The sequence below is a fragment of the Equus asinus genome, chromosome 22 (genome assembly GCF_041296235.1).
Source record: "Equus asinus isolate D_3611 breed Donkey chromosome 22, EquAss-T2T_v2, whole genome shotgun sequence".
NCBI lineage: Eukaryota > Metazoa > Chordata > Mammalia > Perissodactyla > Equidae > Equus > Equus asinus.
Window position 1 is genome coordinate 42,933,512 of NC_091811.1, and position 58,884 is coordinate 42,992,395.

The window sequence follows — 58,884 nt, forward strand, 5'->3', positions numbered from 1 at the left end:
TTGTAATTCCTTTGATTAATCAAGGTTTTTCATGATGATTAAGGAATTTACAAGGAATGTTGAGCTCAAGTAACTCCACATTGAACGGAGACTATATTATAATGTATTCACACATAGCCACATTCCAGTTTAGCTACATAGTGATTTTTACCATTAAGGACATTTTTCTCATTTGCTTTCACTATCACAAACCCTGCTCATAAGTGTAGATAACTGGTTTTGAAAATTTCACAATAAAAACTGTAAAGTAGTTCTGTACTTTGTAATCCGGAAAGGCACCCACAATGAAGAAGAGATTTGCTTTTAATAAAAACATTTTATACATCCCCCTGCAAGTTCTCATGTGGCAAACACTACAAGTATATACCTAACTGTACATCAGCAGGACTGTAAACACCCTGGGCTAGGTGACAGTACTTTACACTTCTAAATGAGAATAATTTTTGCCCATAACATAATTATATTAAAGGCATCTCTTTTAATCAATGGCTAAATAATCACTACCATTTTCTGCACATCCCAGAAGTGTGGAACATCCTCTGGATTTGAGTTCCAATGTGTAACAAATTTTTCTAGGCTTACGGAATCAAAAACCTATTCCAAACAGATTTTAAGAGGCTAAGCCTTGCCAAATATGAAGTTATTCTTGGAACCAAAGTCTCAAATAAAAAACTAACATGCCCTTTATACCTTTACTGGCAGAGCAAAATTTGACACAAAAATCAAACTACTGTCAAGTGAAAACCACTCCCATGTAAACTTGGTTGAATATCTAGATATATCATTCTCCTTGAAATTACTGGAGAGGGATTTTTACACATTATCTTGTTTATAAGAACACACAATATTTTAGACTCATGCTTGGCATAACACGACATGCTGCAGAAACAAAATGCAACGTTTTCATAGAATGCAACTTATTTTCCAAGTTTAAAAGTTAATTAAAAAATGCACATTTAAAAATCGAGCTCCATAAATTTATAGCTTTCTGTGACCGAAAAGAAAACAAACCCAAAAACCAAAAAAATAGGAGTCGAAAGTTTGGGCAAATAGATAACACAGTAAAAGTAGTTTGAAAATTGAAATATCCTTTCTCTGTCCTTTCCTTGTCCATTCTTTTCTATTTTCAAAGACGGCTATTTGGTTTCTCAATCCGGTTCACATTTTTCATAAAATATAACTATGAGAATAGTAAAATATGGTATAATCATTGGACCATTTTGGAAACAATTAAATGATACACAAATGCAAATTCAAATCACAATTCTTTTTGCCCTCCAAGTTAGAGGATATTGGTCCTGAAGTAAGTTCAGAAAACAAATAGGCACAAAAAAGCTCATGGAAAACATGTTCCTCAGAACTTTAACATTTAAATTGCAGTGTGTACAGTTTTTACTACATAATTTTAAGCATCCTCGAATCCTGTACATTATAAATAATGAGTCTTATTTACTTTAGCTCATTCTTAGAATATATTAAATAAGGGCTAATTACAAATCTAATATTTGTTTTGGCATTGCTTTAAAGTTTCAAAATACAATATATTGGGTCCTAATGCTTTATTTTTCAACTTATGAGAATTATGCATATGTTTCAAATGAGGACTTTTCATTTTCTTCTTGTGTCTTTAAAAGTTAACTTAGGACACTTATCTCAGAATTTTCCCCAGAGCAGTATAAACTGGATAACTGCTAATATAGAAGTTAAGATTATCGGATAATTTTTATCAAGTTTAAGTTTTGGTTCCATGCATTTTTTTTAACCTTTGATACCTGCCTCACTTTTCTAACAGGAAGTAGTAGTAACTGACAAATGAATAAAGGAGTAGCTAATGATACTAACAGAAAAACTTAGTCATATGTACTGATTATGATTTTATATTGCATTCTTTCATATAAGATGGTTACATTTATTGATAATTAACAACGTCCTAGTTAGCATGGTGGAACCGAAAAAGTGAAAATGTCATGATGTTCTACTACAGTCGTCATGAATGCATTCCAGGTACTCCACCACCTGAAAAAGTCTGAGAATCACAGACTCAGCATCCATTATGGCTGTGTCTAGTAACGCAAATAAAATCCTAAACCATTAACAGATCATCTCCATTTTTCCTGGCCCGTCAACATGGTGGTATAGGGGGTAGGAGATTAAAACGCTAGTCCCGGCTTTTGCATTTCCAACTCCAGGGCACATAAAGAGATAAGATTTATTCCCTATGACTATTCCATACAGATTCTTTCTCGTTATGTTCCATAAATATTAAACTTACCTATAACAATTAATTCCCCTTTTGATTGCTGGCTGTAGAGGTACATTTATATTGAGTTTGAATGCACAGTTGCTGAAAGATTTGCTAACTTTCTTGGCCCATTTTAAACCTCAGAACCAATGGCCTTTCCACCTTGTACTTACTTTCTATATCGTGTAAACAATAACCAAATAACAATAACACTAACATTACTAAATTTATTTTCTTTTCAACATCTCATTTAACTTTTATTGATATTATAGCCCAGTTGGATTTCAAGGATAATAGTGGAAATAGCACTGAACCAGGGAATCAGGAGAACTTCATTTGATCCCTGGATCTGTCCCTAAATAAACGGCATAATTAGGGCAATTCTGAGTGTAGATTTTCTCAAAAGCAAACTAGAAAAATAATATGTACCTCAAAATACTGCCCCAAGGATTAAAATGAAATGATGTAAATGAGGATTGGGAATTATAAAGTCTTATTCCAATGTATGTTCTTACCACTGTGATTTTGAGAACCCCTGTATTCTGTTACAGCACTGCTATTTTAAAAAGGTGGTGGACTCCTCCTTTGAGCACAAAAACAAGCCGAGTATTTCTGGACAGAAGTTGCAATAGATAATGCTTCAAAGTAAAGTAACAGGCTGAGACAACGTTGTTTGGATATTCGTTTTCTGTATTGGCAATCCTCTTTTTAAAATGAAAGAGCTTATTAACAGATATGTAAGATTCTCATAAAACCGATTAATGGGCCCACATTAAGGTGTTCAAAATCTAAAATAAAAAAAAATGGCATTTCATACATGTATAGCCATGCTTCTTTCTCTCAACCATTGCCATTAAAAGAATTTTTTTCATATTGAAATTATTTATCAAACTGTCTGCTATTTTAACAGAGGTTTAGTTGACCACTGACAATGATGGACATGAATTCTAGCTATTAAACCTAATAACCATAGATGGGCTGAAATATTACTCAGACTTCTAATTCTCTGCACTTGGTTTCAACGCAAATGCTGCTCTTCAGTTGTTCCCTTCTCAAGATATCGCCCATGTTTGTTAAGAACTTCAGACACATCACATACACACAGCAAATCTGGTATTCATCATGAATTCACCTACAAAATCCTGTTTTACAGGTGAACTAGGCTTTTACTAGGAATTAGTAGAAGCCATATGACTAATCTTACATAATGCATTTTATTTTCCTCTGTCAGAACATATATTTCCTTGATGCTAAAATCTCATAGAACATTTCTTGCTGCCTTTTTTCCTCTGAGCTTAGCTTAACACAACGCATGCACTATAACAGAGTGTCTCTGAGCCTTTACCTGAAAATTAACTTTTAAAATATGTCAAAACAAATTAAGATGTCTCATCTTCATTTTTGATTGTTTTTAGCACTGAGTCTTCTCCCAAAATTTTACATAGTTCATTGAGTCTTTGCTGCATTTTGGGAATCCCAGCTAGCTGAGATTCCAGCTTTTGTTTTTCTTCACTCAGTGTTAAACGGATAGCAGTATCCAATTGTTCAAAGCGCCAACCTCCTTCACCATCAAACTGTAATAAATGAGTGTGGTATTTCCTGCATAATCAAAATGAAATAATATTATTAGCAATAATTGTGAAAAGCCATTTTAGTTATAGTTTTATCATTCTAATTGATATCCAAAGGCAATTTTTAAGTAAGGTGCCTATTTTATATTCAATTTTCAAAAATCCCCAAGAGGGTCACTATTGTGATTTTTTTACTCCCAAAGTCATTAATCTCTAGGAAATTCTACTGCTTATATTAAATTTATTTCATATGCTGAATATATATGATTTGCAAAGGAAGACATGCTGTTGCATCCATTTAATTTATCTTCATAACCCAGTATGGCTTTGAGTAAATATCAAAGCATACTTAGAATGAGAATAACGGAAGAAAGTTGAGAGAAGAAACTAAAAATTTAAAAGGTTATACAGAAAAACTAAGAAAAATAAAGGAAATACAACACCAATTCATTAATATACCATCCTTTGAGAATGAATTATTCTACATAAGTACAAATTTATTGATAATTAAAGTTTTAAAATGTTTTTTAAAAATGAACTCTTTGACAGAAATCTTTTAGAGATACTTCCTGCATTCATATAATTTAATCTCCTTTCTCATGGCTCAGGTTCATAATTAGCAACTTCAGCGAGGTAGAGAGATGATTTTATTGATGAGATGGGAGACTATCCATCTTCTTCTACAGGAAGGCTCAGGTTATCAGTCTCTGGGATTCATGGGGGATGTGTGGAGAGAGTAGAGCTCTCAGAGCTGACCTCGCATGGCTGAGCCACTGCGTTTGGTCACCATGCTGAAGTGGCCCATGTTCTTACGTGTCCCCAGTTTTTCTGTCTTTCCCTTATAGTGTTTCTCACTTCTTGTTTTCTTTTAAGCTCTCACCTGTCATTATTTACTATGATCAGGGGGCTTATTTCAAGTAGCTGTTACTGCCTATTTTTTTTAAAGTGAGATATGATTCACATACCATAAATTCATCCTTTTAAAGTGTAAAATTCAGTCATTTTTAGTATATTCACAAGCTAATGCAACCACCACCACTATCCAATTCCAGAATATTTTCTTCACCCCCAAAAGAAACCCTATCCCCATTATCAGTCCCTCCCTGTTTCCCTTCTGCTCAGCTCCTGCCAAGCACCAATCTCCTTTATATCTCTAAGGATTTGTCTATTCTGGATGTTTCATATACTTGGAATCACACAATACGTGGGTTTTGTGACTGAATTCTTTCACTTAAAATGATTTCAAAGTTCATCTAGTTGCAGCATGTATTATCACCTCTTTTGTTTTTATGGCTGAATAATACTCCATTGTATGGTATTGTATACTTTATTTATTCATCAATTGAGGACGTTTGGGTTTCATCTCATTTTGATTGAATGGTTTTAGCATGCTGTAAAATGGGAACACTAAGCTAGGTTAAAGTATGTCTAAACGAGTAAAATCAATCACAAGCTGAAGGTTGAAGTCGATGTGCTTGATAACATATGACACAGATTAATCATCTTCTCCGTAGACTTTTGAGTATCTACTATGTTTAGGTTCTGCAGTTTTCCAAAAATGTGATCTCCCAACAGGTGGGACCTTGTGAAAATTAAATTGAAAACAATGCATTCCTGTGTCAAGGGAAAAAATAAAAATGTGAAAATACTGCTATTAAAATCGGAGAGTTAAAACAAAGGTAATGGAAAAACAAAAGAAAGGTAGTTATATGAGAAAGAGAAATAATGGTTAAAAAAAATCATTTTGTTTACTTCATTCTCAACTTTTCTTGGGCTTCCCTAGTCTTGGATATACAACCAGGAGCTATTCTAGAATGCGGTAGTTCAGATCTTGGGCAACTTCCATCTTCAATGTACAATGAAGGTTTGGCTCATCACTCCGGTCCTACAACATTATTTGATTTCCACATGGGAGGAAGACACTGTATAGGTGTTTCACGACCTGAGATTCAAAGGTGTGTTCCATATTATGGGCTAAAACAATATTTCAGGGTCTACTTTAGTCAGAGGAATTCAAAAGAAACTACCATATTAACTGAGGTTCACTGGAAATAATCTGTAGACTTCCTGTGCAAATAAGATAAAGCATTGGAAAGAGGTAATTATAGAGCTGTAATTCTATCCAGGAATCAAATAATGTAATAAGCTTCTATAATTTTTGACCTATTCAGATACTGCTATTGATTTTAATCTTTACAACCAACAGTTACCCATTTGTCGTTATGGGGAAAAATATAATACATCTTTTCCCTCCTCTGAAATCTTTTCAGGGAAATTAAGAATTTCATCTTGGGAAAAAGAATAATCAGAAATGATAGGTTTCCACAGTGTAAAAATTTTAAACTAATTCATAAATCAGAACTAACAATTTTTAGTTTTATGGGGAAATGTACTGTGGGTAGCTGCAATTAAAAACATATTTTTCTTGTTAAAAGGTACAAAATTACAGATTTTGCTATTTCCTCAAAAAATCACTTGTCCATGACACACATATTAGAATAGCCAAAATCCAGAACACTGACAACACCACATGCTGGTAAGGCTGTGGAGCAACTGGGACTTTAGTTCCTTGCTAGTGGGAATGCAAAATGGCACAGCCACTTTGACAGACAGTTTTGCAGTTTATTATGAAACAAAATATACTCTTACCATACAATCCAGCAATTGCACTCCTTGATATTTACCTAAAGGAGTTGAGAAATCTCATATCCTCACAAAAACCTGCACATCAATGTTTATAGCAGCTTTATTCATAATTGCTAAAACTTGGAAGCAACCAAGATGTCCTCCACTAGGTGAATGGATAAATAAACTGTGTACACCCAACAATGGAATATTATTCAGTGTAAAAAGGAATGAGCTATCACGCCATAAAAAGACACAGAGGAAACTTAAATGAAAATTACTAAGTGAAAAAAGCCAATTGGAAAAAAGCTACATACTGTATGATTTCAGCTATATGACATTCTGGAAAAGGCTGCACTATAGAGACATTAAAGATGAGTGGTTTCTAGGGTTTGGGGGAAGGGAGGGATGAATAGGCAGAGCACAGAGGACTTTTAGAGCAGTGAAAATACTCTGTATAGTACTAGAATGGTAGAAACATGTAATTATAAATTTGCCCAAACCTGTAGAATGTACAACACTAGGTGAACCCTAACGTAAACTATGGACTTTGGGTGATTATGATGTGTCAATATAGGTTCATCAATTGTAACAAGTGTACCATTCTGGTGGAGGATATTGATAATGGGGGAGGCTATGCATGTGTGGGGACAGAGATATGGGATATTTCCGTACCTTCCTATCAATTTTGCTATGAACCTAAAACTGCTCTAAAAAAATAAAGTCTGGAAAACAACAACGATAACAAAAAACTATTCGTTCCTTCAATTGAGAAAAAAATGACTGAATATGCTTCCAATGCCTCTTTAGGCTACTTGAATAAGGAACTGAATGACAGGGTAGCATAATAAATCCACTGGTAGAGGTGAGAAAAACAGTAGGACTAAGAGAGAACTCCATGTTATCCGAACATGTGATCTATTAGGAAACATGTCTAGAAATGACAAGTCCATACCAGAAAGGGCTCAAGAGATCTTCTGGCCTGCTTTTATGTCATCCCTGATTCAGAGGATTTACGGGGAAATGTCTTAATTGTCTACAGATCCAGGTCCTGTTGTTTCTCTCTAGGGAAGAGTCAGAGGAATCACTCATCGACTTGGACTCTAACTCATCCTGGACTAGATCCAGATTGCCTCTGGAGAGATTAGCAAAACAGGGTCCTATAACTCCAGATGCCAATTAATTCCTAACAATGGAGAGACAAATGACAAAGTTCCAGAGAAAGGGTCACTTCATGAAATGCTTTATTTTCAGGTCAACTCTCTGAAGAAAACAAAAATTATGAAAAATCTGAATGCTTAAATAAAGCATGAAAATAGATTATTATCTTCTCAATAGAAGTAGGATTCAGAGTCAAAGAAATTTGCATAAAAGCCTGAGCTGAACTGAATACTCAGTTTATTCACAATTTTAAAGTAAACATTCTTTATAAGGTGAAAGGTCTAGAAGGGCTTCAAGGATTAACTCTAACAAAGCTTGCTACTTAGCCTAGGTTTGAAGTTATGTACATGATGACAGCCTTGGCATAGAACGTGATCAGTCAGATGCTACAGAATGCTTCAGCCAGAGAGAAGAGGAGTCTTGCCTGTCTTTTGGGACATAGGAGGTCAAAGCATGTAGAGTTCACTGTAGTTACTAATATGTCAAAAGAAAAGATTTTGATTGATGAAACAGAAATGCAAAAGTAGACAGTGGAATGTAGTGTGAACGAAAAAGTGTTTTCACAGTTTATGCATGAGATACATTTTGAGTTCCTTGTAAAAATAGAGCTGTTTACTATAGTATAGAGGGTGTGATCCTGGTGAGTTACCTTTCTTATTTTTCTAGTTCAAGGTTTCTTCATCTGTAAGATGAGGATAATTGGACTACCTATACTCTACAGGATTGTTATGAGGCTTAAATAAAATAAGCCTGGAAGAGAATAGGTGCTGAATCTGCACTAGCAACTGTTATTATGATGACGAATCAAGGAAAAAGAGGAATGGTAAAAATTGGTGCCATCATTTTTTTAAAAAGGGGGAAATCCCATAAAATTTTATGAGATATTATTTACAAAACATTTTTGTTCATTTTTTCTTAACAAAACCCAAAAAAGTATTTCTTTCTGTGTTTTCTCCAACTTAATCATTAAGGGGAATATCAAGTTGTGGTATTTTTTTTTCCTGGATTTTGAAGAGAGGACTAAAAAGATGATGTAAAATTATATAAATACATTCTTTCCTAGTACATACTATGGAAATATGAATATTTTCAGCTAAAAAAAAATCACTGGATTTTACTGCTTCTTTTCAGAATTATTGGAATGTGCTGATGGTTTTCAAATAGCACATTAATGTTATGATGTTATCTTTGGAGTTTCTAAATCACTAGTGTGCAATTTAACAAAAATACAACTAGAGAATAAGTGAAATGGCTTATGCTCCATAGTGAAAGTTTAGCAAAGTTATTCTTTAAGAAATACAAAGAAAAACCATCTATCACAAATTAGCATTGGAAACACTTACCAAAGAGAAGGCCTGTGTGTTATAGACAGTAAGGAAATTCCGGCCCCTTTTGCAGCCTGAAATATCTTTCCTTCAACATCAATGCTGACAGCACTGGTACATTCATCCAGCAAGGCATACTTTGGTCTTGAAAAAAATAAACACAAATAAATGAATGATTTTCCTATTCAAATTATAAATCCTTATTTGGATGATATGAGTTGCAATGTTAACATCTTTAAAGGAGCAAAAGAATATATGACATTATTAAAGGTGACAAATGATAAAGCAAAAGAGCAGTCATCCCCCCTCTTTGGACCAGAATATCATACACCTTTTAAATTTTAAATAGATTTTCTGGTACCTGCTCACAATACAGTAGGCTTTATTGTTATGCAGATGAGTGAATCATGAAGATGAGGCACAGGAAAGATGAGGCAGGTCACTGAGTATATTTCCCTGCAGAAGGCAGGTTCATTCTTGGTGACAAGGTTGTGATTAATTACATGAAAAATACATCACAGTAGCTAATTATCAAACAGGCCACAGCCCTGTTAGCAAATATTTACTGTGAAGATAATTTCGTCAACAACGTGAGTACCTAATCACTACTAATGGAATTTCATTGCCACAAGACTCTACTAAAGTAAGCATGCCTAATCTGACAAATTTAGAGTAGGTATTTAACCTGCTAACATTGAGACCATGCTTCACAAACACATTCTTTTTTTTAAGATTTTATTTTTTCCTTTTTCTCCCCAAAGCCCCCCCGGTACATAGTTGTGTATTCTTCGTTGTGGGTTCTTCTAGTTGTGGCATGTGGGACGCTGCCTCAGCGTGGTCTGATGAGCAGTGCCATGTCCGCGCCCAGGATTCGAACCAACGAAACACTGGGCTGCCTGCAGCGGAGCGCGCAAACTTAACCACTCGGCCACGGGGCCAGCCCCCACAAACACATTCTTATCGAAAAAAATCAGTAAATATTTTTCTGATTGCACTCAATCATTTTTTTTTCTAGCTCAATTTTTACTTTGGAAATGACTGTCTAGTACTCTCAGGATACCTATCACTTGCCACCATTTCCTTCTGTTTATTCTCTTCCTTTCATCTCACCTGACTGCCTTTCTTTTTTCTTTCCCTGTCTTCCTTCAATCTGTCTGGACTTCAGGTATCTATTTGGTACTCAGCAACATGACTTAGCTTTGTTATTGGGACCAAAGGTTTGCTCATGCACTGTCATTTATTACTTATTTCAGCGTTGAGAATCAGTATCAAGTGTTTACCAAGACAATTTCCTTCATGAAGATATTCTGAGTTCTTTTTAAATAAATGACAATGAAAAGATAAAAATTGAAACCAGTGGGGCTGGCCCCGTGGCCAAGTGGTTAAGTTCACGCGCTCCGCTGCAGGCAGCCCAGTGTTTCGTTGGTTCGAATCCTGGGCGCGGACATGGCACTGCTCATCAAACCACGCTGAGGCAGCATCCCACATGCCACAACTAGAAGGACCCACAACGAAGAATATACAACTATGTACCGGGGGACTTTGGGGAGAAAAAGGAAAAAAAATAAAATCTTTAAAAAAAAAAATTGAAACCAGTAGTAATTTCTCGTTCAGCACAAATAATTATTTAGCACTGTAAATTGTCTTTCCATAATTGATTTGCTTATTTTTAATGTATTATTATTTTTTTATTATTTTGCTTTTTCTCCCCAAATCTGACCAGTACATAATTGTATATTTTAGTTGTAGGTCCTTCTAGTTCTGGCATGTGGGACACCGCCTCAGCATGGCCTGATGCACGCTGCCATGTGTATGCCTAGGATCGAAACTTCGAAACCCTGGGCTGCCAAAGCAGAGCACCCCAACTTAACCACTTGGCCTGGGGGCTGGTCCCTGATTTGCTTATTAATAGGATCCTGTTACTTATTCTAGAGGAGAAGTCAAAGCTAATAGATACAGGAGTCAAAGGAATCTTTAACACCCATTTGACTTTAACAGCTGCTCTCCATGCAAAGAACTGAAAGATCACTGCAGGTTCCTCATGACATCAACAGAAGTGGTTTTGCTGGCTGGTTTAAGTATTAAGCATTACTTCTTTGTCTCAGAGTTGATTACTGTTTTGTGGATGATTTTCTTTTCAGTGGAAAAAAGGGAAAAGAAAAGGAAGTATAAAAGAGAGAGGTTTGGGGTAAATTTTCTTTTTTGTGAAATCTTTTCCCAGTAATTACATTACTTAATGTGTCTTATTTTTCAGAATGCCTTGAGCTAAATAAAGAGATGCCATTTTAGAATTAGAAGTAAAGTATATATCTTACACTCTGTTGTCATAGCAACCCTTAGTCTAGCAGATGTAAGATAGATCACACACTTTTGTTTCTTTGGCAGGACTGGTGCCTGTATGTGTGTGTATACGTGTCTATGTGTATTCAAATATATTAAGCAATAGCTGGAATCTGGAACTGATATAACTAAGCAAAACATTAGATAATATTGTTTCTCAGATTTCCCTTTTTCTCTTGGTGTATTATTAGAAGCATGAGCCTTATGAAGGATCTAATCTATCCCCCTTAAGATAGGACTTTCCTGATCATTCTCAAAACATTAAAATTAAGATCCTCTCAAAAAGAGTATACTATTGTGATATTTAATACTCCCTGCAGAAGTCCTCTGTTTTGGCCAGCTCAAGTCTTTCTCATTATAGTTCAAATCTTGGTTTGTTTGGTTTTTTTTCTGCTTTTTCTCCCCAAAGCCCCCGGGGCACATAGTTTTATATTCTAGTTGTGGGTCCCTCTAGTTGTGGCATGTGGGACGCCACCTCAGCATGGGTTGATGAGCAGTGCCATGTCCGCGCCCAGGATCCAAACCAGCGAAACCCTGGGCCCTGAAGTGGAGTGCAGGAACTTAACCACTTGGCCGCGGGGCCGGCCCCTCAAATCTTGAGGCAGGCATGAGGATGAGGGGAGGCAGATTCTCATTGTTATAATTTTCCTACACTGAGTTTAATATTTCTATTTCATTTTATTTTTTCTCAGTAGATTCTGCTTTTCAACAACGTGCTCATCTTCACTGATCTTCCTATGATTCATTAAATTTTCTTTCCACGGATATACTTGTAACTTGATCTTTATTCAGTCTCACACTATATCCAAACGTGTATACTTTAGATACATAAGTATCAACTATTTATTTCAAGTTACAGGTACTTGAAATCTCTTAGGATTGGCATCTTTTACTAATGTCTCTTGTTCTTTATTACAGAGTTTATTTTATTAACACACTGAGAACAGTGAGAATTTACAGTCACATTTTACATTCCGCTGTATTACATTTCACCAACTATGCTGGTGATCATCTTACTGAATGTTTACGGACGAGGCTCAAACAGATTCAGGGTGATAGTGGGTAACAGCTGGCCATAAATGTCAAACTGTAAAGTTTGCTCTTGAATCTCACCACGTCATCTGAGGAAGAGGCATTCCAAAACACAATTCACTACAAATTCTGAGTTAGCAAGTTTTGGTTCATATGTTTTTAGCTTGCCATATTCTTGTACTAACTACGTACATTATTACAAATATCATGTTATTAACACAATAATTTTTCTCATTAAAAAATTCCAGCTAGACACAAAAATACATATTGTATGATTTAATTTATGTGAAGTTGTAGAACAGGCAGAAATAATCTATGATGATAAAAATCAGGACAGATATTGTCCAAGGGGAGTTTGACTGGAAAGGGGCATGAGGGACTTTCTAGGGTGACAGAAACACTCTCTGTCTTAACAGAGGTGTTGGTTATATAATGTATATACATTTATCAAAAGTCATTGAATTATACACTTAAGGTCTGTGCATTTGGCACATAAATTTTACAATAATAATATTGTTAATAAACCTTGGCTAGTTATTACATAATAATATACATAATAGCATACAAAGTTAAAAGAGGGATATAAATTACAATATACTTTATGAAATAATTACATTAAAAAAATCAAGATAGTCAACTTTTGTGTACCAAGACTGAGAAGAAACTATCCCAAAATTTTAAGCATTATAAGTAATAAGAGATTTTTTTCGTTTGTACGTATCTAAATTTTCTACTTCTATGAAATGAACATATTTTAATAAGTTGTTTAAATGATACCTTCTTTTTTCAATGATAAATATTATATGTTAAACTCTTATCAAAAAGGCCGAACCTAAATATAATCAAGATTTTATCTCTAATTTCCAGTTTACAGGAAAAATAGGAGATTGAGGACAGTAGTAAAGGACCCCATGAGGAAGCAATCAGATAAATCTAGAATGGGCAACATTGTCATAGAGCCAGTTTCTTTAACAAGTCAGTGGCATAAACGATGCGGGGAGAAGAGCAAGAGGAAAGAGTAGATTCTTTAGACTGAAAAATAATTAAGAGATATAACACCAAAATTCAATGAGCAAAACTTGTTTAGATCTTGGTTTGAACAAATCAAGTATAAAAATATATTTTTGAGACAATCAGGGAAACTTTGAATATGAACCAGGTATTAGATGACTTCACATAATTATTATTAATTTTATTAGGTATGATTACGGTATGTTATTATGTAAGAAAATATCCTACTATTTCAGAGATTGGTGCCAAAGTTTTTAAGGAAAAAACTCCATGATGTTTGGGATTTGCTTTAAAGTGCTTCAAAAATGAAAAAAAAAAAAAAGAACAGAGAAATCAAGCATAGTCAAATGTTAGATTTGTTGAATCAGTGTGATGGGAATATGGGATTCACCTTACAATTTTCTCTTCGATGAAGTTTTGATGTTTTTTTCCATAAAAAGTTTTAGAAAAAACTTGATAGGGGCCATCCTGGTGGCACAGAGGTTAAGTTCTCATGTTCCGCTTCTCGGCGGCCTGGGGTTCACCAGTTCAGATCCTGGGTGTGAACCTGCACACCGCTTGGCAAGCCATGCTGTGGCAGGTGTCCCATATATAAAGTAGAGCAAGATGGGCACGGATGTTAGCTCAGGGCCAGTCTTCCTCAGCAAAAAGAGGAGGATTGGCAGCAGATGTTAGCTCAGGGCTAATCTTCCTCAAAACAAAAATAAATAAAATAAAATAAATTAATTAATTAAAAATTGATAGCCAGGGGCCTGCCCCATAGTCAAGTGGTTAAGTTTGCATGCTCCACTTCAGTGGCCCAGGGTTTCACCAGTTTGGATCCTGGACACAGACATGGCACCGCTCATCAGGCCATGGTGAGGCAGCGTCCCACATAGCACAACCAGAAGGACCCACAATTAGAATACACAACTCTTACTGGGGGGGTTGGGGAGAAGAAGAGTATGAAAAAAAGAAGATAAGCAACAAATGTTAGCTCAGGGGCCAATCTGTAAAAAAAAAAAATTAATAGCCAACTCCTTGCTAAGTGTGGGCCAACTAGTTGCTAAGTGTCCAATGAGGCTTATTTGATATATACTTTTTGCTCTTTTTATCAACTTTTCAATATTCTCTGTGAAAGTATTGCTGCTTCCACTGAAACTCCTTCAAGAGTATTGTACCTGCCCCAGCTTATGGCCCATTCAGGCATTCATGCATGTGACTCTTGGTCCTTTTTGCCCAAGATGTAAGTATTAAAAGTAACATATTTCCTGATAACCTCCTGCCCTGCTTACAACTCAGATTCTCATCACCAGAGGTCCAAGACAAAGAAAAGAGATTTCTTTTTCAGAGAAGAATAGGACAAATAAAAGGAACGAATCAGAATAGCTTTAATATTTGTTTACAGTGTCTTATGCTTGGTATTCTTGAACTCAAAAGGTTATGAAGCTGATTGCAAAGAGAAAAGTTTTATCAAGAGAAATTATTTCTTACATCTCTATTTTTCTGAGTCCATTAAGACCTATGCTGGCTTTTTCCATTGGATAGGCTTCTGATTTTCAAGGAGGAGAGCACTACTAAGCTTAATAGGTACTGAGTAGTTGAAAAGTGAATTTAGTTTGAATTTAATAATTTAATTCAGAAGTATTACTGAATGCCTACCTACTGTATTCATAACAGAATAATAGTGGTTATGTATTCACATTTTAAAATTAGTAGTAATCCGACTTTCAAACTTAGGATACACAAAATTTAATTTTGTCATCTAACATTACTCAACATAAAAGAAATGAAAAAAATACTTGGAGATATCTGTCATGTGAAAAAAACAACTTAAGAAATTTAACAACTGTAAATTCTAAGCGTTAGTTTTTCAGTAAGATATCTTTAAACTAATGATGAAGTTTTTGGTTACAACGATGGAATAGCAGTTACCTGAGTATAGCATACTTTTATTGTTAGTGCCGTTGAGTGCATTCCAGTTCTTAGTGACCCTGTGTACAGTAGAGGGGGATCCTGCCTAGTCTTTTTCCTTTATCTTCTCTCCTTTCAGTGTTATATCAGACAATGCTCCACTGCTATTTGTAGGGTTTTCATGGCTAGTGTTAACAGAAGTGGGTAGCCAGGTCCTTCTTCCTAGTCTGTCTAGTCTGGAAGCTCTGCTAAAACCTGTCCACCATGGGTGAGTGACCCTGCTGGTATTTGAAATACCGGTGGCATAGCTTTCAGCATCAGAGCGACACACCACTGCCACAGTATGGCAACCAACAGATGGGTGGTGTGGTTCCTTGACAGAGAACCCGGGTTGCAGCAGTGAGAGCACCAAATCTTAATCACTAGACCACGAGGGCTGGCTATACCATACTTACCTGTGGTAAAACATGCGAGCCATGCCCATTCTTTGTTTTTCCCCTCCTGACAGGACATCTTTCCAGTCCATAACAGCATCCCATCCTTAAAAAAACACACATACATATTTTATAATGCGTTTGTTTAATTGTTTTTGTTTTTGCCCCAGACAAGTGATTCCTGGCAAGTTTAATTTATTAACACAAAGAACCTGATATTTTACAAAATATATGCTTGGATAAACTACAAAGTCACATGTATAAGCATTTTATTTTAGCTTTGATATTTTTTAATGGTAATAATTCCTTATATTGACAAAACATCTTCTAAGAATTCTAAATACTGACACTTTTAAAATTTGTTTGTTTCTGAATATCTCCAAAGAGTTGGTATACTTATACTCACTTTGGAGGGTGGCAAGAGAAAAGATCAACAAGTGGGTCTGTCTCCACACTGCTACAGTTATCCATGCCATCTCTTACAACATCTTAACCACTGAATTTCTGTTGGATATTTATTCAAAAAGCAAGGCTTCTATTTTTTTTTCTGCTTTTTCTTCCCCAAATCCCCCCAGTACATAGTTGTATAATTTTTTTAGTTGTGGGTTGCTCTAGTTGTGGCATGCGGGACACCATCTCAATGTGGCCTGATGAGCGGTGCCATGTCCGCGCCCAGGATCAAACTAGTGAAACCCTGGGCCTCTGAAGTGGAGCGCGCGAACCTAACTGCTCAGCCATGGGACCGGCCCCTAGGGCTTCTATTGATATAGAAATGTACCCAGATTTTTATTTTATTTTATTTTTTGCTGAGGAAGATTTGCCCTGAGCTAACATCTGTGCCAAACCTCTTCTATTTTTTTGCATGTGGGATGCCTCCACCACGTGATTGGTGAGTGGAGTAGGGCCCTGCCTGGGATCTGAACCTGTGAATCCGGGCTGGTGAAGTGGAGCAAACAGAACTTTAATAACCCAGCCATGGCACCAGGCCCCCAGAATATTTTTTATATGAAAAACCAAGTTCCAGAATCTTGTATGTGCATATATATTGTGTGCAGCATATATATTAGATATATACACACATATATGCATATATAAACTATGATTGCATTTCTGTAAACACACACACACACATGCACCCCTCTGGGAATGAAATTATGAGACTTAAAAGTTAGAAGTTCCCCCTTTTTGCAACATTTGAAAAATTTTTGATTTATTATTTTTATGGCTTATCTTAATTTTGTAATAAGAAAAAAATGTCACTTAAAAACAAAACCATGGGGCCTATTAGAAAGATGGCCATATCAAATATTTTTCTGAAGTGGGAATATCATAAAACAGAGCAGACTAGGCAAAGCCTGATTTTCAGAGGAAAATTACTGCCAAAACTTGACACACGAACTTAGGATAACATTTCCAAATCCCAAGTATTAAAGGCTTAATTTTCCCATTTGGAAAAAAATCCAGGCTCTTTGCACTCTTTTTTCTTTCTCAGCTGAATTTTCACCTTTATTAAAATTTCTAAATAAACTTCGTCAAAGGGAAAGAAAATACAAAGCAGAACTTCATTGTTTTTTGTGCACTGGGTCAAAAAAGGAGATTTTCCCTATTTCCCAATGATACTCTCCAGTGGGGACCACTGTTCATTTTCTTGGGTAAACTTCCAGGAATTCTCCCTCTATTTAAAAACACATCCTTATAATTTTATATTAGGAAAGAATCTCAAAATGCCATCTGATTTAAAGTTCTTGCTTCTAGTGAAAACTGTTGAAATAAAATTTTCTCTCTGACTGAATTTTATGGCATTTATGAAACATAAGCGAGGATTTTAAAAATAGGTTCAGGTTGCTACACTGTGGAGAAATATTCTGGGCTTAAAAATTTTTGCCCCCTGCCAACTGAGAAGACACAAAGACAAGTATTTGGGTCAAAGGAAACTTTAGCTTTACATATTTAAATAAGTCATGCCCTTTGTTCCACTAAACCCAAAAGTTTTAGTAGGCAATATTGCTTGATCATAGGACATGTAAGTCAGAACTCTGAGCCATCGTGTCACCTTTGATGCTGATTTAGTGAGACAAAGCCACCTAAGAACAGAATGGATGTCCTGCTTCTTACAGACATACAAACCGCTTTAGTTCATGCCTATTTGTTAACACTTCCATTCCTTTCTATTTTATAATTTCTTTGATGGAATGAAACATAGTTTTTAATTGCATCTTCTACTAAAGCAAAGCATTTCTCTAAGCAAAGTATTAGCTAGTCCAAACAGAATTTCAGTAGCTTCTTCCAAAGTAAGTGATGTCTTTACAAATTTAAATGCTTTCCTAACTCACTTAAAAACACATTTTATGTTTCTTTTTTTTAAGATTTTATTTTTCCTTTTTCTCCCCAAAGCCCCCCCGGTACATAGTTGTGTATTTTTAGTTGTGGGTCCTAGTTGTGGCATGTGGGACGCCACCTTAGCATGGCCTGATGAGCGGTGCCATTTCTACGCCCAGGATTCCAATCCTCGAAACCCTGGGCTGCCGAAGCGGAGTATGCAAACTTAACCACTCGGCCACGGGGCTGGCCCCACATTTCACGTTTTAAGGATTAAGCAGGTAAAGTGGGTTTCCTTGGAATTTTTTAATGTGTAAGGATATAACAATTCTTGTCAGTGTCTAAGAAGCTAGGAGATAGCATAGCACCATGGCAAAGCCTAGTATAGAACACTGATTTTCAAGGCAGATCTGTGTTTGAATCTCTGTCCCACCACTTGCTGTGGACCCCTAGGGAAGTTACTAAACTTCTGAATTTCATCTGTAAAAGGGAGTTAGTAAAACCCACATAATTGGGCAATTGAAACATTAAGTAAGATGACAATGTAAATTGCTTGTTATATTCTGCATAGTAAGCACTCAATAAACCAGAACAATTACTGCTACATTATTAAGGTTGGAATATTCTTAAAAACAGTTCTAGAACTTCTTGATGACTTCTAAAAGAATAGAATATCCCATATTTATTATAAATTTCTATTAGCATTATTGGATTTCAAACTTACCCAAAATAACTTACCCAAGATTAACATGTAGCATTTATTCTGCCACAGTGTTTTAAAACTGGGAAGCAGTTGACGATATGAAACAAAAAGATAACCTGCTTTCCATATTTTTAGCATTTATGAATTATGATATTACAAATACCATAAAAATAAATATAATAATACCTCTCTTGCCTGCCTCATTTGCTTATTGTAAGGATCAAATGGAATAATATATGTGAAATTGCTACATAAAATATCAAGTACCATCACATAAAGTATATCACAGTATCAACATTACAACTAGTAATTTTACCATTAGCTACTAATTCTTGTGCACTTACAATGTGCCACTGTTCCAAATGCTTTACATAGAGTCTTATTTAATCTTCACAGAATACTCATAAGGTAGATAGTATCCTCATTTTATAGTTGCAGATACAGAGAACAGTGCTAATTAAGGTTTGATTCCAGAACTCTGACTTCAAAGCTCACATTCTTAATCACTGTACTTCTCTGCTTCTTCTGATAATATACACGGGCTAGGAGATAGAACCTAAAACCCACGCAAAATTAAACCTAGAATTCTAGCTTGTTATTTTAGTAGTTTTTCTAGGCTATCAAATTATATGTTATCAAGTTATTTGAAAGTACGACTATCAGAAAGTAATTCTTTTTTTTTTTTTTTGAGGAAGATTAGCCCTGAGCTAACTGCTGCCAATCCTCCTCTTCTTTTGCTGAGGAAGACTGGCCCTGAGCTAACATCCGTGCCTATCGTCCTCTACTTTATATGTGGGACGCCTACCATAGCATGGCTTGCCAAGCAGTGCCATGTCCGCATCCGGGATCCGAACTGGCGAACCCCAGGCCGCTGAAGCAGATGTGCGCACTTAACCGCTGCACTACCGGGCTGGCCCGAAAGTAATTCGTTTTTAAAGCTCATATGGATAACCATTATTCGTGCTCTTTCAGAAATGCCTTATGCTTAAAAACTACAGTACAGAAGTTTCTATATTTTATCTAATTCTCTATGTGCTGCTTGAGAGAGAAAAAAAATGTATTGGTAAGACTATGGGTCTGAAAACAAAAAAGAAGTTCTGTGACGTGATACCTACTTCTCAAATTAAGTTTCATATAAGCTGAGAGTTTGACAGCAGAATATTTCCGTCACGAACTTTACATACATCTAAAATGACAACGGCCTTAGGGACACTTGTACATTCAAATATGGAAAGAAAAAAACCTGTTTTCAAATGCTAGCAGCAGACTTAATAAAAAGCCTAGTGTGCCGCATGAAATAGAGCACGAGCAGAAAGAGAATGTCAATAACGGACAAGCTGTAAACGCCATCTTTACTTGTGTGGTAATGTTCCAACAATAGCATATATTCAAATTAAACCACTGTCTATTTACCCAAGTTTATTTTTTAAAAGCAAAGTGAAATGCATTAAAAAAATAGACTTTACCTCCTTCTCTTTGAACTATGTGATAGAGGTGGACATTGTGTAGAATACACTCCAGATCGTGGTCTGTATAGCCTTTGTCATGCATGTCATCCACTGAATCAGGATAAATGACTTGATCTCGAAGACTTCCAAGAGACATGTATGGCCTGCAAAACACCAAGCACATGAGGATGCTGGGACAAAGCCATTTCAGTTTACTCAGTGTGACATCATGATGCTCTGAAAACTCCAGAGCTGACCTTAAATACCATATTTCTAGGATTATATTTATTATCTGGTGATGAGTATTTCTCTCTCCAGCATGACAGGAAAATACACTATGTTCATTTAAAAATTTATTGAGACACAGCCACACAAAAAGTTTCTACAAGAAATAGTTGGGTATTTTCAGCACAGAAATACATACTTGTTTTATTGTATTTTATAAACATTGCTTCTCTATTTTGTCTAAAATTATTTGGGTTAAATATTACAAAATTTCAGGTTTTGACCCAGCAATGCGAACAAACAAAACTTAAAAAAAAAAGCCATTCATAATAAGAGAAATGCAAATTAAAACTATACTGAGTTTCTTAACAGATTGACAAAAGTTCAAAAGCTTGACAACTCATTCATCTGGCAAGCCTTTGGAGAAACAGGTGACTCTCATACAACAGTGAAAATGCAAAATGGTACAACCCTTTGGAGGGGATTGGGCAAACACCTATCATTTGGTCTCTGACCCACTTCTAGGAACTTTTACTCTGAAGATATACTCCCAAAAATAACACCACCAACAAAAAAGTGTGTAACGTTATCCCTTTCAGCATTATTTGTAATGGCAAAATATTGAAAACAATCTAAATACCTATACAAAGGAGACTAATTGAATAAACTACAGTACCTGCACTATGCAGATATAATAGAGCACGTGGAAGATCTCTATGAATTGATATAGAGTGATTTCCATAATATAATGTTAAGTTGAAAAGCAGAGTACAAAAGTAGATGTATGGCAGGATTTCTCAACAGCTGCATTATGGATACATTGAATCAGATAATTATTTGTTATTGAGGGCTATCCTTTGTATTCTAGGATGTTCTACAGCCAACCTGGTCTCTATCCACTAGATGCAAGTAGCATCCACTACAGTAGTGACCCCCCCCTGCCAAAAAAGTCTCCAGATATTGTCCCCAGGGGGACAAAACCATCTCCACTTGAGAACTACTGATATATAATATACTATCTTTATGTAAAATGAAAGCAAAATAAGAAAATATAGTTTTATTCACTTATATTTATAAAAGGAAACACAGGGAGGGTAAATCAGAAACTAATGGAATTGGTTACCTACAGGAGATGGGAGAAACAAGACAGAATGAAGAGGGGAGGGAGTGACCTCTCTAAGTATCCTTTCTAAATAGTTTTTCATTTCAGAATCATGTCGAAGTGTAATTATTAAAAAAAATATAAAATTAGACCAATAAGGATGAAGGGAAAAAACTCTAACACAGAATACAAACAGAAACAAACGAACTGAATAGTATATCAAATGAATAACATAACCACACAGAAGAGGGAGGAGGAACTGATCCAAGTAGCTTTGGAATTTGGCCACATAATTTCAGTTGAAGACAAAAAGAACCACATAGAAACGTTGAACCTTATTTGGCAAGTTTCTTGTTGGTAATGATATATAGGTGTAGCAATTCTGAAACTATTTTATGTATGTTGTAGGATTGACCAAATAAGCGGACATTTTGATAATGTTAGGAGCTAGGGTTCTCACTGTGGAAGGAAGATACAAATATGGGATGTGGGAAGGGAAGGAAAAAAACCTATAATGTTTAATTTGAATTAGAATATCAGTTTGAATTTATGATCTTTTTTTTAAATAAAAAAATTTATTTCTAGCTCTGTCTAGAAATAGAAAAAGCTATTCTAGCTCTATCTACATTTGGTGCATCCTCACATTATCATGTGAGAAGGAAATACCACTTAGGTAGTATAGCGCGTTGAATTGTGGACCCAAAAAGACAAGCCCAAGTCCTAATCCCTGGGACCTGTGAATGTGACCCTATTTGGAATAAGGGTCTTTGCAGATGTAATTAAGTTAAGGACCTCAAGATGAGATCATCTTGGACTACCAGATGGGCCCTAAATCCAGTAAGTGCCATTATAAGAAGAGGAGAGACACGGGGAAGAAAGTCATGTGAAGATGGAGGGAGAGATTGGAGCTATGTTCTCACAGGCCACAGAACTCCTAGCCTCACCAGAAGCTGGAAGAGGCAAGAAAAGATTCTCCCCTAGAGCTTTCAGAAGAAGCGTGGCCCTGCTGACACCTTGATTTTGGACTCTTGGCCTCCAGAACTGTGAAAAAACAAATTTCTGTTGTTTTAAACCACCAAAGTTTTGGTTACAGCAGCTCTTGGAAACTAATATAGGTAAGGTTCTTGCAAAAAATGGTAAAAAATCATATCAGGAGGAAATCATATCTTGCAAAAAATGGGTAACAAATCATATCAGGAGGAAACTATCAGACAAACAAATTGAGGAACTTTCTTTAAAAATACAACAATAACTGTACTCTTTACAAATATCAATGTCATAAAAAACAAAGAAAGGCTGAGAAACACTTTCAGGTTAAAAAACTAGAGTGACATGGCAACTAAAATGCAATGTATGATGCTGGCTAGGGAAAAACAAGTTACTGTAAAGAGCAGTATTTTGACAACTGGCAAAATTTCAATATGGAAAGTGTTTAGGTAATAATATTATATCAATGTTAATTTTCATGAATTTGATCATGTACTGTGGTTATGTTAGAGAATATCCTTGCTCTTTGAAAATATATCCTAAAGTAGTTAGGAGTGAAGATTTTGTGATTACTGCAACTTACTTAAAAAAAATAAGGGATGTGTGTGTATAGGGGCGTGTGTGTGTGTGTGTGTGTGGAGAGAGAGAGAGATGAAAGTTTTAAATACAAAATATGTTTTGTAGGTCAATTGTTTACCTATTTTCCCATAATATGAAAATGAGTTAGTGGAAAGACAGCACACGGTTACTTTATAACAGATTTAACTAATATTTGAAAATCAAAATATTCATATTTTAATTAGACATATATTCATACAATAAGATTTTTCAATGGAGTCTTTGAAAACATAAGGAAGCTCTGGTTATATTTTTAAAATTGAGATATAATTCACATTTCATAAAATTTACCTTTTTAAAATGTACAATTCAGTGATTTTTAGTATTTTCACAAGCTCATGCAACCATTACCACTATCTAACTCTAGAATATTTTCTTTACCTCAAAAAGACACTCCATACCCAATAGCAGACACTCCCCATTCTTCCCTCTTCCCAGCCTCTGGCAACCACCAATCTCCTTTCTGTCTCTGTAGATTTGTCTGTTCTGGACATTTCATACACATGGAATCATGCAATATGTGGTCTTTTGTGACAGCCTTCTTTCAGTTAGCATAACGTTTTCAGCTTCATTCATGCTGTAGCATGTAACAGAATTTCATTCCTCTTATGGTTCTATAACATTCCATAGTATGGGTATACCACATTTTGTTAATTCATTCATCAGTTGATGGGTGTTTCCCTTTTATCCACTATTTGGCTGTTATGAATAGTGGGCATCCACCTAGGAGTGGGATTGCTTATGAAACGGGCATAGGATAACTGTTTCACTTTTTGAGGAACTGCCCAGCTATTTTCCAAAGTGGCTGCACCATTTCTGGTCATATTTCTCCTACGATAACCCTATGTCTTCCCCTCCTCCCCTCTTCTTTATCTTTCCCTCTCCAGTCTAACCATATATATTTTTAAAAAATAGAATTAGGACACGCAGTTATTTGTTTATTTACATCACCTTAAGCATTCATATAATGTGACAATATCTTAAATTAATATCTGGTAATAATAATAGCAGCATAAAATAGAAATTGGCCACCAGAGCCAATGAACAGTTTTTCAATAGGTACTCTGAGATGACTTAGAAGAAATACAAAGAAACCTTAGGAGACAGCACTTTCGCTGCTTTCCAAAGTGATGCCAGTTCCAACTTAAGGTAAATCAGAAGCATAGATATCCTACCACCTTAGCATAAACCCCAGATACAGTTCGATGCACAGATCAGCCATGACACAACACATAACAATGATTAAAATACATCTGAACATTCATTTCACAAGTATTTCGATAGGATTCTACCATAAGACTTGATTAACTGGCAATATTTGATGAAATCATATTTTATATCCACCTTTCGGGAAAGATAGTACAGAGTCACAATGGCGATAATGAGTTTTGGAAACACAGTTCTGGGCTGGAATCCTGATTTCACCATTTATACTAGCAATGTGACACAACTGAGCTAGTGTTACCTCATTTGTAAAGTAACCTACTTTATTGTGCTTGTTATGAGGACTAAATGAAGCAGTGGGTTTTTATAAAGCTTAAATGAAGCAAGGTAGAGCACAACAGTGTACGCACATAGTAGGCATTCCATAAACTGTTATGGAAACAAAAAAGTGCACTTCTACTTAGGCTTAGTTTCACTACCTATGTGAAAAGGCAACACCTTAAAAAAGGGCAGATGCAAAACAATTTCTATTTAGCCAGCTAAGAGACTCACGGTTTTATATCCCACAGCAAATTTTTATTCTCAACATAGTTAATAAATAAGTACCTAATTATATAGATTTTAGAAATTATCTTCTGTTAAACACTCAAGAAAGTATTTTTTTTTCTTTTCATTCTCTCTTTTCTTTTTTTTTTTTTGGAGAAAGATTAGGCCTGAGCTAACTGCTGCCAATCCTCCTCTTTTTGCTGAGGAAGGCTGGCGCTGAGCTAACATCCGTGCCCATCTTCCTCTACTTTATATGTGGGACACCTTCCACAGCATGGCTTGCCAAGCGGTGCCATATCCACACCTGGGATCCGAACTGGCGAACCCCAGGCTGCCAAAGCGGAACGTGCACACTTAACCGCTGCGCCACCGGGCTGGCCCCTCAAGAAATTATCTTCTTTTAGTAACTGGAGCACCAATTATTTCACTGGAGCAATTTACATCAAAAGTATCAATATTCATAAGGCAGCCAAATGCTTTCTTTGTAAGAGGAGTTTGGAGGAGCAAAACTTTACGACTTCTTTAAAAGCTTAATTTAATATTTATAATTTCTTTAGGTCTTTTGAAATCTGTCAGTTCTCTTTGATGAACAGATATGGAAATTTATCTTGTAAGGGCTTTTAAGTATAAGGCAAAGCAAAATAATCAAATTATATTTTTGCAATGCTTAATTTCTTATTGAGCTTATAAATCTAATAACGTTTTGAATATGCACTCTTGAAAGTAAAGAAGAGGGGTTGACCCCGTGGCCGAGTGGTTAAGTTCGTGTGCTCTGCTTCAGTGGCTGGGTTTTGCCGGTTCGGATCCTGGGTGCAGACACGGCACCACTCATCGAGCCATGTTGGGGCAGCGTCCTGCATGCCACAACTAGAAGGACCCACAACTAAAAATACACAACTGTGTACCAGGGGGCTTTGGGGAGAAAAAGGAAAAATTTTAAATATCTTTAAAAAAAAAAAAGAAAGTAAAGAAGACAAAACACAACAAAACAAAAAAGAAAACATGGTTTGTAGCTATTAAGTGTTTTGGTTTTTGGGTTTTTTTTTTTAGGAAGATTAGCCTTGAGCTAACATCTGCCACCAATCCTCCCCTTTTTGCTGAGGAAGATTGGCTCCTTCCCCTTTTTGCTGAGGAAGATTGGCTCTGAGCTAACATACATGCCCATCTTCCTCTATTTTATATGTGGGATGCCTGCCACAGCATGGCTTGATAAGTGCAGTGCGTAGGTCTGCACCCAGGATCTGAACCGGCGAACCCTGGGCCGCCGAAGTGGAACATGCAAACTTAATGGCTGTGCCACTGGGCTGACCCCAGCTAGCGACTAAGTTTTTTAATTTAGTCATGATGAGATTTTAAATTAAACACGAAATCATAAACATTTTGTGATGCTAAGTGATCCACATAATTTGTGTCCACATACAAATGTGTCCACATAATTTGTTATTTGAGCTGTTACTCAAAATGATGTAATAAGATTATAAAAATTGCTACTTGGAAAATTTATGTGAAGGAAATCATGAAATTATACAAAAATATTTCATAAAATTATATATTCATCAAGAACTCAACAAATATTGCTTTATTAAAATTCCATTTTCTCTAAATTATCACTTTATGATCATATGAAATGGTAAAAATGACATATTCTATATGTGTTTAATGACATATATAGCAACTAAGGGTACTCTATTAGATTTTATTAATGTAATTCTTTAAAAGTATTATTATAAAGTTAAAATTACCACTGAATTCTCTGGAAAGGCTATACTAAGAAAATGTGGGATGCTGTTGAAACTTTTTTCAAAGCACAAGGAAGTGAAGGTCCCTATATCCAATGTTTATATGCTTGATTTGCATGTGATCCTTTTTCCAGCTCAAAGGCCTAGAATTTAACATTTTGAGCTAGCTCAAGTTCCTGTAGTCCTGCTAAAGTAGTACATAATTGATAAGCACTTAAAGCACCCTTTACTAAACTTTCCTTTCTAGATACATAGACCTACTGAGATTATCTTCTAAATATTTCAGGTGGATCAATTACCACGTCAGAATGTTATTAGCTTACTTGTTCTGGCGCATCAGAAAGGGGATCATGCAACATACTTAGTACAAGCAACAAATGAATTGTTTATAATTAGTAGCTATCAAAAAAGAAACACTAGTTAGTTTTAATTTACTTTCCCTAAGGAAAATCTAGAATCACCTTTATTTGTTGTGGAAAGATACTGGAATAAACCCATAGGTATCACATTATAATCTAAATAATTATCATTATTTAAACAATTATCATAGTTGTCTTTCTTTGTAATCTGGAATTCCTTCAAATGCATCTATATTTAAAACTCTTAATTATAATAGTAAAATTATTTGAGATCAAATACATTCCCAGAAATTATGGCTTTTTATAGTTAAATTACAAATGTCTTGGGGTACTTTTATAATTTGTATTATACTTCCCACTTTTCTGTTAATATTTAAATATCTGACAATTTATGATTGGGTAAAATGTATGGACATTTATTAGGGTTTATACTTGTACACTTTCATATTATTCTCTGTTTTTCTCTTTTTCTGCTTTTTCTCCCCAAATCGCCCCAGTACATAGTTGTATACTTTAGTTGTGGGTCCTTCTAGTTGTGGCATGTGGGATGCTGCCTCAGCGTGGCCTGATGAGTGGTGCTGTGTTCACGCCCAGAATCTGAACCAGTGAAACCCTGGGCTGCCGAAGCAGAGCGTGCGAACTTAACCACTTGGCCACAGGACTGGACCCATGTTTTTCTCTTTACTAGAGACAAAAGTAGAAAGAATGAGAAGGCATTTAGAAATGTTAGCTCTGTTTTTGTGCTTGGAGCCTCTGGAATGATCACCCAAAATGCTAAATATTTCATAGTCATCTAGAATTTAATTGGGAACAATATTGACAAAAATTTCACAGAAATATTAACTCCGTTTAAGGCATGAGATGTGTTAAGTTTAAGAATAACATACAGCTAAGTACTGCTGTCTTGCCATAGTAATAAGAAGTTAGCAGTCTGAACGCCATAAAATCTAGCTATTAATAATTCATATAAATGTACATGCTGGGACCAGTTATATCATCAGAGTTTTTCATGAACAGCAAGAACTAGATTTGAGTTCTCAATGCATAATAAATCATTCCTAGTATTCTTAAATTAAATTTATAGCAAAAAGAAGAAATACTCAACTGAAAAGAGATATTTACTATTACTGAAATTGTATTTTTAGGCTATTTCTAGGTGCCAACACAGATGAACACACCTTCTTAAAAGCAGGGACTGTGTTTATTTCCAAGTAATAAGAATAATGTTAGTGGAATAATCAAAGTATTGCCAAGCTGATAAGAATGCAAACTTCTTAAAAGTCAACTTTGTTAAGAGTATTTATCATTACATTAGATTGCTGTATGAAATTCCTCTTGACGTTTTGACCTACAAAATTACAATTCCATATGGTTTAACCTAATTCACTCATAAAATGAGGAAAACTGTTACATGCAATGGAAGATTTTTTTATTAATATTTTTATAATTTAGCCTACAGAAGAGTTAAATATGAAAAAAATGTATCTTTAACACTTTTCCAAGCAATAGAAAGCTACGGGAAATCACGTTTAAATTTTTGGCTCCCTGTAAGAGATTTTTAAAAACTGAACTGTACCAATTACTACACAAGAGGTACCAAAATGTATAATTTACAATTCTGTCAGACCAAACTTATTTATATATAAAGTTTACTTGCTCTGAGTTGAAGAGTCAGAAAGCAAAGGAACAGAAGTGAACTAGCTACAGCAATACTACTGAGCCTTCTATTTCTTTTAAAAAGGACATGTCAAGTGACAAATATTTATCTCCAACATAAAGAGGATTATGTGACATATCTAGTACAAGCAAGGCAATAGTTTTCTCCCTAATTAGTATAAGGAGTCAGACTGATTTGGCAGTAGAAAGCAAATCTGTGGAGATGTTGATTTATTCCTTTATTCAATCATTCCCTGGATGTTCATTGCACAGTTACGATACGTCAATAGGCATTCTATAGATTTAGTAGGATGCCACCAGTGCCACACAGAGACATGAAGATGATCTTTCTAGCTTACATTCTATAAATTTTTGTTCAATGGTGACTCACATGGGCAAAGTCAGTTCCAGTAACAACTTCCACTCCCCAAGCCCAGATTTGTCTAATTTGGGGGCAGCAAGACCAGTGTATGTGCAACCAATTAGGCTTCATGACAAGAACTGGATTAAGCCATGTCACATTCTTCCTTTATTCCAGTGGCCCCTTCAGACAAATATTCCACTCAGGCAATGGCCTGGCTAGCCTCCATCTTACTTAGATAAACACACTCCTTGTCCTCAAGAGGCTCTCCCTATCTGTGCTTGGGCACCTAGAGATTCATTAAGAATCAAAAAGTCCAAAAGCCAGAGACCCAGAGGACAACAGTGATCAAGATATTTAAACTAGCATTCTTTCATGTTCTTACTTAGGTCCTTTTCCAGACCACATCCTCATTTTTCAATCTGAGTTCTAAGACAAAAAGTAGAAAAGCAAGGATCTCAGTGAAATTACTTCACTGACTAAGAGTACCTTCTTTTTTGTGGAGAAAGGAGGCAAATTAGGTCTCTAACCTCCCTCCTGATCTCATGTCCTTCCTGGTTCTTTAATAGTAATTATCTAGTTTTATATATGTGGATTAAACAATGTTGCTATATTTCATAGAGTTCTCCTATCCCCTCCAGAGAGGAATCTTGGATTTGGAAGGCATTATTATGGAAACAATCAAAAAAGAAGTTCATGTTTTTAAATATCTACAAACTCACTTGATACATGCATGTCTCAGCACACAGTGCAGTTGTGCCAATGTTGCTGTTATTGGTGTTAAGTGTTCTGCCCATTCTGCTGAACTTCATAAAACAAAACACAGTCTTTGCCCTGTTGCAAAGGACAATCTCTTCTTTTGACAACAGAAGGGTAAATAATGTTTTTTCAATGCCAAAAATGCATTGCAAAAATTAAGATTTGCTTGCTTTATATCTCTGCAAGAGGTCTGATTTAAAATTAAGGGAATTTTTTTTCTTTCTTTTTTTTTGTGAGAAAGATTGGCCCTGAGCTAACCTCTGTTGCCAATCTTCCTCTTTCTGATTGAGGAAGATTGGCCCTGAGTTAATATCTGTGCCAACATTCCTCTATTTTGTATGTGGGATGCTGCCACAGCATGTCTTGATGAGTGGTGTGAAGGTCCAAGCCTGGGATCTGAACGCACAAACCCTGGGCCGCTGCAGTGGAGTGTGTGAACATAACCACTATGTCACCGGGCCAGCCCCAAGGGAACATTTTTGGGAGATTATTTAAAATTTTATAGAGAAATGGGTTTTAGAAGAATAGGAAAGAATAGAGAATATATTCTAACTTTAAAGTAATTTGACCATAGTTTAATTTAAAGGAATTTCACTTTTATAAATATAGCTTCCTTCTCATTAACATATATGAATGATAGCCAAGTACCTATGTTAAAGTTGATACCAAAATTGGCTTGGACTCCCCTCCATCTCCAGCTTTATGAGGCCTCTGCTTCCGAATAATAGCTTGATAGTAGTACAGGTTCAGCGTACCATGTAAACAACCATAGCTGGTGATACTCACTCGCAAGGTCAGGCAAGAAAGTAGCAATTTTTCAGAGACATATCCCCTTGCTGCTGGCAATAATCAAAACAAAGTGACTTCAGAGTCAGACTCACCTAAGTTCAAATGCCAGCTCCAACGTTTATCGGCTGGATGACTTCAATCTCTCTAAGTTTTCTCATTTATAAAATAGGGATTCTAACACCAAACTTATAGGTTGTCATTCAGAAAAAATGAGAAACTTTCCTAATATGTATAGAAGAGTGACTAGCACACAGTAATTCCTTGACACATTGAAAATTTTTTTAAAAAAACAACAACAAAGTAATAGGCCAGAAATGCTCAACCATTGTTCAAGATGCCCTAGGATCCATCAACTGTCTTGAGGTCATAAGATTCTCTAGAGAAAAATCAATTGTAATTCACTTTATTCCAAAAATACATAGGCTATATCATTAAAGGCAGAGTTGAAAATGCCACCAAAGAAAACATGGATTAAATTCTGGCATTTCTAAAAGCTGAGACTCATGTCTTAAGCTCTGCTTACTAAAAAAATTTGAAGAACATATAAATTTTTGAAAAGTGAATGCAAACTATAAAAGAATGATATTTTGTTATTCCCCATAAATTTAGGACAGCACTAGAGGCTTTAATTATTATTACTATTTGAGAAAATATTTAAGGCGAAACAGTGGGTTTTCTTAAATCACAGGAAGACATTTTTAATATGATGATTTTATTAATCTTGAAAACAAGAGGCAGTGAATACAGAGAGTTTATATCCAAGGCCTTGGTGAACTCTAACTCTGGCTCTGCACTGCTGTGTAGCTCTAAGTAAAGTCTCTAATCCCTTTGAACTCCAATTTAGTTATTTAAAATACTCGATTTAGCATGGCTTACGCAGAGCATAATCAATATGTACTGTTCATACATAAAAATAAGTAAAATTATCTATATTTAATTTGTTGTACAATCGAATTAGCCATGCTATCTTTCCTGCATGTAACCACATTTAAGATTTTTATGTTGCATGTGATTTAAAAATGTGATTCATAGGTACTTTATTTATTAAGCAGTATTTATATTTAGCCTAGAAGATTAAGCAACATGGTACTATAATATACTGCTCTGTGAATGAAGTAGTTAGTAAACAAATACTGAGCTGGTAAATAAAATGTTATTTATAATTTCAGACTATCTTCTGACAAAAGAGAACAAAAAATATCGAGAGTTGTAGGGGCAAGTTACTGTCATTTTTCCTTATGTTTTTCAAGAAGCATTAACAGACTAAAATTTAACTTATAAGACTGTCATTTACCATTATAGAGGAGATGAGCTACTTAGGTGGAGACTGGGGAATGGCAGACCCCGAAAGCATTTGAGAACTTTAAAAAGTAATTCAAGGGGCTGGCCCCGTGGCCGAGTGGTTGGTTCTCGCTGCAGGCGGACCAGTGTTTCGTCAGTTCGAATCCTGGGCGCGGACATGGCACTGCTCATCAAACCACGCTGAGGCAGCGTCCCACATACCACAACTAGAAGGACCCACAACGAAGAATGTACAACTATGTGCCGAGGGGCTTTGGGGAGAAAAAGGAAAAAAATAAAAAAATCTTAAAAAAAAAATAGTAATTCAAAGAACTTCAGTTGAAAGAACATTTTAGCAATGCTTCAGGACCTCGGGGATGGGCTGCATTATTTCCAGTGTATGCCAACAACACCATTAGCGGAGATAAGTCTAATAAATGTTTGCTTTTCTCAGCTTGGTGTATTAGAAACAGGGTGGATAGGACAGACTTGCTTAGAAATGTCCAAAAAGTAAAAACGAAAAACTTGTGCTTACTTGAATCTGTGGTATTTCTGACCTATTTAGTTATTGGAGAAACTGACGCGATTCATGACAACTGTTAAAATCCTAACTTTCAAAACCCAGGTCAAATGGCACACTGTTCTGTGTATATTTCTTCATTTTGAACATCTATAGAATTTCTTGCCTTTCTTGAGGGACTTATTCTGGCTTTTATTGAAGTTAGTTGCACGTTTTTGTTTATAACCAAATTAGACATAAGCACCATAATAGGAGTGACTGTATCTAACTCATCATCTGTCTTCCACAGTATCTTATAGCAGGGCTTTAATAAATATTGGTTAAAATGAAAAAAAAAGGGAGGGGTTGACAAAGAATAAAGTACAATAGTTTTCCCAAGATATGAAGTACTATGTTGCAGACATTCCCCCCATTTTTTTCTTTCCTCCCTCTTTTTTCTTTTTTTCCTCTTCCTTTTAAAGATTTTTTCCTTTTTCTTCCCAAAGCCCCCCAGTACATAGTTGTGTATTTTGAGTTGTGGGTCCTTCTAGTTGTGGCATGTGGGATGCCACCTCAGCATGGCTTGATGAGCAGTGCCATGTCCATGCCCAGGATCCGAACCGGCGAAACCCTGGGCCGCTGAATGGAGTGCAAGAACTTAACCACTGGACCACGGGGCTGGCCCCTCTCTTCCTTTTAAAAAATGTTTGGTCAGATTTAATTTGATCCTTATAATACAATCCTTCTTTCACTTTTCTGAACTGTTCCTTCTCAGACTCCACAGTCAAGAATGGATAGAAATTTGTATTTTCATATACAATTGTTTGTTGGAAGTCTGAATCTATTTCAGATCTATTGAACTTAGCATAAGTATTTGGGCATATAGGTTCCAGTAGTAAGAAGACCGTAGTTAAAATTTCTGTCCCAAGATATTTCTACCAAGAAAGGGTAATGAGAGCAAGACCTTTGGGAACAGAATTACATGGTGGGTTGGTGCCCAACTGGAGACTGTTGCTGAGGAGAGATATGTGATGTATACAAACGATCCCACGGAGGATTAAAGAAAAAAGCAGCATAAAGGAATACAAGATTTTGCTACCTTTTGTAAGTAAACACTTATTATCTTCTGTCTTTCTTCCCTCCTTCCCTCCTGTCTTCCCTCCACTCCATCCTTCCTTCTTTCCCTTCTTCCTCTCTCCCTCTCTTCTTCTCTCTCACTCTCCCAACCCCCATCAAATGTTTTAATTTCCCATTTTGGTGAGTGTTGGCATATAATAATACTTTGTTAGCAGGTGAACTAAACAAATAAAAGATTGGGCTTTTGTGGTTTTAATGACTGAAGACAGAGACATAATATGGAAGTAGTACGCATTTGATGGGTCATAGATTAGTGGATTAGTGAAAGCAAGAACAGGAGATTATACATCTATCCTTAGATAGTTGGGAAGACAGAGAAACTGTACCAAGAACTGACATAAGAAATTTAGGATCTATATCCAAGTGGAAGACTTTTCCTGAGGGTCAGGATGGCTGATACAGTAGGGAACAAGGAGTTTCAATTAACAGTTTAAAGAATAGAGTCATATTGCTCAGGGAATTCTGGGTCAAACAGCCTAACATCACCAAAATATTTCTTTAAAGTACTATCTGAGCAAAACTAAGTATTTTACCATTTACCATCCCATAGATTTAGAGTGGCTAATCTACATTATAGGTGAAATTTTCTTTGCTAAAACTTATCAAATGTTCTAGTAATGATCATATCCAATCATTAATGAAGATGGGATGAAAGGAAATTGCTTTGAAATGAATTTATCTAGCACAACTTTTTATCTGTATTTTTGAATTAAGGCCCAGACTTTCTTTTATCTGGTTCTCGTTATTAACATTGCTAAAGTATTAGAAATTATTAACTGGTAAAATATTGAGGTGATTTCACAATTCCTTAGGGATTCAGGTTTCCCAGCTTGCAAACTGAGCCATAGCAGCATTTTCTGAAGATTTGGTTAAAAAATAATTGGCCTAATATGCTTAATTAGAACATTTTTTTCCCTCAGTAGTTCACTTTTTTTCTTCTGTACACTACATGACATTATTAGAAATCCACTTTAACAAAGCCCACTCTATTTTTCCCCATGAAAATAACAATTAATGTACATTTGATCCCTACATAAAGAGATCCATCCTCTACCAAGAAGTCTTTCAGACATAAAAAGTGAAAACAGGGGAAATATTATAAAAATCTGCTTGTGATTTATGAAGTTTATTCTTCAGGTACGTAAGACTTAATTCTATATTCAATGTACAGGTTTTTTTTCCTGTCAAAATAGTACTTAACCAATATTCCACTATTATGAATTAATGCAAAAAAATTAGATAATATTCATTATGAGAATATCCTAATAGGAAATGTTTATGATTACCTACTGACAAATATTTTGAAACAGGTTGTAGCAGCTTTCTTTTAAATCATAAAGAATTATAAAATTATTTTCAAATTTACTTGAAAAAATCAGTTAGCAGCTTTTAGAGTGTAAGAAATAAATACTACATTTACAAATTCTATGCTTCTTTGCAAGATATTGGTCCTATAAGATTTTAAACACAAATAGGTCCAGCCCTGATGGCCCAGTGGTTAAAGTTCAGCACGCTCTGCTTCAGCGGCCTGGGGTTTGGTTCCTGGGAGCAGAACCATACCACTTGTCTGTCAGTAGCCATGCTGTGGTGGCAGCTCACATAGAAGCAGCAGAAGGACTTACAACTAGAATATACAACTATGTACTGGGGCTTTGGGGAGAAAAAAAAAGATTTTAGACATAAATACAAATTTTCATGTTTCTAGAAGCTATATAATCAAGATAAAATCACTTTTAACAGTAATTACTAAAAAAACATTTTTAGCCTTAAAAAAATAGACTTCTCATTCTCATTTTTCTCCTTAACTAAGTTGTAGTTGACCTTTGCTTGGGCAACAGTAAATTTCATAACTAAGAAAAAGTTTCCAGTGATTTACACTTGTTGCAAAATAACATAGTTAGGTCTCTCTGAGGTCAAAGACTGGAATTTATGTGCTTTTCTTTTTCACTTTTTAAAAATTGTGATAAAATAAAATGTGCCATCTTAACCATTTTTAAATATACAGTGCAGTGGTAGTTATTTTCTTTTTTTTCTCCAGCTATGTTAAGATAAAATTGACATATAACATTGTGTAAGTTAAAGGTGTGCAATGTGTTGATTTGATACACTAACACATAGGTAAATACTTTCTTTACGCTCATCCTTAGAATAAAATATTTTTAATTATTGTAGTTTCAAATCATTAATCATATAATTGTAATAAAGATTATTTTACAGAGGCTTTTAAAACATAACTGAACAATTTTAGAACATATGAATGCATGCAGCTTGATTGAGAGAAGAGTATACCATCAAGTACTATTTTTCTTCTGTAGGAAGAGAAAATCTGACACCTAAGGCAACCTAATTATTCTTCAGACTCGCTTGCTATTCCTTGAGATGAACATCTGCAGTCTTTGAGTGTTCTTTATATCTAGACAGATGGGAAAATGAAAAGAAGTGGTATTGTCCTAGAGACTATTATAATCAAAGCAGTAGTAAAACTTTTAAGGATAATTGAATTTTTATCTCCTTAATAGCTTCTCTCAATGAAAATATGCTTAAAGATTACAAACTGACGATCTTAAGGAATCAAGATAATTCAAAAGCAAAAGGAAATAGTTTTTTGTTATATAAAAAAATTTTTTACCTACCTTTGTGGAATATAGAACATATGCTGGGGAGGTGGTTTATAGAGGACTCCTTCATACACAGGCCAGAGCCCACTTAAAATTCGGAAGAGAGAACTTTTCCCACAACCATTGGGACCAGTTATCAAAAGATGCATTCCTTCCTGCACCTAAAGCAAGAAATGAAATTACAAATGGCAATATTTAAACATGATTTCATTTGGCAGCATTTAAAAGTGATTTATTTTTTAAAAACTTTCAAACACATGACAATCTAGGATAGGCAAGGAATCAAAGAAAAATATATCAGGGTTGAGAATATCAAATTTGGATTTGACTATGCTTTGAACCTGAAAGCTTCATAAGATAATCCAACTCCAAAGAAAATGGATCTTCTTGCCATGAGGACTGGCTTTCCAAAATTTTAATTGAGGTCTTGTCATCAGATACTACACACATATGGAGAAACAGAATCACATGGGAAATAAGAAGCCATAAAAACTTAACATATATTAAATTTTATTTTACTTATATTAATATTTGGTTAAATTTATACTGAATTAACATGCAACTTTGATTTATTTATCAGTTGGAGTTATAAACTACAAAGTACAGCTATTTTAAGAGCCACCCAGGTTGTTTAATTTTGTACTTTAGCAGTCTGAAATGTTACAGAAATCACAAAAGTCCATAATCAGAAAGATAAAATGATTCTAATTCTAATTTATTTACAGATAGAGAAAATATGCTTACCAAACCCAGACAGAGGAAAGCAAGAGGATTATAACTTAGTCTTTTTTTTTTTTCTGCTTTTTCTCCCCAAATCCCCCCAGTACGTAGTTGTATATTTTAGTTGTGGGTCCTTCTAGTTGTGGCATGTGGGACGCTGCCTCAACGTGGCCTGATGAGTGGTGCCATGTCCACACCCAGGACCCGAACCAGTGAAACCCTGGTCCACGAAGTGGAGCGTGAGAACTTACCCACTCGGCCACAGGGCCGGCCCCTATCATTTACTCTTATGTCTAGGGATGAATTAAAACAAATCTATTTCTTTCTTTCTTTATCAATAAAACAAAAGTTATTTATCTATTATTGATTGGATACTTCTCTTTAGAATCTTCCATCTTATTTACCATTTAAATTTAAACAGTTAAATTTCATGAGTTCCCATTCCACCCAATAGGATCAGGAAGTTGTCTTAGTGTAGTATTTAAAGCATATTGTGAAGAATAAGGAAAAGGAATAGCATTAAAAAATTTTACCTACTTCTACTAAGAACAAACCAAATTTTATAAACAGTGTTTTAAAATATGAACATAGTAGGAAAGTGTGAGAGGTGGAAATCTACAGTAGGCCTGTAGACGTAGCTTTGTATAGTGTGGATGCAAACTTCGAAGTATCAGTGAAGGAGAATACATCTTATTGAAAATTCCAAGATGAAGAGGATTAGGTTGCTCGCATTATGTTGTATAAGAGACCAGTTCCATGTCTATTCTTGACTCATTTGCTTTGTATAACATAAGCTGAAATCTTTTTATTGAGAGAAGGTGGTGGGAGAGGGAGGGAAAAAGGAAAAGAAAAAAGAAAGATTGAGATGGAGGTTAGATAAAGGAACTAGCAATGAATGTAATAAGTATACGTAAAGTAAAAATAGTTCAGATTCATATTCTGCCTAAATAATTAGACATTTCTTGGGCAAACATTGATTGAATATTTACCAAATGCCTGACATTCTACCAGGGGAATACAGTGCTGCCCAAGACAAAGTCCCTCTTCTTGTGGAGCTTACAGTCCAATGGGAAAGACAGCAATAAACACATGAACAAAAAATTAAGTAGTGATAAATGCTACTATGATAGCATAAGAGGAAGATGTGTTAGGGAAAGATGGTAGTATTGTGAGGTTGGAGGGGAGGCATCTTTTGATTTGGTGCTCAGAAAAGTCCTCTTTTAGGAGGTAATATTTCTGCTGAGCTTGCATGACAAGAAGCAACCAATCAGCTCTGGGAGAAGAGTATTCCCTGCGATGAAGACAGCGACCATAAGGACATAAGAAAGGAGCAAGCTTGAGTCTATAAAATCTGACCATACATATTTTTCCTTTCTACATCTAGACAAACTGAGATGCTATTTTGATAGAATAAAGTTCAAAGAAAATTCTGGGAAGAACCCGGAAAGAATTAATTTAGTGATTTCTTGGGCTCTTTCACTAGAGAGAGGATTAAGGAAGTTTAATTTTGTAGAAGCATAAATACTTCCTAAATGATTTTTTGTAAAAGGTATGTGCCACGGCAAAAGGTGTATTCAAAAAATATTTTAATAGGCTCATTCTCTATTAGGAATTTTCAAAAATTTAACACATTTTGAGTCGTTAGAAGTCTTTTCTACATTCATATTATTTTTTTAGCATAAGTTTTCTGATGTTTAGTAAACAGTGAATGTGAGGGATAAAGAATTCCCATTTATCGAATTTTCTTCTTGAGATGGTTTTTTAATTCCCAAAGGAGGAGAACATTTTCCTCTAGAAACATGTTTATTTGTCAATTCACGCAGAGAAAACAGATCTTTCTATTATATTTTAAGTGCCTGAAACTTTTAATAAATATCTTTGTAGAACTTCAAAATTTATGACATTTTCTTTAGATTATTTTTTAATTAATTTTATGTAAAAATAAACTGAGTTCTGAATTTTTTCACAGAAAGAGAGTGATGTGTCCACAATAATGTAGTTAGTAGGTGGCAGAATTCAAGGCCCTCACTCTATTTAATAAATGGAACAACAAGAATTGATATTACAAAACCTAACCTGACCAAAGAAACTCTGTGTAAAAACTCACAAATTATAAATTGGTAAATTATTAAAAATATTTTAATCTATTTAAGATTATGGCACACCATTAGCACCTATGGTGCTTGTGTTCAGATCCAAATAAAGTCACTCTATAGGTCTATAAATGGAAATATACAGCATGACCAAATTGTACTTTAAAGACAGTTTCTCTTATATTTATTAGCACAGAACTCCCTACCCCACCCCTTTCAGTACTTCTCATCATCTTTCAGCACTTTTATTCATTTGCAAATACATCTTTAATAATTAAATCTAGACTAAGGTCCATACTAAAATCATTAGCACATACACTGTCAGATTTGTAATTCTATATCAAGTCCAAGTATGTCTTCATTTGAACTAAGCTCAGATGCCTTCACTATAGTCATTAATGCTTATCAGCAAATTATTTTGTTCTTGAATTCCAAAATGTATGTTTAAATTTTACAGTGCTTTAAATCAGGGCACTAGGTTTATTAGCTATTTTTACATCTTAGTTTTTGTAATCAAGACATAGAATATTAAATAACAACTCTTATTCTCAACAGAATTAAAAATTAAATTCCAATCCATGAATCTTCTCATTATTTTTTCCTAATAGAAGACATGATTATTTAAAATATAAATTAAATTTAGAGAACCATGTATTAACAGAATTAAACTTGTTAATAACTTCTAGCCTCAAATTTTAGTAAATATATTACAGTATAGGTAGGCTTATATTCCTTGAGTAATTGTTCGAAGGGAAAAAATTAAAATTTATTTTCAGACATTAATTTCTGAGGAAGTTTCCTATTACTCTCAAAAGTTACCTTGTATAGGCTCTCAGTGAACTGTAATTTTAATTTTCAACCTGGCAATAAAGCAGTAGACATCAAATTTCTCTTTCTTTCTGCTTTCTGAGGAAGTAACTGCTTCTGTAATTGAGCCACTGTGCATACCTTTCTTGATTTCCCCTCCTTTCCATATGCTCCTCCAAGTATTTAACAAATGTACATGAATTCTGTGTTGTTTTGTATTAGTGTGATGGCAACAATCAGAAGATTCTTGAATATCATCTTACTTTGAAGTTTAGCCTGGAAGCCACCACTTCTCCCGTTGGTGTAATTATGGGAACATTTTCACAAATAATTCCATGATCCACATCAATAACTTTTCCTATAAGTTAAGGAACGACTTAAGTTACAAAAGCTATCACACATTATTGTTAATTACGTAAATAACTTAAAGTATAATGCAACATAACAGATAAATTCGTTATAAAGATAATTCACAGTAACAAATCAGAAAACCAAGTGAAATATAGATATCTATATCTAAAGAAAAGTTTAACGTAAATTTGGACATTTTGACACATCTACTTGGAAAATCTTTCTCAGAAACATTACTTACCAATAATCTAATGTCAACATCATAATGAGAGCAAAGCTAAACTCTATCTGATATAACCCAGCCATACTCTTTACAACTACTTGTTTCTCTAAATTAACCTTTCTTACAGAAAAAACACGGTGCCCCAAAAAGGGAATTAAGACATTTATATATAATTTTTAAAAATATGATAACCAAGTAAGTTTAAAAACATAGGATGATGAAGAACAATATGACATTAGCTCTAATTCTGTTATTTGATTTTTAAAAGCAAACAATTCATTCTGCCATATGTGCAGTTTCCAAAAATAATTCTAGAAATTTTGTTCTAAATAAAGGTAACAATTTTTTTTAATGGTAATGTTAGTCACCACTCCTCAAACTGCAATACTAAGTTTAGGAATAACTATTTAAATAAATAAATGTTGGTTTCTTTTATCTGTTAAAGACTAGCTTCTAAAAAACTTTAGTTCTGTTGATAAACACTTAAATACAGGAAAAATATAAAAACATTTGAGTCTAATACCTTTGATTTCCAACGTATCACTGAGGGATAATTCTATGTTAGCTCCATTCTTGCTATGGTTTTCAGACTCTTGCATGACAGCAGTTCTCTTATAAATGCCTCTTTTCACTTCATCAAAGACCCAAAACATATTGTACACTCGAGCAGTATAGCCTGCTAATTCAGTGATCTAAAACCAACACAGAGAGATAAAATAGTTAATATACTCAAGACAGACTTAAATAAATATGCAATCATATAAGCTTTTTGATTTAATGTTAAAGATCCTATTTTATTATACACGAAAAATAAATAACATATCTGATAACTAAAACAAGTAACGGTAAAAAGCTTACCAAGAGAGCAACATAGCAACGTGTCAATGTAAGTTTGATTGGGATTATAAAACACATAAAAAATTATTCATTCAAGTCAGGGTTAAAAATGAAATGTAAAGATTTCAGAATATTAGTGAGACTTAAAAATCTTTGGTCAAGGGGCTGGCCCCACGGCCAAGTGGTTAAGTTTTCACGCTCCACTTCAGCGGCCCAGGGTTTTGCCGGTTTGGATCCTGGGTGCAGACCTAGCACCGCCCATCAAGCCGTGCTGAGGCAGCATCGCACATAGCAGAACCAGAAGGACCTACAACTAGAATATACACTATGTACTGGGGGACTTTGGAGAGAAGGGAAAAAAAGATTGGCAGCAGATGTTGGCTCAGGTACCGATCTTAAAAAAACAAATCTTTTGGGGCCAGCCCCGGGGCCGAGTGGTTAAGTTTGTGCGCTCTGCTTCAGCGGCCTAGGGTTTCACCAGTTGGAATCCTGGGCATAGACACCGCACTGCTCATGAAGCCATGCTGAGGCAGCGTTCCACATAGCACAACTAGAAGGACCCACAACTGAAAATACACAACTATGTACGGGGGGCTTTGGGCAGAAAAAGGAAAAAATAAAATCTTCATAAATAAATAAATCTTTAGTCAAATTTCTGATTTGACTTGTTTAAATGACAGATTTCATTTCCAGAAAATTAGAAATTTTGTGAAAAGCTTAAGTTCATTCAATGAAATTATGATCCTTTATTTTGATATCTTTTTTCAATTTAAAATAGGTTTTAAATAGAAGAAAAATACATTTTTTTTCTTATTAGAAATGAATGTTTCTGAGTCAAATTGATTGTCAAAATTCCTAAGCTTGGCAGAGAAAATATCCCTGCTAGAGGATACCAAAATTGGGAGTGAGCTCAGTGAAAAGCTTCAACTCCTTTTCAGTCCAAATTCCACAATTCAGCTTCTTTTCAAGCCAAACATGATTTATATGCCCAAAGAAAAACATTAAATATGACTTTTTTCTAGGTGAGATTAAAGATAAGATGAGATAAATCTCTGCTTTAGTCCATAAGGCTCAATAGAGTGGTACCTTGCTCCTATCCTGCCAGTGATCCAATTTAGGCTGAATCTCCTGCTGTTTTTCTATTAAAAGAACACCTTGTTGTCAGGGTACTGTGAAAGGTGACTCATCTCCTGTCAAGACCATCTTTCTCAGTGAAAAGGAAAGCACAAAAACCATTCCCTTACAGAAATGTTTACTAGGAAACTGGTACCAATAAGCAAGGCAGGTCACCAGTAAATGTCTCTTAAACAATAAATTGTGGAATAATACACCAATGCTGACATTTGTGTAAGATTTTTGTGTGTGCAAAACTTAAGCAGTAAAAGAGTGCATATTACTGTCAAAAGCTTTCTACTGTGTGAGAGGTCTGTAGCTGGATTAGTATCGCATTTCTATATGTTAATGTTATAGCTATTTAAAGGGTAATTTCTAAAATGTTATCCACAAAAATCTCCTGAGTTCTCAAGTAGGGGAAAACAGAGCTAAGGATTAACAAAATATGGATTCAAAAGAAACCTGGCTAAATATATTTGCATAAAAAAATAAAAAGTCCAAAACCAAATGTAGAGGTCAATTAAAGAAAAGCAGGAGGCAAGGAGTTAGTAGACCAGGATGCAGGGTGGAGTGGGCAAAGAGTGTCTGAAAAAACCTGAGAATGTGACTGTGGACAAATTACTTTGGGATATAAGACAGCGGGTTTGCCCTTGAACTCTAACTCTAAAAAGGACCCTTGCTCCCTCTGGAGCTAGCAGAGAATGCACGATGCTTTCATGTGCTGTCATAGCAGCAATAAGATTCTTTAGAAGTGAACATTCTGTGATTCAAAGCACAGTCAGCCAAAATAAAGCAAAATGCAATCAGTTTTTGTGTCGGAGACAATCTAGAAAAACTAATTGATATTCTTTCTGTGACTTAGATACCAAAGTATTTTAATGTGAGATGGCTAAAATTTTGATTTGTCATTTAATTTTAATAAGTAATTTATTAATCAAAAAACCTATCCTCAAAACCGTGTCTTCAGATTATCAAAATTACTATTTGAAAAATTTTTTAAAATTGAGTTGGTTAGGTACGTGGCCCTAAACAACTGGTTTTACTTTTATTTTTTTAACCCAATTCAAGAAATCAGTTGTTGAATGAGACTGAAAAGTTTTGTCGGTAAATCACAAACTTTGTAACTCTTTTATATGGCTTATTCGAGGCTGATTTAATAGGCAGCTAAATTTATAAAGATGCTCTGGCAATTTATATTGATACAAAAGCCACAAGAGTAATTAATAGTGAGAATGTCTGTCCATGGGAATATTATGTAACATCTGAATGGAATAAAATGATTTCCAGTCTTAACACTGTGATATCTGCAGGTCTTATTACCATTCTTTCAGCAAGTATTTATCGACCACGTACAACATTCCAAGCATTAAAATGGATATTAAGAATGTAAAGCTGAGTAAGACAGTTCCTGCTTTCCACTCAGGGCCTGGTGCAGGGGATAGTCAATTACAATGTGGTAAAGCACCAGGTGTACTGTGAACACAGAGAAGGTAGAGCCAGACTCTGCAACGAAGGCGGGAAGAAGGTGGAATCACAAGAGGGTTTTAGAGGTGGTTGGTGAGGCTTGACTTGTCATGAAGGATGAGTAAAAGTTTGCAAGGTATATAAGTAATATTACTGGCTAACATTTAGCGACTGCTTAATATGTATTGTTTTAAACATTCTACATGTATTAACTCACAACAGCCCTACAAAGTCAATGCTACCATTATCCTTATTTCACAGATGATGAAACAGACACAGACAGGTTAAGGAATTTGAGTAAGTTCATATAATTTGTAAATACTGGAGCAAGAATTTAAATTTAGGCACTCTGGCTCCAGAATCCACACCTAGGCGTGTGGTTTTTTTTTTAATTAAAAACAAATACGTCATACTATAGACAGAAAAAGAGGAGTTATCATCGAAAGCGTAAAAATTAAAGGGTATTAGCAGCAATATACTTGGGAGGGCTGCCTTTTATCTTGATTACACTCTTAGCAATGTTTGGTAGAGAAAAATGTTTCCAAAATACTAAGTATATCTTGTAATTTACATTTTGCTTGATTTTCATATATCTTATTTTAATCAAATTGATGACGAGAAATGCAAGTACCTCTTTGTATGAAGACATAATCCTTTCAATAGCATCAGCTCCAGAGGCCAATAAATTTCGAGCAGTAGTAAAGGCTTCTGTCCGTTCACTAACCATAGCTTGTTTGGGGCCATCCTCTAGATCTAAAAGCAAATTACAAAACTATTGAGTTTTTTCAAGTAACTAAATGTTTTATTTTATACAGATGAAATTGTGGCCAAAACAACCACATGTAAATTTTTCATTAGTACCAACAATTTCCTAGAAATTTAATGAATTATTGAAAATACAATATTTGTACGAGATTTTATTTAAAGCTTTCTTCTGTTTCATTATTTTTTTAGAAGGAGACTTGGAACAAAAGTAAGTCTATAGGAATTATGACTATTTTCATTTAGCATTCTTTTAACTTTTTCCAAATTCAACTCCCTGCCCTTATTACAGCTAGGCAATCAAATACTATGGATTTGGTCAATAAAATACTGCTAATAGGAATACAAGCAAATATTTCTAGTGTAGTTCCTTTAATAGAAATGCAAGTTAGCTGACCCTCATAATCCAGCCTCTGTCTACCTGTTTCATCCAACCCTCACTCTACAGTCTAGCGGCAGCCCAAACATGCAATACTCTATTTATCCTCTGCTATTTGCATACATGATTTCTTCTGACTTCAATATACTTCTCTTCCTTGTTTGCCTAGCTCTTTCTTCAAGAGTTAACTCTCTAGTAAAGGTTTCCCTGGAAACTTTTGCTGGCCTTTCCAATGGACTTTAAGTTTCTTAAGGGTCAAGAATGTGTGTTTTATTTTTTATTCCTAGTACTCAGCAGAGTCTCCAGCACATAGTACTCCTTAATGTGTATTGAATGGATGCATGGATGCATGGATGGGATGGATAGATGAATGAACATCCTAAATTACTGTCAATGCAGAATTACGGTTAAGAGGAGTCAGACTAGGTTTGAATCCAGGCTTTACTACTTATTGGCAGGTAGTAAGGTAAGTAGAACTTGCCACTTATCCTCTCCATGCCTATTTTCTCATTTGTAAATGAGGGAGACAATAATACTATCTCAAACAATTCTATCTCAAAGAGTTGTTTTAAGGTGAAATACAAATGAAGTGTTAGTCTAATCTATGGCCTATAATAAGTTCTCTAAATGTTAGCTGTTATTATTTTCTCTAGTTATTATCGCATATCTATTTAATTTAGTCTTATTCTTCAAAATTATTCTCTCCAAGTCATTACTTTAATCTTTCCAACAATTTGAGTCTCTATCTGGCCCGTCTATAGATTATTTCCAAAGTTCTAAATTAAATGCTGAAAATTAATGAAGAAATTAGAGTGATATAGATAGTCATAGTCTAACTTTGATATTTATTGTTCTCTGATTTATCTCAGTGCAAAGGTTTTTTTTCTCCATATCAGTGCAAATATTTAACTTGTGCCCTATTATGACTACCAGATAATTTCATATTTACTTGCTCACAGACAGCTCAGCTGGGTTTGAAAGAGATCCATGCATAATATAAGGTAAAATGCACTCAGCAGATATTTACTGAACACCTAGATATGCAAGAAATTAGGCAAGGTGCTATAGGACATGCAAGGATAAATGTGATTTTCAGACTCTTTCCTTAGGGAGCCTACAGTTTGGTAGGAGAGAGAAGACAAGTTCCCAAATAACTATGCAGGGCAGCCTATGAAGAGAGTTAATGGGAGGTGTTTAGAGGAGGCAAAGATCATTTCTTGCTGCAAGAGACAGGAAATGCTTCATGGAGGAGTAGACTGTGAGTGAGGCCTTGAAGACCACATATAATTTCAATAGATCATAAGTATAGTATAAGCAACAGGACAGAGAAGGGAAATTTCAAGCAATGCCAACTGAATGATAAACAGCCTGATCAAGTTACAGCATGGGTTGGTGTCAGGCACTGATTTCACCCGAGTATGAGAATCACCATGAGTTCACGGGGCCCTTTTACAATAGTCTAGGGGCCGCCCAGTGGCCGAGTGGTTAAGTTCCTGAGCTCCACTTTGGCAACCCAGGGTTTTGCTGGTTGGGATCCTGGGCGCGGACACGGCACTGCTCAGCAGGCCACGCTGAGGTGGTGTCCCACATAGCACAGCCAGAGTCACTCACAACTAGAATATACAACTATGTACTGGGGGGTTTTGGGGAGGAGAAGAAGAAGAAGGAAAAAAAGAAGATTGGCAACAGTTGTTAGCTCAGGTGCCAATCTTTAAAAAAAAAAACAGAGGACAAATAGTCCAATGTGGTTCCTCCTAGCCCTACTGTTGTCACTGCTCTAGAGGACTCCTGTTAGCCCCCTTGAAGTGAGTGAGTTTCCCTGAGGAATGAAAAAAGAAAGGCTTTGAGTGCTGGTAGAAGTGAGGAGTGAAAAATGTGATTGAATAAATAGACTGGAAACAGAATGTAGATATTCTTACATTTAAATGTGTGAGAAAATTTAGATAGACACAAAAAATTACCGAAAGATTCTCAGCAAGCTACTAAAATAGTGAATTGCTGAATCAGTTAAAGCACTAAGAATAGTTTTGGCTCATAGAGAATCTGGCTGGTGATCTAAAATAATCATGGGATTTTATGAATTTGGGTTAAAAGAGGTTTAAATAGTAGCTTTTACTGACAGTCTCTGTTAAGAAGTAAAAACACTAGCACAGATGAACTGGTGTTTGACATGGCATGGTACTTTCCACGTCGCTTTAGCAGATTAATGCCTATTGGGTTTTCTTCGTGCTTTTAGCAACATAATTACAAATAGCTCTGGACAGATTTCCCTTGACTTTTATTCTACGGATTGTTCTTTGGAAAGTACTGTGACAGCAGTGCCAGTAGTATTTTGCCATGCACACAACAGCCAACTGCATAACCTCTGTGAGAAGGGTAGATTCCTCAGTGTCAGAGATATAAATTCATGACCTAAAGCACTCACCTATTTTGTATCCCAGATCAACACATTTTATCTTCCTCACCAAATATTTTGAATACGTTGTCAAAAGTGCCTCACTTAAGGATTTAATATTTAACATTATATCTTCTCATTTTACTGCTATTTTCAGCTCTGCTAATAAAAGGATATATTGAAACACGGTCACATCTGTTGCTATTTCACTGAAAAGGTGAGAAAGGATTTAAAACTAAGGTTATGTAATACATTTGTCAAAACCCATAGAACTGTATAATACAAAGAGTGAATCCTAATGTAAACTATGGACTTCAGTTACTAATGTATAAATATTGGTTCATCAGTTATAACAAAGGTATCACATTAATACAAGATGTAAATAACAAGGGAAATTATGGGAGGAGGGGAAATTTGGGAACTGAACACTTTCTGCTCAATTTTTCTGTAAACCTAAAACTATTCTAAAGAAAATTGTCTATTAATTTTTTAAGAATTAAAAAAGCAGGCTACCCTTCTGTACTTTTTTCTTTGGACTTGCAATCTGAGTTTATTTCTTGCCATTTATGTTTTCTCTTTGCCACCTTTACAAATCTCAATCTTACCCTACCTCATACCATATATAAACATCAATTCTAACTGATGATCTTAATGTGAAATGAAAAACCAATAAATTTCTAGAAGATAAAATAGGAGAGGGCCGGCCCAGTGGTGCAGCGGTTAAGTTGGCATGTTCTGCTTCTCGATGGCCTGGGGTTCGCTGGTTCGGATCCCGGGTGCAGACATGGCACCGCTTGGCAAACGCCATGCTGTGGTAGGCGTCCCATGTATAAAGTAGAGGAAGATGGGCATGGATGTTAGCTCAGGGCTAGTCTTCCTCAGAAAAAAAAAGAGGAGGATTGGCAGTAGTTAGCTCAGGGCTAATCTTCCTCAAAAAAAAAAAAAAATAGGAGAATAACTCTATGACCTTGGGTTAGGCAAATATTTCTTAAACAGGACAAAAAAAGCACTAACAACAAAGAAAATGATTGATAAATTGAACTATATTAAAATTATGAACTTCTCTTAGACACTTAAGAGACTGAAAAGGCAAGAATAGAGTGGGAAAAGAGATTTGAGTGTGTGTGTGTGTGTGTGTGTGTGTGTCTGACAAACTACTCATTACAGAATACACAAGAGCTTTACAAATGAACAAGCAAAAACCAGATAAGCCAGTTTAAAAATGAAGAAAAAACTTATCGGTACTTCATAAAAAAGGCTATCCAAGTAGCCAATAAACAAATGAAAAGTGCTTAACCTCCTCAGTCATCAGAGAAATGCAAATTAAGACTACAATGAAGCACGCTTATACACTCATAAGAATGCCTAAAAGGAAAAAGACTCACATCAAACATTGACAAAGATGTGGAGCAACTAAAACTCTCATACGTACTGCGTGATACTATTTATATAAGGCTCAAAACCCAGCAAATACTAATGAATGATCGGTAAAATGCCTGCCTTTGCTGTGGCATGGGGGCAGGGGCAGGAGGAAGTGGGGATGGGGGTAGGAGGCTGAAGATGAGGATAAGACTGGGAAGGGGTTTCTGGGATGGGAGCTTCTGGGATGAAGGTACGGTTCTGTTTCTTCTCAGTGGTGCTTACGTGTATGGGTTGACTTTGTGACAGTTCACTGAGTGGTACACTAATGATTGTGCCGTTGTGGGCATGTATGTTATACTTTAAAAATTATAGCTCCTGACACGAATAGCTAATTACAGCTAAAAAGCATGTCTTTGATATGTACTGATAATTACTGTGACAATAATTGGTCAACAAGAGAGTAGTCATATGTAAACTGACCCAAATACAAAATTATATTTCAACAATTTGGCATTTGAATATGAGACATACTCCTGCAGCAGGAGCTATGGAGATCATCTTGTTGGAAGTACATTTTAGAAATAAAATATCACCCATGTTATGAGGGTTATGGTAGAGTTCAGTTCCACTCCTAAGAGTGCTTTCAGTTGCTACTTCTGATGTGCCACCTCACGTTAGCAGATCACCAACATGTGGACGCTACTGGCAGTGCTAGTGGCTTAGGTGCTCTCTTCACTGCCTGTCAGGTGTCTGTGATAAGGTCCGGCAGAAGGGACCTATAAGTAGCTTTCCCTGGCCTTGCCCAGAACTGCTTTTGATATGAAGAGAAGAAAAGTGTCCTATAACATTAAAAAATTGAGATACAGCTCCCAGGTAACTATTTTCTTTACATAATTTCAGTCTTTCTCTTAATACAAAGCAAAGAAAGGGGCAATGTCCTCTAAGAAAATATAATAGAAACTATATATAATTAACTATTTCAATGCCTCTATTTCAACCATTAGCTCCCACGATTGCTTGGTCTCAAACTAAGTTAAGTCCCTTATAGACTAAGTTCCACTATAGCTAAATGGAGGTAGCGTGATGAAGGTAAGAAAAGTAACACACTAGGAATCACATAATGTCTTCTATCCTTAGTGCTTCCACTAACCATCTGTGTGCCCTTAGGCAAATCTGGGGCTCCAGACTAGATGACCTCTAAGCTCCTCGTCTGATGTGAAAATGGCATGATTCCATATGCAATTTTGTAATGTGAACTTGAATATAAACATAATCCTGTCCTAACCATAAGATTTCACTTGAAGTTGTAGGTGGGTGGTCTAACAAATCTACTACAAACTATTTTTCTTTTCTCCTCCAAAAAAACTATGCACGCTCTTCCTCCTATCTGCACTTTTCCCTCTGACTTCCTAATCACTTTTAAATATCTTGCTCTCTTAACAACAATAATCGTGCCAGCAAATGTCTATTGAGCATTTTCGATGAAACAGGCATTGTTCTAAGTTTTACACATGTACTCTTCTTTAATTCTCCTAACAACCCTGCTATAATTTCTCCCATTTCAGAAATGAGGAAATTGAAGCACAAGAAGGTTAAATGACTTGCCCATAGTCATAGCCTAGTAAGCAAAAGAGTAAGCATTTGAACCCAGGCAATCTGATGCCAGAGCCCACATGGTAAGAATAGGATAAATATTAACAATGATCCACCTAAATTCTTACTACTTGCTGAGAACTGTTTCAAAGCACATTAAATACATTATATACAATTTCATAATTCTGTAAGATATATATTACTATACCTATGGTTAAGAGAGGAAAACTGAGGCATATAAAGTTTATGCAAATTTCTCAAGGATGGATAACGACTAAATAGCTGAGTCAAGATCTGAACAGTGGCCTGCTTCTTTATTGTATTGTCTTTTTTTCCTCTATCCTACTTTTTCTCCCTTTTCTCTTTGCCATTCTTCTCTCATTCACCCACTTTTTCCACCTATTTTTGCTTTAAAATATACAGTATCATGTATTTAATTCATCTCTAACATAAGGGGCAACTCAGGGCATAAGTGTAAATTAAGACTGAAGATTAGATTAGAATATATGATATGTAATTCCAAGACCTAAAGCCTCAAAGATATATCATTATTTAGAAAAAATAATTTTGTATGAGTAAAACGCTAACAATATTTTCATGTGTTAAATCATTGTAGGTCAAATATCTTTAGTAAATACGTACAAACATTATAAGCATATATATAGTAACATTAGAAATTACAGAAGATATTGAAGCACCTTCTCATAATAATGCTGTCATATGAATTTATTTTTTTCTTCTATGAAATTCTTATACTGCTTCACTTTGTATAAAATCCTCTTTTGAAAAGAAGCTTTAAGAATTACTTTATTTTACTTGCATCACTGTGATTATCATAATTTCAATCTGAAATTTTAATGCTGTTTCTTTAATTTAATATGATATTTTCAGGATTTATTTTTAAATATCTTATTACATCACCCATAGAAATAAGATTGTTAGATTCTTTGCATACACTGTTTACTTCTTACTGGTCTCTGTGGGGTTAATTTGTCACCATTAATAGCTGCATTTTCTCTGCTCTATGTTGAATACTCTGGGGTTTTGTAATAAGACCAGTGCTTCCAAGGACTAAGAGAACTACACCATAATCTTGTCATTGGTGTTGTCTCTATACATTATATATGAAACTTTTAAAACATCCATATACTTAGATTCACTACGAATATCTGATAATTTTGTTGTGTCTTACTAAAACTAATCTCAAGACCATAAATTTTTGTGTCATTTTTTTCTCCAATACTTTTTTGAAAAAGCAATTTATTTTATCTTATAATGAAAGGATTATGTCTAAAAATACTATTACTAACAACGCCTTATTCAATATAAACTTTTTAAATGATTTTTTAAAAAATAAACTTTGAAAACATAAAAATAGATAAAATTCAGTTTCCCAGTGGCCTAAACACAGTATTAGACAGCTGAGTTGTGGAGTATATTTGGTATATCTATAGTCTTATCACATGGGATTGACAAATTCCAATTTACTAAAATGAACAATTTTAGGTTAAGAATGACTCAAATTTGACAAGTTTTTTTGTAATAATTGGTTAAAGCATTGAAGCACTGTTTCAAAATATTAAAGTATAGGGTAATTTTTTTACTTGTTTTTATTAGATGACTTCAAACAAATAACTTAATTTTTAATTCTACACCAAAAATAGCTGTAAAATAGTGTGAATTCTGTTACCTTATTCTCAGTGTTGCCTTTTGTTTCCTAGGTAATAATTGTCACTCTGTATCAAGAGCATGCTCTGTACTTTATAAACATTATTCTGTTAAATCCTCCCAACAGTCCTCTGAAGTAGGCTTTCCAATTCTTGTTTTACAGATGAGGAAATGGAGGTTCAGAGTTTAATTAACATGACTAAGAGGATACAGGCAGGAAGAGGGAAAGCCAAGAGTTGAGCAAAGCTCTGTCTTACTACAAAGCCCATGCTTTTATTTAGTTACTTCAACACTAAGGCCAATTTTGACCAAGTGGTTTTTAAAGAGAAGGGGGAACGTTTTATTTTGGAGGAAGAGCAGAAAATGCTGCTACTTTAATTAACTCCCCTTTGTCCCTGCCTATTAAGACCCAAACTCCCATCTCAAGTATTACAGAACGTTTTAATATTGTTCTTGTTGCCCTTATCTTTCTTAGTTATCCCAAAGATGAAAAATGTTGGTAAAAACCACTGGGATGGTGATAGCTAGAATTAGACAGGGGCAGCTTGACAACCCCTACCCCCACAATGCCACCAAATCATGCTACATAGGAGGTTTATCCATGTTACCTACAAGTAGAGGAGATCTTGTTCCATGGTGTAAAGCACTTCCTAAAACAATATTCCTAGTTGCCTAATGTAGTCAACCAACTCTTCAAATCACAAAACAGGGCAGATCCAGTTATAGAATATTTATAGACTAAACACATGGGATGCGCAGAACTGAAGTTTAAAACACATGGAGAGAACTTACACTGCTTTTCAAGATATTAATTTGAAATATCTCACAACTGGAAAGGACTTTTGAGCCACTTATCTCCTTTCACATTGCAGGTATTATTATTGGATGTTGCAAAGTCTGCCTTTGTTTCTGACCATTAATGACTACAGAAAAATGGCTACATATACAGTTTCACTTACACAAAACCAGCAGTGACACCTTCAAGAGAAATAATCCTAAACATATATTGAAGATTAAGCATAAATGTCATTACCACCATCTGCAAAGCCAGTTGCAGTGATAATAGGTACAGCCACCATAATCAGTCCACTGCTGCTCCAAACATACTTCATCAAGAACTGCTCTATCATGATGTACCACAAACGTTTGGATAAAATGAGGTTCATCTGATCGGCTAAAGCTTTGTAACTTTTCTGGAGTTGCTTCATTTCCACCTATAGAGGGAAAAAGAGGCAAGAACCCAGCATGAGTTATAAAAGTAAATATTGTATGTCTGAAGGCTTTCTTTAAAGATAGGTACACATTATTTTGTTTTACTTAGTATAGTATGATCTATGATTCTAACAACTAAAAAATACAGATTAATATAAGAATGAGTCATTATTATTTAATTTGGTCACACCTATATTATTGAAAAAAACCCATGATACTTAGTAAATATAAAGTACATGTCAGTGATTTATAATTTTTATTTCAAAATTACATGCATGAGGTTAAAATTAAACGATATTCTATAAGACATGAGTAAACAATGTTAGAACTTTATCCTTCTTGATCACACCAAAAATATTTGAAAATAAACACATGACACACATATGTGTAATTAGATTCCATTTTCGAACTAACTCAATTTGCTGGATTTTGTCTTAAATGCCGGAAGCCTACAGCATGCTATAATTTAAATCACTGAGTTCAATGATTCAAGAAGAATCACAAGTCAATATGACTAATACAACATATAAGGCCAATTTTCAAGGGGGAGTAGAAGTCCTAAATTTGCTTTAAATTTTCTTCTTCAGATTCCTACTACTGTAAAAATTTGTCTTGATAACTAATGATGCTTCAAAAAGTAAATAATTCTGCTTGGGAATTAAAATACCATTTCAACTTAAGAATATCTGAATATTTCATTTGTACTAAGTCATTTGTATTAAGATTTCAGATGCATCACCTTAAAAAATTTGGTCGTATTTAATATTCTGAGGTTACTTCAATGCTCTGGAAGTTTATGTAATTAGGCTAACTATTTTAGGGATCTGCTTAATGTCGAAAATCTTTAGTATTTAGAAATAACGTTCTGAAATTCCTTTTCTCCTCATTTCTTCTCTAATCTTAGCTTTTCTCTCAAAGCCAGACAAAATTTCATTTCACTGCCTCTTTTTATTTGTGTCAAACATGGTGCTGAACATTAACTAAGAGTTGGAAATGACATTTGTGAGACACACTCTCCTGCACTTCTTAGGACTGAGGACCCTCCATTGCTGACCAGACATGCAAAATTGTTAAACTTGTCTTTCATGTAAAAGGCCAGGGTTTTTTTCCTCTTAAAAACAAAGGGCCCTCAATAATAACAACAAGAGAATACCATCCTAAATTTTCCATCTCAATGGACATGTGTTTACTCAGTTTCCAAACACATTTACTTCTAATGCTCTACAACCAATTAGGATTTAAGTTTTAAGAATATGCTTCAGAGATAATTCTGAGCATGTTTGGGTAACTGAGGCTAAGTAGACTGAGTGCTGAAAATTTTATTCTCATGAAACTTTAGAAAAGTTTGCACTCTATAATTCTTTAACAACTTGTGAGTAAAAAGGGTAAGGAAGCATACATTCTAGTACAGGTTTAGATGTCATCGGAGTCTAAAACGCTACAGAAGTGGGTCCATCAACAGTACAACAGATGGTATCTAGCACTGCAGTGGCAGCTCGAACAGTCTCACATTTCACCCATCATCTTAATTTCTATCTTACCTTATGTCCTCTGTAAAAGGCAATTTCTTCAACATTGGCTATAATTCTGGAGTGCACATACCGCAAATAGCCTTTTCTATGAGCTTCTTCAGCCACCAATTTACCAAATTTGGGAGAGCAGGCTTTCAACACTTTAGCAGTGGCATATACCACAAGCCCTGCTAATAGGGTGGGCCCAATTGGGCTAGCTCCTCTGGATGTAGCAGTCTGGATGAGCGTATAGGAGGTCAGGATTACATCTAAAATAGGTTTGGTCAGATTAGAATACAAGTGAGCCACAGATTGGGAGAACATCATAATATCCTCAGTAAGAGACTGGTCAGGGTTTGCCAGCCTCCCATCCATATTGATCACCTTATAATAAGTCTGATTTGTAAAATAGGTTTCATAGGCATGGCCTACTAGGCGAGTTCTGAAGGCCAAAGCCAGTTTGCACTCCAGGTACCTTATTGCACTGTTCACAAAGGTAGCAGGGATGGCAATCATAAGCCACTTGATTAATTTGATGATGAAAGTCCGAGGCTTCTTTTCCACAATGCTTTTCACAATTTTTCCATCCAGACCAGCCACATAGATAGACAGAAATGTTCTCGAGATTAGAGCCACCGAGTGGAGGCAGAGCCACCCTGTTTCAGTGGTCACAAGTTTTGGAAAGAGAATTTTCCGAAGTTCTAGTAGCTGTTTGAAAAAATCTGCATTCACTCCAGGCGAAGAATTTTTACAAGTGGTCTCGGTGCAATGCAGTATTTCTCTGTTCTCTGCAGTCGGGTAAGCTGCTTCTTTTCTCTTCCTGTGGCCAGATTGCTTTAAACGCTTGCTAATGATGGGATAGAGGGTTTTCAGAGCATATGCTGCAGCCACCAGGCAGGCAGCCCTTTTAGCAGCGCTCGATCTGGTCCATTTCACTCGATCAGCTGCTGCATTTAGCATATGTGTCATTTTCCCAATTACCCAAACCGGCTTCAAAAAGAATTGGTTTTAAAAGATCATGATCCACCGGAATCCCCAGCAAATGTTTCAGAAAGTCCTACAGCGTTCCATAGTCCGCAGCATTTCTTCTCTTCTTTTTTTAAATTTTGCTTTTGTTTTTTTCAATTTTGTTCTGCTGTGACAGATGCAGCGGAGCTCAGACTCCACTGCACCTACTGGGGATGATTCCCTCAGAAGCTCAAGCTGCACTAAGCCGCCCCAAGCTCCTCCCTCACAGGCCCCTCATTGGCTGTGAGGATGGTGGGACCTTGGAATCCTCGCCGCTTCCCTTTGAACCTTGAAAATGAGGAGAAAGCAAAGCGAATTACATCCTTAGGCAGGAGTCCAAAGAGTTAAATGTCTATTTTTGGAAAGGTCGAATCAGGGCAGCCGCGGGCGACAAAACCTGCCCCAGCTACTGAGCATGCTCAGCGTCACTTAGAAACGCACAGAAGTTTCAGAATATACATCACTCCTCTAAGGTTTTAGTAGATACCACAAGGGGAAGAGCAGAAAGAAAAGGAAATTTCCAAGCGCTATAAAACGAGATGAGGCAGAAGGAGCTAGGGAGATGAGGGAGGAGGGGCAAGAGGACCAACATGAAATGAATATGAAAAGGATATGGAATGAATCTGAAAGGATATGGAATGAATCTGAAAGGGAGAGAGAGGGAAGGGACAAGCGGGAGGGACACTGGAGAAAACAAACTATCAAATACTTAGATCTGTTTTTCAGTCCCATTTTATTTTATTTTTTCTGTCTGTGTTTCTCATGAAGTCCCAGAATCTATCAGACAAGTCGTAATTGAGGGCATATTTTGTAAATAAATAGGAGAGAAGTCTTCTGCATTATAGAAAATAGTTCTTTGCTATATCTCCATCTCTATGTTTACTTGTCCTTACAATAAAAATCTTCCAGCCCCACAACTGCTATTTTTAGCAATGGAGATCTGATGCATTGGTATTTATTTACAAGGTGACTATTGAATAAAAAAGAGCAGTGTTTCACTTCTACCACCCTCTTGTGTCCTTTAGATAGTTGTTACTTGGAGGTGTGTGATTTTATAACCTAAAGTTAACCATTTGGGAATCCAACTGGAGTTAGATGGTGGAAATAGCTTCTCTGGGACCTTACTTCATTTTTTGAGAGTTCTTTGTCTTTTGCAAACTTTTGTTTTGCTTGTTTTGTTTAGGCTTAGAGATAATCTATTGGCTACTTCCCACTTTGGTTATTTGATTCAAACAAAGAGTGTTAAAAAAGTTTTCCCTACATCCCTAATGGAGGACTTAAACTGCTAAACAGTCAAGCAAAATTCTGCATACTTTTAAATATGTAAAATGTTTAGGTAAGGATGAGTGTGTTTTCGAATATGCAAAAACATTTTTGCTTCCCCACACCCACCACCCCCCACAACATACATACACATTTCTAGTCAACTGGAAGCCTGGGAAGATATGCATTAAATTAGAACAGAGGTTGGCAAATTATAACCCAACCAGTGGGCCAAATTTGGCCTGCCACCTGTTTTTTTATGGCCCTTGAGATAAGAACAGTTTTTACATTTTAAAATGGTTGAAAACACATCACAAGAATAATAATATTTTGTGGTGCATGAAAATTACATGAAATTTTTATTTCAGTGTCCATAAATAAAGTTTTATTGGAACACAGCCACACCCATTTATTTATTTACTTATTTTCTATGGCTTTCAAGCCACAGAGCCAGAGCTGGATAGATGAAACAGAGCCTAAAATATTCACTATCTGGCCCTCTTCAGAAGAAGTTTGCCAACCCTTGTGCTAGAATATAAAACCTGTCTCAGTGTTGAATGATCTTCATTATTCAGTTTACTGTGAATAAAGAACTATTCTCCTTTTCATAAGTAACGATAGCTTTAAACTTTTAAAACTCCTTTCCCATGTACCTATATGAATTCCAAGAATCCTCACAGGTCTCTTTTCATTTGTTTGCATTCAATTCAGCAGATTGACTAATACATGAGTGGCAAATTCATGCAAATTTCTTTTATAGCTGGCCATATTAGCAGCACAATCTATCATTCATTCCATTGAGACTTTCTAAGTCTGTATGTAGAGATCATAGTGTTATAGTGGTTATTTTCAAAATCTTTTATTCCTAATCTCATGTTTTTCATGTGTCAAAGTAAGGATCTCTTACCCTTATAAACTTTAATTCTTTATGTCACATCTCCTGACTGTGATAAGACAGGTGGAGGGCCAGGGTAAACTTAGCTGGGGGTGATAGGAGGATGTTCAGCCAGGCAGAACACGTACACAGAGGGTTGCACCGGTCAGCAAGCAGCTGGCAGTTGAGGCAAGTGGCCTGCATCACTGGCATAGGACAGCCATATCAGGGGAGGAGCAGGGCAGTGGGAAATCTAGAAGCAAAGAAGGTTAGAGATCGAATCAGGCCTGCACTTAGTTGTAGGTAGGTCAGTTTATCAACTGATAATGAAGCTAGGGTATAGGAACAAGCTTTTATTGGCTTGAGTGAAAGACTTGTTAGAATGAGGAAAATAATCAAGATAGAAAGACAGAAATTTGGTTACCGGAATTGTGGTGCAGGGAAGGTTGGAGGCCAGTTACTAGAACTGGGGAAAAGGTCAATGTGAGATTTGACCTAATGATGAGCCACTTAAGTACAGATGTAACTATCACCATTTTAATTCCACTCCCACCCTTCACTCTACCCTACCCCCAAGAGTCAGGGTTGGTCCTAGCATCTGAGACCAAGCTCAGGACTTCAGGGAAGGCAGAGGAAGAATTCAAGATGATAGGAAAACAGATACATAATTCCAGTTGGAAATATATGCCATTTAAGTAAGAAACTAAGAATGTCAAGGTACTTCTTTCATTTTTTATATTGCCATGCAATTAAAGCAGAAAGAATGCTAATTTAGTTTGAATTTCAAACTAGGTGAGAAAAAAAGAGTGAAAAAAAGTCACTTGTTACTATAGTAAACATAATTCAGCCTAATTTCCACTCAATCTTCTCAACTTTACATGTGTTTATAGGGGAAAGCATTAAAATTTTTCTTAAGAGAGGAGAAATAATCTTAAAAAAAGATCTTGAAAATGAATGAAAGTTAAAAAATAAGCAATAATTATCAAATTACTCTGTTCTCAAGCGTGATACTCTCAATGTCAGTGTTACAGTGGACATTACCAACAACCATGGAAGAGCAGGATTAAATAGACTTTATATATATATTAGAGACTATATATATACACATATATTAGGAAAACTACATGCTTTATAAACAGTAAAACATCAGAAATAAATTTTTATAATAAAGAGACCTACATATATAAGTATATGAATAAAAATGTATAATGTAGATAATATGTGTTATGTGTTTAGATAGTAAATCACCAGAGAGTAAATAATTTTTAGCAATAAAGATAAATTAAGGGTTAAGATTTGGGATGC

General features: G+C 35.4%; 1 protein-coding gene across 4 annotated transcripts; it reads right to left on the reverse strand.

Moving 5' to 3' along the window:
* Positions 1-2,456: 2,456 nt before the first annotated feature.
* On the reverse strand, positions 2,457-55,733 carry ABCD2 (ATP binding cassette subfamily D member 2). 4 transcript variants are annotated; one of them, XM_044775330.2, is made up of 10 exons: positions 54,465-55,733; positions 52,745-52,925; positions 44,184-44,305; positions 40,662-40,830; positions 39,828-39,922; positions 35,960-36,105; positions 20,123-20,268; positions 15,656-15,740; positions 8,943-9,068; positions 2,457-3,841 (listed from the first exon to the last, which is right to left on the reverse strand). In XM_044775330.2, the coding sequence occupies exons 1-10, from the start codon at positions 55,401-55,403 to the stop codon at positions 3,622-3,624; spliced, it is 2,229 nt and encodes a 742-aa protein (XP_044631265.2). In that variant the 5' UTR covers positions 55,404-55,733; the 3' UTR covers positions 2,457-3,621. The 4 variants fall into 4 exon arrangements, with proteins under 4 accessions (XP_044631265.2, XP_070350578.1, XP_070350576.1 ...); XM_070494475.1 differs by lacking the exon at positions 2,457-3,841 and adding an exon at positions 5,128-5,427; XM_070494477.1 differs by lacking the exons at positions 52,745-52,925; positions 54,465-55,733 and adding an exon at positions 47,119-47,333 and having other exon boundaries at positions 2,920-3,841.
* Between the last annotated feature and the right edge of the window lie 3,151 nt (positions 55,734-58,884).

Excerpts from the sequence above, each read along its gene's own strand:
- ABCD2 (XM_044775330.2), bottom strand. The coding sequence starts at position 55,403 with ATGACACATATGCTAAATGCAGCAGCTGATCGAGTGAAATGGACCAGA. Across the intron at positions 36,106-39,827 it reads CTTCCAGGCTAAACTTCAAA|GTGCAGGAAGGAATGCATCT; the intron begins GTAAGATGATAT and ends TTCTTGCTTTAG. Across the intron at positions 3,842-8,942 it reads ACACACAGGCCTTCTCTTTG|GAAATACCACACTCATTTAT; the intron begins GTAAGTGTTTCC and ends TTGATTATGCAG.